General features: G+C 41.0%; 4 protein-coding genes across 12 annotated transcripts in view; 3 read left to right on the top strand and 1 right to left on the bottom strand.

The window, feature by feature from the left end:
* The window catches only part of LOC121313692 (CMP-N-acetylneuraminate-beta-galactosamide-alpha-2,3-sialyltransferase 1-like), a 77,306-nt gene extending 77,046 nt beyond the window's left edge, over nt 1-260 (top strand). The window contains exon 9 of the mRNA XM_041246491.1: nt 1-260. This exon is cut by the window's left edge and continues 1,159 nt beyond it. The gene's annotated coding sequence lies outside the window, so the exon portion shown is untranslated.
* A 5,007-nt stretch (nt 261-5,267) lies between these two features.
* LOC121313691 (protein mono-ADP-ribosyltransferase PARP10-like) lies at nt 5,268-17,384 on the top strand. Of its 3 annotated transcripts, none has more exons than XM_041246484.1 (11): nt 5,268-5,360; nt 6,214-6,389; nt 6,839-7,084; nt 7,460-7,690; nt 7,795-8,768; nt 9,967-10,179; nt 10,542-10,680; nt 11,608-12,639; nt 13,213-13,349; nt 13,692-13,866; nt 16,392-17,384. In XM_041246484.1, exons 2-11 carry the CDS (start codon nt 6,215-6,217, stop codon nt 16,682-16,684), a joined length of 3,615 nt encoding a protein of 1,204 aa, XP_041102418.1. In that variant the 5' UTR covers nt 5,268-5,360; nt 6,214; the 3' UTR covers nt 16,685-17,384. The 3 variants fall into 3 exon arrangements, with proteins under 3 accessions (XP_041102418.1, XP_041102422.1, XP_041102419.1); XM_041246488.1 differs by lacking the exon at nt 5,268-5,360 and adding an exon at nt 5,402-5,461; XM_041246485.1 differs by lacking the exon at nt 5,268-5,360 and adding an exon at nt 5,469-5,551.
* A 3,246-nt stretch (nt 17,385-20,630) lies between these two features.
* Nucleotides 20,631-41,750, top strand: LOC121313690 (cleavage and polyadenylation specificity factor subunit 1-like). Of its 4 annotated transcripts, none has more exons than XM_041246480.1 (38): nt 20,631-20,799; nt 21,507-21,664; nt 22,132-22,159; nt 22,461-22,594; nt 22,881-22,961; nt 23,185-23,336; nt 23,500-23,646; nt 24,412-24,551; nt 24,740-24,850; nt 25,117-25,210; nt 25,315-25,402; nt 25,948-26,061; nt 26,505-26,553; nt 26,889-26,983; nt 27,273-27,347; nt 27,670-27,750; nt 28,519-28,605; nt 28,753-28,863; nt 29,202-29,343; nt 29,740-29,918; nt 31,139-31,278; nt 31,624-31,804; nt 32,096-32,302; nt 32,470-32,559; nt 32,852-33,001; nt 33,161-33,313; nt 35,324-35,440; nt 35,623-35,713; nt 35,920-36,004; nt 36,844-36,985; nt 37,317-37,469; nt 37,725-37,901; nt 37,994-38,060; nt 38,573-38,620; nt 39,054-39,209; nt 39,365-39,494; nt 39,644-39,782; nt 41,549-41,750. In XM_041246480.1, exons 2-38 carry the CDS (start codon nt 21,521-21,523, stop codon nt 41,594-41,596), a joined length of 4,326 nt encoding a protein of 1,441 aa, XP_041102414.1. In that variant the 5' UTR covers nt 20,631-20,799; nt 21,507-21,520; the 3' UTR covers nt 41,597-41,750. The 4 variants fall into 4 exon arrangements, with proteins under 4 accessions (XP_041102414.1, XP_041102416.1, XP_041102415.1 ...); XM_041246482.1 differs by having other exon boundaries at nt 21,452-21,664; XM_041246481.1 differs by having other exon boundaries at nt 21,434-21,664.
* Nucleotides 41,751-49,961: 8,211 nt separating this feature from the next.
* On the bottom strand, nt 49,962-69,629 carry adck5 (aarF domain containing kinase 5). Of its 4 annotated transcripts, XM_041246476.1 has the most exons (15): nt 69,454-69,629; nt 67,876-67,970; nt 67,417-67,566; nt 66,694-66,769; nt 66,283-66,483; nt 64,097-64,237; nt 61,586-61,699; nt 59,429-59,560; nt 59,264-59,347; nt 58,859-58,940; nt 54,026-54,104; nt 53,388-53,479; nt 52,804-53,056; nt 52,328-52,444; nt 49,962-51,213 (listed from the first exon to the last, which is right to left on the bottom strand). In XM_041246476.1, exons 1-15 carry the CDS (start codon nt 69,478-69,480, stop codon nt 51,111-51,113), a joined length of 1,746 nt encoding a protein of 581 aa, XP_041102410.1. In that variant the 5' UTR covers nt 69,481-69,629; the 3' UTR covers nt 49,962-51,110. The 4 variants fall into 4 exon arrangements, with proteins under 4 accessions (XP_041102410.1, XP_041102411.1, XP_041102413.1 ...); XM_041246477.1 differs by lacking the exon at nt 67,417-67,566; XM_041246479.1 differs by lacking the exons at nt 67,417-67,566; nt 69,454-69,629 and having other exon boundaries at nt 66,283-66,478; nt 67,876-67,960.
* Between the last annotated feature and the right edge of the window lie 1,311 nt (nt 69,630-70,940).

Here is a 70,940-nt window from a genome sequence, read left to right as displayed (position 1 = left end):
TTTAGTACATTATTGGTTTTATATGTCCATTACTATTGGTGTCCGTGTTATATTTGTCAACTTGCATATATTTGAGACGGACAAAATTAAGTGGGTCCAACATGGTTAGCCCAATTAGGGCCCATAATGCAGCCCTCTTTAAACCCACATGGGCACCACTTCAAAATGCTGGCTGGGAATTTACAATGATAGTCCTAGAAATAAAACAAAACATATAAAACAACGATAACAGTAAAATAAAATTTAAAAAATCAGCAGGGAGGGGGACTAATAAAACAACAATAAAATACAATAAAATACTAAAACAACAATAAAATACAATTAAAACGAGCAATAAAATACCATAAAAGAATGTCAACAAATGGAGAATGTCTAGACATGGTCACAGAGCTGGTCCCGTTTCAACCAGTTTTTCAGTTCTGATAAAAGCTCATGTAGTCTGATATACTTTTCATAAAGTCTGGTAACATATTCCAGAACATGGCACCCTTATTAAGGGCCTTAATTGAGAAAGCTGTTTGTGCAAACTTAGTGTGACGTCTAGACACTATACAGTCAAGCGCAATCACTGTAGATAAAGCATTCCAGGGCCGTAGCCAGCCATGAAAAATCACCAAGTACAGTAAGTTAGAGTTTCTATCGGGGGGGCAAGCCCCCAAACCCCTACCTAAAATGACTTAATATCCACAATTAAACAATTGTATAGAATTGTTAAAATGTGCATAAACTGGGGTCACTAAACTGCAGTTTACAAGCCACTTCCACTAGCGGTTTAGCATTGGAATAATAACACCGTGTAACAATTTTTTTTTTTTTTTGTTCCTGGGTAGTAAGTGTTATTTCCTAATTGTTTATGCCTCAAAAGTATAGCAAATGTCTATTATTCCCCACAAACTTTGCTTTTGTGACCAGGACAGGTAAATTTCAAAATATCACTTTCCAATGAGAAAACGGGCGCTTTTATGTCTTTTCGTTCACATAAAGTCAGAAAAAAACAACATATGAATCCAAATTAACATGTATTTATACTAAAGTAATACAAAAATGACTACAAAAGATTTAGAATTGAGTAGTTTTTCGAGATTTACAATTATACTGTAAATTTATACTTTTGAGGCATAAGCAATTAGGAAATAACACTTACTACCCAGGAACTAAAATTGTGTTACATAGTGTAATAAACTGGGATCAATAAACTGCGGGCTAACAGAATGTATTATTCCTTATTAGGCTGATATCTACTTTTTAATCAACATTATTACAGTACTTTGCCTCACCTTGTAAAAAAGTCAATAATCCTTTGTTGTTTCGAAGCCATTCGAACGTGTTTAACTAGCTATGGTGGTATGAACTGAGCCGTACGGTGTCGCTGTCGACTGCAATGACAGTAAACATTTTTGAAGAGCACAGAGGTGATAGATATCAGCGGGACTTGGGAATTAATGTATGCACAAGACAAGAGGGATGAAATACATTTTATTTTGCGACTAAATGAGTAAAGGAGCCTAAATAATTATTAGTATGATTTTATCCGAGGCCCATGCCTCTTAGCTGACTACGGGCTTGGTATTGAAGCAGCACGGTTATATGGGTTTATGTTATCACTGACATAAACCCAACAGGACGTTATTATGTTTTCTTTCCGATTTAGTTCCTTAAGAAGAATAGTCGCCGCAGTTCTTATTATTGAGGTGTACTTGCTTCTCTTATTGATTTCGGTAAAACCTTGATATCCTGTTGATATAATGCAAAGTTATCTTAATGTTGTCTTTATTACACTGGCCAGAGACCTGCGCTTACAACTGCATTATTATATTTTCTACATGTTCTTTAAATTCTCAAATTAATAGTCGAACCCGGGTAGTAAAAAGACACGACAGGTACACGGGTTTTCGGGTACCCATGCAAACCTCTAATATATATATATAGCATCCTTCAAAACCTGTACATAAAGAATATGTTGTTGAAGCTGACACCCTGGGATCCTTCAAGAAGCTGCTTGATGAGATTCTGGGATCAATAAGCTACTAACAACCAAACGAGCAAGATGGGCCTCCTCTCGTTTGTAAACTTTCTTATGTTCTTATGTTCTTATGTTCTAATAGAAGTTCATGACAAGTAGGGTTTCTGAAATTAGTTCATCAAACATAAAAAGTATACAGTTGGTCTCCCTTCTTTAAAAAGTACTACATTTGAACCTGCCAAGAGGCAGACATTAAAAGTGTTAGTGGGGGGGACTTAAAACCTTTGAAGTAATTGAATTCAAGGGTACGTCTCACAACTGCATCACAAGCACTTCTGTTATTAATTGAGAGAAAAAAAGCTGTATTAAAATACAGGAATTAATTAAAAGCACCAGGTAATATAAAAATCTGAAAAAAAATCACACTGGAAATGTTAAAAAGCATCCAGTTATCAAAAGTGCCCAGCCATTTAAAGTGGAGATATCAAAAACACAAGCCAAGTTTCAAAAAACCATTGGGGCTACCTTGCCCAGCAAAAAGCAAATAGGCACAACTGTAAAACTGATGGGGGCCAAGGTAGCCCCAGTTGTTTCTTCTAACTTGTATCAAAAACACAAGCTAAGTTAGAAGAAATAATTGGGCCAACCTTTGCCAGTACCAAGCAAATACACACAACTGTGAAAAGCGGTGGGAGGTCAAGGTTGCCCCAATTATTTCTACTCACTTGGCTTGTGAAGTGGGGGTGCTGGGGGTGTGGCCGCACCCCCACACGCCGAGGGAGGGGTGCGGTGGCGTCTGCTTTAATGGATGTATAACTGTTTTTTGCCATAGCATGACAAACTGCCCTTTTCATTTTTAGCTTCCAGTAGAAAATATTTTTTCCATTGACCATTGTTGATTGTTACATTTTGACTATTTTGTAATTGACCACAATGTAACGGGGGAGTTCCAAAATGTAAAAAAGAAATGCAAGACATATACAAAAGGAAGGCAGGGAGAGATGCAAGATGTTTATAAAGGAGGGAGAGGGTGAAACTACTGTAATGGAACTCATTGGTGTAATGGACCTCGTTGATCGCTCCATTAGAACTGTGAATAGACACACCTGTTTAATTAGTGCAAAGCAGTCTGTCGGCAGGTGCCAACAATTGCAGTTTGACTGCCCAGAACCGTTGCTTAACACGGCACGTCTGGACCGGAGATAGACTGCTCTGAGTGAGCAATGGGGATTCTATTAGTCTGTAAGGACTCTGACTCTGAAATCAGGGAAGTGTTCTTTTAAACTGCTATACTATTGTATTGCATTTTCTACCTTGTAATCTGAGTGTTATATTGGTTTTAACCACACTTAAACTCTAAATTGATACATCGTGTGTAGATTTGTCAGGGACAGACACGCTCACTCTAACCTATGGTGAGGGTTTATTTCTGTGTGTTTGAGTTTGCAGTGATGTATAGATAGTGTTTATCTTGTTTGCTGTTAGCAGTTATTTAACTGCTTGTGGTTCATTGAGCCATTTTGTTGTGGTTTGTGTATTGTTACTCATTATGGTTTATGATTGTATTGAGATTTAAGTTCACTCATGATTTATTGTTTATTGAGTTAGTTTCTTACCCTGCAAAGGTCGGTAATGAGTGTGTCTGCCCCTTCTCTTACCCATTGCACAGAGAACTATTAACTTCACTTAATTAGCCTATTCTATTGGTATGGTTCTAAGATTGCTATGTGCCCTGTTTTAATTAATTATGTATTAATAAAATGTTTATCCTGAGTTGCCGTTCCTGGTGTCTTTGTGATGTGACTTCTCACACTCTCCTCCTTTTATACTTAAAATATATCAATAGCTACCGAAACCCCCTGTTAAACAAAGGAGGTGGCAGCAGCACGCTATCATATAATGTATTGCCATTTGGACAGGGTAAATGTAATAGCAGTCTAGTCTGTTGAAAGAGTTAAGATGTGAATCTGTGTAGTGTAGCGGTTATATAGCTGGAGTGAAGGTATGACTAGTTAGGATTCAAATCCTTCCTTATATATACAGTGGTTTGCAGATGTATTCACCCCCCTGCAAAATTTTCACATTTTGTTGGCACCTGGGCATACCCCATGATGCTTTCAAATTAGACTTTACATGTAGAATCTACACAAACTACTCCACATTGATAAAGTTAAAAAAAAAATGCATATAGAATATAAATAAGTAAGTTTTACAGAGAAAAACAGATTAATCTCAGTTGCATAATTAGTCAACCCCTTTCCTACGCACCCCATCTCAGCTCAGGTACAAATGATTTGTTTGAAAGGTTGCAAAATTAGTGAAATGGTTTCTGCCTGTGTGTACTCAAAGTGGTTTAACTTGCAGATAATTTCCCTCAGGTATATAAAGACTTTCAAGCTGCAACTCACATAGTGATCCAACAAAGCAACTATGGTCTATGATGTAACATAGAAATGAAATAGAAATAAAATAAAAACATTGGGCAATATTCACAAAGATTGCATCATGTTTGTTTTTAATAATGTTTTAGTAGTAAAATCTGATGCATGAAGTAATAATTAACTTTGCAAGCAACTGCTAGTGAGACAGTGAGCAGCAGGAAATAATGGTGACACACAGATTCCTTTCTTACTGTATATAAACCCAACTCATAGGTTTACACCATCGACTGGACTTAGAAATGTAACAGTAAACAGGTGCAAACGTGTCTGTTTCTTGAATCCTGCATCACAACCACCTCACCAGCGTTGCATCAGTGTACTGACAACAGTATCACTTCTCCAAAGTTCACAGTGCAACGTTTTTTAAAATGGCCGTGTCGGTGCGTTGCCAAAATGAAAATTAGCATTGCACTTGGCTTTTCTTCGTGTTGTAAAAGCTGTTTATATGAAAGTAACTAATGGTCCCCGTAAAGTTAAATCCGGCTGTTATCCTTTCCATGTCACCCGTTGCAGTGTAAGTGTAAATCACTCTGAATTTAGCAACTCGTCACCTATTTAATGGTCATGCTTGCATTACGAGAGCTGCGTTGCTGCAGAGCGAAGGTGCCCACTCGCTCATCATTATACTCTACAGCCCGATCACACGATAAGGGTGATACATCTAAGTACTAAAAGGAAGTTTATTTCATAACAGTACCCTAACCCTAAAGCTAAGGTTCGTGGGGTATTAGGGTCAGGTTGTAAGTTAGGAGTTTCGCAAGCAGCTCTACCCTGTGTGAGCCACGCTGTGGGATCCTTTTATCTGCAGCTATCTACACTCTTGCGTTGCTACAGTTTCAAGGCGGTGCATTGACCTGTTAGACAACACTACTGATTTGAACCAGGAAGTACGATCATACAGAAACATTTCCGCGTTTATCTCGGAACCGAAACACAAAGTTCGCCGATGAATTGAGGTAAGCAGCACGTTGACGTGTATCTGATGCAACTGTAAAAATAAAATACATGCTAATTTTACTGTAGCCTGAACTGTGCTGTATATCGTGTGAAACTGAAGGTACTGTTACATTTTCTGTTCTGGCTATTACAACATGGGATGTTGAGTGCTGCTCCCCGTGAAAAGAAAGATATACTGTCTAGGTAAACGGTAGGTTTTTGAAACTGTGAACTTAAACTTGTGCTTGTGTTGGATTTTTAATATGGTAAATTGCTTTATTATTCACCTCTTTTAAACGGCGCCAATGGAGATAAGCGTCACATTGCGAGCGATTGGAGAACAGGTAGTCTTGCTCTGCAGCGTCTCGATGTGTTCCTGCGTACACACACACACGCATACTGTGCTTTTTTATTAGTTGGCTTATCCTTTCTGGAGACTAGCCTACACACACATGATCTATGAACAGTATTTTATACATTATCCGCAATTTTTCGTTGTGGTCCCCAAAACCAAACACGTCCTTGACTTCACTCAGACGAGTTCAAACACATCAACCCGCACTGTCATTATTATTTTGCTCCTTCTTTTACAAGTGTAAATGTTAGAAAGTGGCACATCCTCAAAAAGCGATACGCATGCCAAATTATGACCCGTGTAAAATCTAGTGAGTGTTTTGTAGCTGTGCATAAGTCGTACATGCTTACTTAACCCTTTCAGGACCAAGCACTTTTCAGTGGGATAATCCCTCAGCACCAGGCATTTTTTAGCTGTAGTTGACTCTTCATATAGAAATTCACTTAAAAATCCATTTTTGTACAGTAGCAGCTTGGAAATGGCGTCCTTTCTTTCTTGCTTTTTGTTTCTCGCTCTAGGATGTCAGAAAACAGTTCAGAAGGCAGGACTGTGGAGGTGTCTGGGATCCCTAATGAAGTTGAGGATGAATTTTTGGGGTTGTTTTTCGAAAACAAGCGCCGGTCCGGGGGAGGCGCCCTTGCCTCGCTCTGCAGGCAAGGCAGCCACGCCATTCTGATCTTTGAGGATGCTGAAGGTAAGACAGCTCTACCAGGACTTCGAAAATAACAGGACCTTGGATGACTATACATGAAGGATGCTATATTAGTCAAATTGGCGTAGTATTTGATTGGGCTCCCTGTGTGGCTCACCTGGTCAAAGCACAGCTGCGTGGTGTGCAGGGTGAGTCATACAGTGAGGGAAGCGCAAGTTTGTGTCCTGGCTGTGCAAAGTCGGTGGTCTTTGCTGGGGATTCCAAAGGGAGCGTAACATTGGCTCTGGCACTCCCATAGGTTAGGGAGGCGAAACCAGCAGGGACTGTTTCTCCTCATCGTGCTACAGCGGACCCAGGTACCTAGTGAGCTCAAAGTTTAAAAATAAATAAATAAAGATATTGCCCTTGTCACCCCCCCCCCCCCCCCCTCCATAGAAAAACATGTCAATTCAGTTTGATCCCTATTCTGTATAACCCTTGTCTCTTGACAGTTGCGAAGAGAGTGTTGTCCAAAGGGACACACGTGCTAAACAACGCTAAGCTTACCGTTCGGAAGCCAACCCCAAAGGACCCTGGGAAGGTGCTGCTTCGTGGGATGAATGCCAGCACAGCCAAAGAAATAGTGGAGCTCTTTGTGGAAAATGTCACAAAGCTAGACAGCACGGGGTACCTAATGTACCCCAGCCCAAGAGGAGACACGGTTCTCGTGCAGTTTCACAAGCCTCTTTCAGAACAAGGTATGCCTGAGCTCATGAACCATCAGTACATGCACTATAACTGAAATGCAGGGACGCAGTGCCCCTTACATTATGCTGCTGGATATGCAAGCGTTTTTTTTTGTTTCGGTATAAAATACAAAAAAAAAATGTTTCCATTGGTTGTGCAGTTGCTATCTACACACTTAATCTGGTGAATAATACAAAGATACAGCACTGTAATGTAACACTTTCAGCACTAAGTGGACTCCACACTATGAGTAATACAATGGTCTGCCTGTGTACAGAAATGTAGAAATGAAAGTGTTAAGGATTAATAGTGTGGTGCCAGCCATCCACACCCAGTTTTAATAATGTATTTATTTTTGTGGTTGGGGGTGGTGGTGTGAATCACAGAGTTTAGGAGGTTGGCAGACAAGGTAAGGGGGCGTCTTCTTGATGGAGCCAGGATTGAAGCTGAGCAGATTGAGAGGACCGATTCTGTCATTGTGGAAGGTCTGCGCTCCACCACAACCGAGGACATGCTGGCACTCTACTTTGAAAACAAGCGCGGAGGAGGAGAAGAGGTGGGGGACGTTACAGTGTTAGCGGACGGCATGGCCAGGGTTACCTTTGAAGACTGGGAAGGTAAGATTCCACGTAGGAGCATTGTATCTATTATTGAACCTTTTCATTTTCTGTCTAACTAAAGGAATTCATAGTTACGTATTTCTGCTCGGCATTTATTACAGCTGTGGACCGTATTCTTCAGCGGTCCCATAAGCTGGATGGGAGGGATTTGTCACTCCGGCCCTATTTCGACTTCCTTCTGCCTGGACAAAGTCCACTATCTCCCAGCATTCTAAATGGTACAGAGGAGGTTCACGCGGATAGCGCAGGACACACTGATAGCACAGGAGATCTGTATACAGACACTCTGGGATGCGACACTACTAGGGAGGATCTCACTGACAGTACCAGGGAGATGTACCCTGACAGCCCCAAGGTTTACTTCAGCAATATCTTGCTCCATGACCCAGTGAAACTCAATCTGTTGCAGTGCAGCCACTTCCTGCAGGAGCTCCAGCAGGGTCACCAGGACTTTGGCATCCAGATTGTGGGTAATGGGGTTACAATAAGTGGACCCAACCAACTTACGTCTGAACAGCTGAAACAACGCATCCTGGAAGTGTTAAGCGGCATTGCCCAGGCTCACCTGCCCTTTAGCACTGAAAAGGCCTTGTTTCTTTCTCAGTCGGAAGTGCAAGAGAGTCTGCAGAAGAGCCTGGAACAGGAAGGGATGTTGGCCACCTACACTGTGTCAGATTGTGCAGTCACCGTCACGGCACTCACCATCGGCATGGTCAAGCAGGCCTCAAGCCTGCTCAAGTCCTTGGTTTGCGACTTCTCCATACCCATTGCCGCAGAGTATGAGTGCATGCTCTTCTCAGACGAGTGGACTAAGTTCTTGACTTCTTTGAGTCTTTGCTCTGCCAGGGTGTCGGACCGCGGAGATGAGATTAATGTAGTAACCTTAAGAGGGCAGGAGGAGGAAACCCGAAGCAAGATCGAGTTTTTTCTTAGCAACCCCGTTCAGCAGGAGTCTGTGATCACTATGGAGCCTGGTATGCTGAGATATCTACAGACTCACTACCACATGCTTCTGGCAGACATGAACCAAGTCACCATGTTCCCATTAGATGGAGAGGACATCACAGGATTGAGAGTATGTGTCTGCAAGGTCTAGTATGAAAAGTTACAAAGGGTGGAAGGTTAGGCTGAAGATCAGATATACTGTAAGGGCTGAGTATATATTGGATGTATTAGTGTGTTTACACTAGGTAATTATTGCTAACAGTAATTGCTAGCGATTTAATTGCTAGCAACTTGATGGCTATTCAGCATGGCACTGACAAATACAATACATTTATATTGGGTATTTAGATAATATACTAAATATATGGTTTCATGTTACATATAGTGGAGTTGCATTTCAAATTGATGACATAGGCAAAGGATAAAATCCTTTGTGGCTCCCCAATCTCATCTAGATATTTTGTGTGGTGTGGTGTACTACTGTTTCAGAATTCGTTAGGCATTAGTATAATTCAGTACAACATAACATTTGCCCTAAGTGTGACACAAAATCTTTTGATCTATGTTATAAATAATTAAATAAATACATAAATCCCAAAGTGATATAAAAATAACCAGTACTACTGTAACTTTATTGGAATATTGCAGCATTTTTTTTTTCTTGCTTAATCGAGATTACCTCAACAAGGAAATGTCCAGTTAGCAAAATAATTAATCAACTAAGTTTTAATTAAAGTATTATTTTTCTTTTCCACTTTATATTTGCAATAACCGTACAATGGCTTTATCAAACATAATTTGTACAAACCACAATAACAAACCAGATAACTAGCTGCTGTGTTGAATTTTAATGCAAGTTCAGAATATAATATTTCCTTCTTGCCCTTTTTAAAATAATCAGTCCCAAAGAAAAACTTTGCTTTAAAAAAAATCAATTAATAAAGCTCCCTCTTCCAGATTCCACTTCACTTCCCTTTGGGCAGTGCCATCTTGGAATGGCAAGTACAATAATGTCACATGTAGAAACATTGCTGCCAGTATTGCTCCAGGGTCAGAGAATGCAATCAGTCTTGCTTTCTGTGTTACACTAGGCAATTTGCCAACAGTAATTGCTAGCAATAATTGCCAAGTGTAAACCCACCCTAAGCCATTTTTACATGTAAACTGTGAAGTGTTTTAGCTGAAGTGAAGGTACCTACTTAGGTCTGACCATGTGATCTAACGGAACCTTTGTCACATGGAAAGAGGTACATTGTATTAGATTTCTAATTATTTTTGTTGTCTATAAATTGATGACGAGTTTATATATAATTTTTATTTTTTAACAGCTACATGGGCAAGCTAACGCCTGCCAGGCTGTGGATGAGCTGCTTCGCAATGTGGTGGCCTCAGTTCACACCAGAACCATAACCCTGCAGCGCCCCGGGGTCGCGCGCTTCCTTGTGGAGGAGCAGGGGACCGGCATCCTGAACCAGATCCAGACCAAATTCGAAGTCGTCATCAGCCTGGAGAGAGTGCACTGGGTACCGCTGCAGTCAGAGGTAGGGCCTGGGAGGATCCAGTGAATGTGTGGGATACAGATGGAGAACAGCTACCCTTCACTGTGTTTAGATGTTCTCTGTAAAGAAGCTAACTATACAGACTGTAGTATAAATGTGTTGTGAATAATCTCCTAGAGCATATTGATTTTAGTCCTTTGGTCAACCAAATTGCCTGCCACTGTTAAGAACAGGGGCAGATGCTGAACAAATGTAATGTGCATGGCTTCCAATGTTTTATTAAGACTTTTGGAGTGTGACATGCAGTACATCTCCATGTCTGCTTACCATACTGTGATGAAACAGTTAGGGTATAATCCTCCTGTCCTGCTAACTAATGTTAATGTGCTTTGTTTTTTCATCAGAATATATTTGAGGATGCAAAGAAGTTCACACCACCACTGAGCTTTGAAAGACACCCCTCTGCAGACACAGAGTCCTTGACAAACGCTGATGAACAAGCCTCGGCAGGCCTGAGACATGACCTCAGCAGGCCTGAAACAGGTACATGTAAACAGTAACCCATTTCCAAGTAGATGCAAAGTCAGTCACTGGTCAGGTGGACATTGGTACTGACACTGCCTCAGGGGCATTGGTGCACAGCTTTTAAGATTCAGTACACTTTTGTACTATACAGAATGCATTTTACTGGCTCAGTGTGCACAAGTGATCTGAAGTCACAAATATACTGTGCTGCAACTGTTAATTTCTGAATTTAATCTAGTTCTGTTGTATTGCTGGTAAGCCTGAGCTTGAACTAGGAGGTGCAGAATATTGTCTGCCCATTCAGAGTTAGGAGAGCAGGCTACAGCTGGTTACTGACGATGCGCACAGTCATTATTTTAAGTTTAAAATGACATTTCACTTAAATTGATAACATAAATTGCACACAGTATGTGACAAATGTGGTTAGGTGTAGTCCAGTGGAAAACTTTTGTGTTGCATACAACAGCAGTTAATCATCTTTGTAATTCTGAAGTGCTGCATTTAATTGATATTATTTGTTTTTAATTCACAAAACAGAGTAAATATGAACAAATCTAAATCTGTTGTGGCTGCTGCACCCTCTGAGTGCTTGTCACAGACTTTGTCACAGAATATGTGTGAATATTTTGGTTCTTCACTTTTTTTTTTTTGTAACATTAATTCTCTCCTTTCTGGCACATTTACTGTAGGTCACATCCTATAATATATTTTTTCTTTTGAAATATATGCACCTTCCAAATTGAAATATAACTGCTTTGGCCCCTGGGTCCACAAATGTAGACAAACTTGTGTGTTAAGTATATAAAGTGAGTTAAGTGTATACTGTTACGTAATGTATACATGTAGGGACTGTAGGGGCTGTTATACATGCAAACGATCTTCAGCAGTAGAAAAGGTGGACCAGTGATAACACGACTTTAAGAACTACAATATTGTTGTTTGCAGTTTTTTTGGAGGAGGCCAAGAAGCTTATCTCCGTTATCAAAAAGGATGAGCATGAACTTCCCGATACAGCAACCAGTGCTCCCAGTACAGCGGCGGCAGGGACCAGCATGGATGAAGACCTCTACACTGACCAGCTGCTCAGCTCTTTGGACAACGAAGACAACCTGGCAGAAATGGAGGAGACCCCGGGGATAACGACGGAAGGAGAAAGCGAAGGGGCTGAGGGGGAGTATCCAGAACTGAACTATGACAAGCAGCTTTCCATGGAGTCCTTACAAGTGGATGGCGTCCTTGAGGAAGATGCCCAGCTTTCCTTGGCCATCCAGTTCTCAATGGAGAACAACAGCGACCCAATGGACCGGGAGGATGAACTGCAGAAAGTTCTGGAGCTCTCCAGGAGGATGGCAGGGCAGGGCAGAACCTCTGGCACGTCAGAGCTGGATCAAGCCCTTGGGCTTTCCATTCAGGATGCCATCAAGGCTGCCCACACAGCCCAGATTTTGGTGTATGCAGGCTACAACATGGATCTTATCAGGGTAGATATTGCTTTAGGGAAGAAGACTGAGCTGAAACAGTGCAAGGAGACAATTGAGAGCAAGTGCCTAAAGAATTTATCTGAGCACCACAGAAGTTGCGTGGACCTGATCCAGAGGAAGCATGCAGTAGACATCACCATTCAGGGGACCACGGCCACAGTGCAGGGGTTCAAGGAGTATGTTTCAGAGGCAGTCCTCGACATGAACAAGCTTGTCAACTACATTTCTGCCACGGTGCCAGACCGTGATATTTTGCGAAGTGTCCAGTGGGTTTGGTACAAGGAGCCGTCAAATGCCGTCCCTTATCCTCCCAAAGCCACTATTTATATAGAGCACGCCTGGAAACAGAAACAGAAGAAGATCGATATTGTGTTTGATAAGCAGCCATGCATCATCAGCTTTGAGAAGATGGAGGAGTATAACATTGCCTCAGGGAAGACGCTGCCCATTGCGAGGAAGCAGCTGAGCAGCATGGACATTTACAGTGATGTAACAGGTGTGTATCTCTAATGAATTACAGAACGATGAAAAGCCTGCTGTGGCTCCATCAGCAGTTCACTTCATTTCAGTTTTAAACACGTCTCTCTGGAAGTGTATTGGTTTTTGAACATATGTGAGCAACTTGTTTGTAAAGTTTGTGAAGTATAAGAACTCTGAGGTGTTGGAACTATATAGATAATCCAAATCTCAGTCTACAGTACTAACATTCCTGGTGTGAGGGGGTCAGTATTTGTGTGTAAAGATACCTTGACCTACTGTGTTAAAAGGTGTGGTAAGAGTAGTCCTGGTATAAATACAAACCTCTGGCACTCTGCCCTGTATCAAGGTCAAAGAGTTGCAGTGTTGCATGGATGGGACACTCATTCTCATACTAAGTATATTATTTTTTCTTCCCACAAGGGTCCATATTCATGAAACTAAGCTTGTGTTTTAAAAATATACTGAATGTTAAACTTTCTTAAACTAAAAAAAATTGAAAATTGCTTAAATAGTCCCTAAGATGCTAGTGAAGTACCTGAGATTGTTATTTTATACAATTCCCCTCTATTCGTTCTTGTTTCCTTTACAGAAGTAGAGGATTTTACTGCTCTGTCCAGCATGCCTGAGATAACTAGAGTGAATGAGGCAACAGATGAGTTCCGGGATGTGGTTCGAGCATTCTATGATTCTATCAATGAGTTCCATAATAAAATACGCATCGTCAAGGTATGCATTATGGTGATTTTGTCTGAATTTGCTTAGTTTAAACTTTCATTGGTTTGGATTTAAACAGCAGTTTATCTGCACTTAATCTAGTAATTAATTATCATTGTGTTCCACAGTTTGTCTGAACTTTTACATTCCAGCTGTCAAAATAGCCACTGGCAGGTGCCTCTCCTGCCCCATTACGCTGAAACAATCTTCCCTCTGAATTAAGGACAAGCAAGCACTGAGATGTATTGCTGTTCATCTGTTAAGACTGTTGGCTTGCTAATGAAGTCATACGTGTTTTCTTAAATGACTTTATCTTAATTACTGAAGCACTGATGAGGTTTTGTTTAATTGTAGGTTGAGAAGATGGTGAATAGCCTGCTGTACAATCAGTACAAGCTGAAGAAAGCCAGCATGCTGCAGACTTGCACCCAGGCTGACGTGGAGAGGACTCTGTACCACGGCACCAGTGAAACTGGCATGAGAGAGATCTGTTTGCATGGCTTCAACAGGAGCTTTTGTGGAAAGAACGGTAAATGTCATAAAGAAAACTGCATAGAAGGGTGTTTTGTCTAACATGGCAAATCACTTCAATATAAACTTGATCTATATAGTCGCAGACAAAAGTATTTGTTAGAATTAGAAATTAAGTAGCTGCTTTCATTGTGGTTTTTCTCTTTTTTAAAATTTTTTATAAACTGCCCAAATACTTTTGTCTGTGACTGTGTGTGTGTGAAAAATATTGGCACCCTACACTTACAGCATAATTCAAGGTAACAGTTAAGGACAAGATTTTACTAAACCTTAACCACTTTTTATTAAAACAAAAACCAAAATACACAATCTTTAGTAATTTAATAAATACTCTATCAAAAAACTAACTTTTCATTAAAAGTATTAGTTTATGACAAAAGTACTGCCTCCCCTGCTTTTGTATTTTGTGTGTCCTTGTGGCAAAGTGCCCGCCCCTGTGTGTATTTTCTGTTATATGTTGTGTGTTAATGTTGGTGTATAGTCATTGGTACACAGGATATAAACGGGTCTATGTAACACAAGTGTTTAAAATGTATATTTGTATTTTGTCACGAGGACTGCACAGCACTTCACGTGCAAGTAAAACATAATAATATGTGAGCACGGGGAACTGCATTTTATTAATTCACGTGCAGTTGTACCGCGACTCCAATTGAATGATTGATTAGGAATCGAGTCTCGGTACAGCTGCATAAAAGCTGCATGTTTTCACCCACTCGGGGTTGTGTGTTCGGTGAGTGGAGAACGGATTGGAGACGGAGGCAATTGTGATAAGTAATAAGTAAAATAGAAGCTCACCGTGTTTTGTTTCGTGTTAGTCCATTTTGTTTATCATTTTGTTTTGCCGACGAGCGCCGTGTCCTGTGTTTTTGTTTGTTGTTTTATTTACTATCTGTGCATTCATTAAATGCTGAGCGAGACCATTCAGAGTTGACTTAGCCGTATGCTTTGAGTCGTTGTTGTGTTGGAAGATAAACTGTCTGCCAATCAGCCTACGAGCAGATGGCATCCTTGTACTGTGTAGAATGTTTTGATAAACATGGCTCCATTCATTCGATCTTCAATCACATGAAAGTCTCCAGCCCCTGAACCTCTAAAACACCCCCTTATCATGATCGAACCACCACACTTTGCATTTTTCTTCTCCAAACATACTGTAAGTTCCTTTTGGGGAAAATTATATTTTAGTCTCATTGTACCAAATTTTAGACGGTTTGATTTTTATGGTTTGCAGCGAGGTCTATGTGCATACAGCTCTACTGTGTTTGGGTGCCTTTGTACAGTCCTTTTTAGGGCTGTGTTCGAAAGTTTGTTCTCTAGCCAGGAATTTGAAGGTAGTTTTAACCCTTCGAAGGTTCGTCAGGTGGCATTCACGCACTGCATTATTTTTTTTTCTCTCTGTTAACAGAAACCGTTTGCCAATGTGTGAACTACTATAAGTCGCATTAAGTGCCATTTACATGCAAAAGTTGGAACTTTTGATTTTGTATAATGCGTATTACACAAACAAAAGTTGTATTAAAATCCACTACCAAATCACTATATGTAGCAGCTCTATATGGTGCCGCTGCCATGTATGGAGTAGGGTTTAGTATTCAAAGCACTGGGGGGGTACCTATAGCGGTTGTAAAATATGTACTGAATAACTAGTGTGCAAGACAGTGTAAGAGAAAGTGCTATGGTACAATATGTTTGAAACATACAAAATATGCTAACACTAATAGTTCATTTGTCTGCCCCTCCCCCCTCCAGCTCCTGTTATCCAGAGGAAAACCTTTAATTTTTTCATTTGCCATCTTGACAGCAAAGTGTTGTATAGCGTAAGCTGTATTGAAAAAAATTTGTTGAAACCCCTCTGCTGTTTAGGAATTTTTTGTTAAATGCCCAGACGACGAAAAAAATAGTTGAATGCAAACTGTGCAAGCAACTGTTGATGCATCATCAAGTCACAACCGATCCCTGGAGTCACTTGACAAGCATCAGTTATTATTATTATTATTATTATTATTTATTATTATTATTATTATTATTATTACCAATAATAACAGTAGTAGTAGTATTTATTTTTAGTAGTAGTAAAATATGTCTGATTGATAACCTGCTTGGAGCAGTGAGTGTTAAACAAAGTTTTCTTTTGCCTAAATCAGCTGCAGTTGGTGCTGCTGCAGTGCAAGCTTACTGTATATATCGCAAGCAGCATCAATTACGTGTGATAAAAACACTGTTCTGTATAATGTATTTTTAAACTACATGTGAATGTTGTGTTCCATTTATATGGATTACATAGAAAATAATAGGATTTTAATCCAATACAAACAAGTAGCTGTGGTGACGTCACCAGTAAATTATCCAAGTTAGTACCATCGAAGGTTTCGAACCTTCCTTCAGTAATGTGTTCCGAACCTTCAAAGGTCAAAGTGCACCTATCGTTGCAGCCCTAGTGCTTTTGTGCACTATTGTGCCTGATGCCTCTGTCTTTAAGTCCTTTTTTCTTGAATTGTCTTCTTTTGTTTTTCTTTCCAGCCACAGTGTATGGACAAGGAGTCTACTTTGCTGTGGAATCGGCCTTGTCTGTGCAGGACCAGTACTCCCCTCCCAGTGAAGAAGGATACAAGTATGTGTTTGTGGTGAAGGTGCTGACTGGGGAATACACCAAAGGGAAACACGAAATGAAGACAGCTCCGCTGAAAGAAAACTCCCGCATCCCGCTGCGATACCACAGTGTGGTGGACCGCACAGACTCGCCAGAGATCTTTGTGATCTTCAATGACACCCAGGCCTATCCCGAGTACCTTATTACCTGCCAAAAGGTTTAGGGCTAAAACCACTGTAGTTTTGGAGAGTGAAGATCATGAGATAAATAAATAAAATTCTGGCATCAATTAGTAAAATAATGTCTAACATTGGGAACCCTATTCTACTTATACAGTTCCAGTTTACTTCAGCTCAGAGTGGTAAGAAGCTTCTAAGCACTGATTATAATCAGACAGGCAGTATTTTTATCCTTCCATGCCAAATACAGCTTCAGGACATTTAAACACAGTCTTGCATGATTGAGGCTTAGGAATCCACTGGTAGTGCTATAGCCTTCACGAAGAGCCCAATATGCTGTATTAAATAACCTGTTTGTGTGTGCAATTCAAACACAGGCTCCCTTGAGAAAGATATGTACAACATATCGAAACGTTGGGCAGCTGGCTCTTTGAGCTAAATAAATAAATACATATGTCTTCGGCATGGCGCCATGCACACTGTCCGAATATCCTGCAGTGGATTGTTACTATCTGTCTGGCAGACCAGAGTACCTGTTTTAAGGAGCAGCAGGGACTTCCCTTTCACCCGTCGGTGAAATATCACAGTAAGCCCTTAAGGAAAACTTAACCAACTTCTTCAAGAACTGCAACCTTCAAGGGTACTTTTCTGGGGGCATATATCAATTGAATATGTGGTTAAAAACAGAACTACTGCTCCAAAAAATCTATGTATCCATCGAAATATATATATATATATATATATATATATATACAGTATCTGTCTCTATACACTGTGTGTATGTATGTATGTATACAGTCAGCACTTACATTCCAACCCTATAAAATTTAGACTTGATTAATGTTTTAAAAGAGTGTGATGCATATCTGATTATTTGATTTTGGCCTGTTCCAATCCTTGTCTGGGAACACGAAAAAGATGCAATGTCAAAAATACATTGCTGAAAGGACTGTGTTTTAAAATAAGTAGGCTTCCATTTAGATGTACTGTATTGGTTTGTTGGTACAGTACTACATTTTAATTCAGAATGGTATTGATTCTGAAAATAAAACTTGTCAAAAGACGACACATGCGCTGTAATATAGTACATACTTTCAAATCTGGTACGTATTCTAGCAGTTTGTAAAATTCCCCATTCATGACCAAACAGCAAAATTAAATCAAAATGTTACCCATGCAGAGGACTGTAAAACGTAAAAGGCAATGCAATTTAGCAAACAAGTTAAAAAATCAAGGTTTTAAAATCCATTGTTTTGCCTCTGCTAGCATCAGCAGCATTATTGCTGGTCCTGCTGTTTTTGTGTAGACTATCTTTTGGTTCTTTTGCTTGTTTTTTTTAAATACTTTAATTAGGAATAAGCAGGTGTTTTTCCACCCAAAGTAGTGTTAAGTCCTGTAAAAAAATGCAACTGTTTCTTCTCTAATAGTGTCCTGTGTGACTAATCATATGGTCTGACTCAATAATAACCATGATTGGTCACCCCATTGTCCTGTCCTTTGGAAAGGTTTCTCTTGCCGATGTTAAGTAACTCCCAGCTCTCTCTTGCTCAGTTGCTGGGAATAAGACTGTAAATGCTATTACTGCCTGTTTCAGACGGTCTGTCTGTGTTATAGGCTGTTAATCTATACTTGACTGTATACCTACTGATTCTCTTTAATTTGCCAGTCTGCTAATAAAGCTGTGTTGTGGACTCTGCAGGCTGATTGTGTGTCCTGTTCTCATTATGAATTCCAGTACCGTAATGAAAGCCACAGCACAGCAACAGGGAGTGATTGTGTGTCCTGTTCTCATTATGAATTCCAGTACCGTAATGAAAGCCACAGCACAGCAACAGGGAGTGATTGTGTGTCCTGTTCTCATTATGAATTCCAGTACCGTAATGAAAGCCACAGCACAGCAACAGGGAGTGATTGTGTGTCCTGTTCTCATTATGAATTCCAGTACCGTAATGAAAGCCACAGCACAGCAACAGGGAGTGATTGTGTGTCCTGTTCTCATTATGAATTCCAGTACCGTAATGAAAGCCACAGCACAGCAACAGGGAGTGATTGTGTGTCCTGTTCTCATTATGAATTCCAGTACCGTAATGAAAGCCACAGCACAGCAACAGGGAGTGATTGTGTGTCCTGTTCTCATTATGAATTCCAGTACCGTAATGAAAGCCACAGCACAGCAACAGGGAGTGATTGTGTGTCCTGTTCTCATTATGAATTCCAGTACCGTAATGAAAGCCACAGCACAGCAACAGGGAGTGATTGTGTGTCCTGTTCTCATTATGAATTCCAGTACCGTAATGAAAGCCACAGCACAGCAACAGGGAGTGATTGTGTGTCCTGTTCTCATTATGAATTCCAGTACCGTAATGAAAGCCACAGCACAGCAACAGGGAGTGATTGTGTGTCCTGTTCTCATTATGAATTCCAGTACCGTAATGAAAGCCACAGCACAGCAACAGGGAGTGATTGTGTGTCCTGTTCTCATTATGAATTCCAGTACCGTAATGAAAGCCACAGCACAGCAACAGGGAGTGATTGTGTGTCCTGTTCTCATTATGAATTCCAGTACCGTAATGAAAGCCACAGCACAGCAACAGGGAGTGATTGTGTGTCCTGTTCTCATTATGAATTCCAGTACCGTAATGAAAGCCACAGCACAGCAACAGGGAGTGATTGTGTGTCCTGTTCTCATTATGAATTCCAGTACCGTAATGAAAGCCACAGCACAGCAACAGGGAGTGATTGTGTGTCCTGTTCTCATTATGAATTCCAGTACCGTAATGAAAGCCACAGCACAGCAACAGGGAGTGATTGTGTACTGTGAAGATGCAGCAACTGTTATTCCATAAGGATGGCTTTGAAATATCGGCATATTACAAACTGAAGCATAAAATGTAAGCAAGGACCCATCAACACAGGACAAGGTGTCTCAAAATAACAGTGGGATGGTTAACACTGATTTAGAAAAATTAAGTGAAGGATGGATTTTTAAAACCTTCAGTTTTCATGTCATGGATGTTACAACTGCCTTCGACAGGGTGCAGCTTGGGGGAAATGCACGACCTTCAAAGCATCAATGCTTCACAAACGTGGAAGATGTTTTTACACTGGTGTATATTTCATGTTTTTTGTGTTAGGACTCGAATCTGTATGTTAAAACCAAAGATGTAATTATTCAAAAGTGGTTACGATAATTAAAACAAACATCACAACATTGTTGTAAATAATGTTTGGACTGTGTATTTACCAATGTAGTTATTAGCAACACGTAACAATTAATTGGAGAACATAAGTTTAATTGTTGCCAGTCTGAAATAGACACAATACTGTATCTCTTTACCTGACTCTCCCAAGGGTAATGGCTACACCTTTTTAGTGTGAATTACATCGACCAAGCGTTTTAGCAATGTATAAACTCAACTGGATAGATACAACACATGCAATTGTATTCGTGCTTTTTCCATTACTCCGATTAACTAAATTGTTGTCCAGCGGTGGTTTGAAAAGTAAATACCGTAAGCCCGTTATACATTTTTTCGTGCTGACTGCTCCTGAAATCTCTGGGTATTCTTTCTGTATTCAGTCTGCCTTTACCTGCGTGTACATTTCACACATTGCAGATCTTCACTTAATGCACGTGTTGTGACAGAAATAAAGTACCGGTAAGTGTAACAGCATTAAATGGCCAAAGACTACAAACAACTGCACCTGGGGGCTAGTTCTGAGTTGTTTGTTGTTCGTTCAATTATAATACCGCACAAATAATAGCCGGGGAAATGTTACCTATAGACAAACACGGTAATACATACATTGGATATTGTTTCAGTTACAACATCCAGTGAATTTGTTTCGAATACAAAACCAATATCCTACGAACCACTCGAAATATGTTCTGGCCTACATATCACTGAACAGTAGGAAGTAGTAACTTTTGTTTCCGTGCAGTCGGAACCTTGTGCTTTGCTTCCAGTGTTTCCTTGTCGGAATGTGTTTACGCGCTGCAATAGACTGCTTTGCGTGGTGGTGCTGAAGATGAATGAAAGACAAGAATAACATATAACTGGTTTATTCCACAGACATAAATGGGGAAATTACATTATGGTATTAGCTGCACAAAGTAGACTTCTGTAACAAGAGTGTAAATCTGAATTTATAAGCAAAGGTAGGTTAAATGAAGTAGCCCAGTCTTTCTCTGTGCCTAAGTAAATGCAGGCTGTGCGATTTTGCCGGGATTACGGTGTATGCTTCATGTTTTCACACATCATAATTACCTGTAACATGATTGCATTATTGTATATGGCAAGATGCGATTGTTACCATTACTAAATTAAGGCTTGAAATGTGTACTCTAAAAACAAAACAATTTTGTTTTTTTGGCAAAAACCGAATAGAATACTCGCTGTTGTTGCTTGTTGTGTATGCATGTAAAATCACCCCGCTTTGTATTAATCGCTGTATGTCACTTATTATCAGGTTCTGTGACACATGACATGGCAAGTATAGATATTTCTCTGTTTGTAATCCGTGTGCAATCGTGGCGGAACGCAGTTTCGTTTGTTTTCTCTAGGCACACAGAAGCCTAAAGTAAGGCATTCTGAAAGGATGGAGAAATACACTTTGTGGAAATACTTGTAAAAATTAATGTATAATAACTTTTATGAGTTACTAGAACATTCAGTATACAAAGAAAATGTGAATTTGTATAATAATTCTTCTTTAAGAAAATCAGTATTTTAGTGACGTGTCGGTACTTTCAGATTTAACGACCCCACTGTTTGTATGTTAATGGCGAGTAGTGTTTGTGTACGACCCAGTTTAGTATAACCCTCGGATCCAGACCCTAATCATCTGGTTTCTGCGTGGGTTCAGCATACTCAGCCAGGATGTATGCAGTTTACAGACAGGCTCACCCTCCGACTGCGGTCGAGTTCTCCGTGTACTGCAACTTTATCTCTAGCCATGAGAACAACCTGGTGGTCGCAGGAACGTCCCAGCTGTACGTTTACAGGATAATCCATGATGTGGAGGTGAGTGAATCAGATGCATCTTGCTGGGAAAGGCGGTTTGGTTTTTCTATTCATGTTAAAATCACCATGTAGTACCTGCTGTGTGTGTGGTACTGGGTGGAACTGTGGCACATTTCTTGAGCAAGGACTATCCTTTTTTTGTAGCATTTTACTGTTATAGGGTAATATTCTGGAGTGACAGCTTTGAGGACAGAAATCCTCCCATTATCCATATAGAACCGTCAGATTCTCAGGGTAGAAGTCACTTGAAGTCACTAGCTATTCGGGGAAAAAAAGAATGGGTTCCATTAGATGCCCCTTCAAATTTTCCTGGGAAAGTTTGTATCTAATTTGTGCATCTGCTGTATTGTATCAATGTGCTTCATAGCTAAAACCAAAGCTAAAGTTTTGTCTTGTACAACAAAAGCCTTTTACATATTGCAAATTTTTGCCTACGGGTTTGCCATTCATGTCTATTTCTGTTACAGACCACATCCAAAGGAGAAAAGTCATCAGGTATGTGTCAGTACATACTGTGTAGGCGCTATCATATCAAGTTCAGTATTGTATAGTAATGTACTGTCTATGTTAATACTACGTAATTAAACTGATTTAATGTTTAGCAAGATTGTCTATTACTATTAAAATATTTAACAATTACATTTTGGAATAAAATGGAATAAAAGTGGTGTTGATGGACAAAAATTCTAAGTAAAATAAGCATGTTAATACAACCCTTTCTAGGACTGTGAGGAGCTTTCCTTGTTAATGTATTTGAGCTGCATAAAAAAGCACATACGTATCCTTTGTTGCCCAGAGGTGAGGATCCGTAAAGAGAAGCTGGAGCAGGTGGCAGCCTTCTCTCTGTTTGGCAATGTCATGTCAATGACGAGTGTGCAGCTGGGGGCGTCCAATCGAGATGCCCTGCTGCTCAGCTTCCAGGATGCAAAGGTACAATTGCTGCTTGATTTTACCTTTTTTATTTTTTTTACGTCATCTCAGCTAGTAAAAAACAACTATCTATTGCAATAAAAATGTTTCTAGGTTTAACTACAAAAAAAGATAATTCCTTAAAGAGCAACATCACAGAAATGCATCACAGTATGCAAATAAAATGTTGATGTAATCACTGTTGCATCAATAACTGCAACTATAAAAAAAAAAAAAAAAAAGTTTGGAATCTGCTCGTGCTTGCAATGCAGTTACAATGCACTGACCCTCGCACTTTGTCTGCTAGCTCTCGGTGGTGGAGTATGATTCTGGGACGCATGATCTTAAGACGCTTTCTCTCCATTACTTTGAAGAACCAGAATTACGGGTAAGAATGGTCGAAACTCTTTCTGCCATTATTTTGTAGAAACTGAACTGCATTTCAGACCATGCTAACAAGTAGATAGAGAAACGTGACATAGCAATAAGAACTGGGAATGGTGGTTTTGAATCCCAGACTAGGACCTCATCCGCTCTCACCCAAAGCGCAATGTCAGCTTTGTACCTGTGTTCCATGCCCCTTTTTTAACATCTTGCCTTTATTTTGACAGGACGGTTTTGTACAGAATGTCCACATCCCCATTGTCCATGTTGACCCAGAGAGCCGCTGTGCTGTGATGCTGGTCTATGGAACTCGACTGGTGGTGCTGCCTTTCCGAAAGGACACTTTAACTGATGAACAAGAGGGGGTTGTGGGGGAAGGGTATGTTTTCTTTCAGTTAATTACAAATGGTGTGAAGTATCTCTGCCGTTCTTTTCAAAGACTTAAATACAGGTTTAATTGATAGTTAAAGGTGTGGTATCCAATTACAAATCTTTATTTATTTATTTATTTGTTTGTTTATTTCTTCTTCCTCCCCCTACAGACAGAAGTCTAATTTCCTTCCCAGTTATATTATTGATGTGCGTGAGCTGGATGAGAGGCTGCTGAACATCGTTGACATGAAGTTCCTGCACGGGTACTATGAGCCCACCCTGCTCATTCTCTATGAGCCTAACCAGACGTGGCCAGGGTCAGCACTGCTTTTTTTTTTTTTTGCTGCGTATGATAATATTTGTTTTGGATTGTTAAGATCGCTTCGGAGGGACATACTATCTTTATACTGTTTAGTTAAGCATGTGTCTGTCTGTATCTGTTTGTATTTGTTAGACTGTCTTCTTGTTGGTGTATATTGCCAGAATCTCTGTAAAATAAGTAGTCATAAATATGGAATGAGTCCTTAAGAGTAAAAAATATTCTAGTCTATTTTTACGTGCGTGTCCCCTAAGATGTTTAGCTTATGTCCTGGCTGTCACCAAACCCTTTTAGCATATTATGTTTCTAGTCTGCAGCCTTGGTAGTTAAAGTTGTTATGAATGAGTCAAGCAGTCAGTGCCACACTTCAGATAATAAAAACATTACAACTTTTGCAGTTTGAGAGTAACTCAGAAACCTCTAGAACAGTTTGAGTAAATACATTCGTGGGGGGTTGGTCTGCTATGAAAGGCATTATATTAAATAGATTGATTGATTACTAGCACAGTGTTTATGTCTGTTCGAGTAATACTAGCATGTTACTAGAACAGTGTTTTTGCCTGAATTAATACTAGCATGTTACTAGCACAGTGTTTTTGCCTGAAGTAATACTAGCATGTTACTAGCACAGTGTTTTTGCCTGAAGTAATACTAGCATGTTACTAGCACAGTGTTTTTGTCTGAAGTAATATTAGCATGTTACTAGCACAGTGTTGCAGTGTTCTACCTCTCTTTGAGGTAGATGTTTCCCTCTTCATTGCAGACGTGTGGCAGTTCGGCAAGACACCTGCTGCATTGTGGCCATCTCCTTGAACATCATGCAGAAAGTGCACCCGGTCATCTGGTCACTTAGCAACCTGCCCTTCGATTGCACCCAAGTCATGGCTGTGCCCAAACCTATAGGCAAGCATGTCCTGCACCCAGGCTTAGCCAGACTGTGATAGTGACCTGTGATACACATTCTGCATTTAATACTGCATGTTTACAATTTGAGAATCTGACAAAACAAGCAGTAAAGTTTTGACTTTATTCAACTTTAAACTGGACACTGCAAAGAAAAGTGAAAATATATCTTTGCTTCTATATCCCAGGTGGTGTTGTTGTGTTTGCAGTGAACTCCCTGCTGTACCTTAACCAGAGTGTCCCTCCCTATGGTGTGTCACTCAACAGCCAGACCAATGGAACAACAGCGTTCCCTCTGCGTAAGTACCAGTAGTCTGGACCATTACAACATCTCTCTGTAAAACAGGAACCTTTTTTTTTTTTTAAATATATAAACAGTTCACTTTTAAAAATATTGTATTGAATTGATATGTTTGGGAGCATGATTTGTCAAAGGTAGCATTGTGAGTGGCCGAGCCTGTTCACCATGATCACATCTGACAAGTACTGTGTATTGCTGTGTCTGAAATGTTTTGAGAGCTTAATGTTGTATTTGAATCTAATCCAAGGTGTTCTCATTGATCAGGTGTGCAGGACGAAGTTAAGATCACCCTGGACTGTTCCCAGGCTACATTCATTGCCTCTGACAAGATGGCGATTTCCCTGAAAGGTGGAGAAATGTAAGCATTGGTGCTTTTTTTAAATTCTGGCGGAGCCATATCAAGAGAGCTTATGAAACCAATGTATGTAACTACTTTTTTATTTTTCTTCTTCTTATACACAGTTACGTGCTGACCCTTATCACTGATGGGATGAGAAGTGTGCGGGCGTTTCACTTTGACAAAGCGGCCGCCAGTGTCCTCACAACTTGTGTAAGTGTGTGTTTGTTTGTGTGTGTGTGTGTTGAGATTGTTCAGCACGCCTTGTTTTGTCACAAAGCCAGTGTCTGTGTGCTGGAAAACAACCCAAATGGTTTGGGGTTGCAGCATGTCTCTGCAGATACAGGCCATTGACTGACTCCTGCACTGCTCTACACAGAAGTGTCTCCCCACCATTATGGAGGGAGGCGTTGGTGACGTCAAACCCTGAGTCCGGGGAGAGAAAGCGTGCTGATCCTCGTTCTTTCTGTTACATGGGCTGTTGGTGCAAAGGTGTCCATTCTCCTTTCATTCTCATCACTGTAACAGTGGGGTAGGAAAATTACTGTGAAAAAAAATATATATATTTATTTCTTTGTTATAGTTTAGTAATGATTTTCATCTTAGTTAAATGAGAACAGCAGACTGTCTGTCTGACTGACTAATTATTGCTTTTGGTTTTGGCTATAAATTGGCAGATACATTTAAAGCATAGTATACATACTGTCTCATTTCTGTTCATTCTTCAAATGCATTGGTCTGCATGTCCTTTGTTACAGATGACACCCATGGAATCTGGTTATTTGTTCCTGGGCTCCCGTCTTGGTAATTCCCTGCTCCTCAAATACACAGAAAAATTACAGGAGACTCTCATAGAGGAGGGCAAGGAGAAGGTGAGGCTAGAGCTTCTGTCACTCACTTGCAGGCTCTTCACATTTAATTGGACTAAGGATTCCCTGGTTAGCTCTTTCAATATTCACACTTTTCTAAATAAAACAGCGTTTGGACAAAGGCTTTTTATTTTATACAATTATACTCAAGAAATAAATCCAAGTGAGTTGCAAAATTATTATTCCCTCTTGCCCAGAGGAGAAACACCCTGGGTGAAGATCATATGCAGTGCATTCTGTGGTAACGAAACTGACACAGATATTGAAGGCTGTATATCTTGGGATCCACTTGCATGGATGCGATGACACTGCGCGGGCATTTATTAGAAAAAGTGCTCCACTTATTGTGAATGCTGTTTGTGACCTGTTTTCAGGACACTGACCCCTGTATTGAGTTGTTTAAATCCTTGACGGGACGAGTGCACTGACAAACCTTTGTTTTTCAGGAGGAACCTCCAAGTAAAAAAAAACGAGTTGATTCGACTAATTGGTCTGGTGAGTGGGTCTTGAATTTGACTTGTTGAAACAGAAACTGTATATTAATAATTTCTTACCTTTCTTGCTTGTCCTTGTACTTCTGATTCAGCTCAGCTATGTGTCCTGCTAGGTGAGCAGGTTAAAGGTATAGCATTATTTATGCAAGTCTCGTAATACTTCAGTATGTAGTATGTTTTGAGGCAAATGTTTTATAGTGAGTGTTATAAAGAGCAAAAGGAAGTTGCTGTAAAAGCCAGCACATTCAGCCATGTGCATGCTCATGGAGCACACACACGCACACACAGTGCCTGCATTGTTCACACCCTGCTCAGCTCCAGTCCTTTGTGTTTCAGCTGGGAAGGCAGCTCTCTTGGATGAAGTTGATGAGATTGAGGTGTACGGCAATGAAGCTCAGACTGGAACCCAGCTGGCCACCTACTCCTTTGAGGTACTGGTCCTCTTTAATTGGGGGATTTTCGACACAGAACACTCGGTACCGAGAACTAGTCAGGGGTCAGTACAGAACATGAGGACAGTGCATTGGGAGCTTCATAGCATTCGTGATCCAAGAGGCTGAAATAGAAGCTGAGTAGGTATGTTAGTAGGTGTCGTACTTTAATTAGTTAAATTAACAGGGCAATGCAAGTATTTTCCTTTTCTGGTTAAGCAAAGCTGAGGTCTTATAGTCCCTAAAAAGAGTGATTTGGATTTGGAATCTGCTGTTTGTATGTTCGTAGGTGTGTGACAGTATACTGAATATTGGACCCTGTGCCAACGCCTCGATGGGGGAGCCTGCCTTTCTCTCTGAAGAGGTATGTGTGAAGACCAAGGGATTGTACAGTACAGGAAAAATCTGGATTCATAGACTGTATCACTTATATAACTTTTTATAGAGTTAATAGGCTTCTAATGCTGGACCCTCCCCACAACCAGCAAAAAATCAATAACTGAATAAATACTGCATCAGTTGACTGAATGACAATTTGTGTGTGGAATGTTGTTCAGAAACAGATTGCCATGCTGTGGGCAGTCACAGGTGACTACGAATGTATTCTTATAAGGATGTATTCTTAGTCAACGTATTCATAGTAACACACAAGTGCACTACTCCCTCTGTGAACTCTCTTCATCCAGTTTCAGGACAGCCCAGAACCAGACCTGGAGGTGGTTGTATGTTCAGGTTTTGGGAAGAATGGTGCCCTGTCCGTGCTTCAGGTGAGAGGAGCACCTAAGGAAATGTGCTTGAATCTCAGTGTCTCACACAGCACTGAGAAGTCTTGCTGGCATAAACTTGTCATAAATATATCATCAGTAAACAGTATCTGTGGGTTATATATTGTTAACTGCCTAGAGAAAGTGAGTGTTATTTTATGAATTGACACAAAGGATTTTCTCAAATAGAACATGGTTTACATTTAATAAACTTTATTGACAGCATGCAGTTACAAAATGTTTATAATCACTGGTCTTAGAGACCAGGGTACAGCAGTCTTCTTTTCTTCATGTGAACTAACATAGAGCTCTAATAAGCCTGTTTTATACTTAACATGGTTATATCATTGTTGAGTATCCTCCCTTTGTTATCACTGCCCTGGTTGTATCATTCTTCAATAAATCATTATAACTGACCTCCAGGTACAAGTTGATCTTGCAGCTTTCTGTACTCCTGTTTCTCCTCTGGTCACGTTTCTAAAACAAACACACTCACAACTCAAGAGTCAACACACACACACACCCACACACACACACACACACACACACACACACACACAAATAAATTCTACTAACAAGATATGCTGTTACAAAAGATTACAAGTACACAGTCAAATGGTGCTAGCAGATCTCTGACAAGTGATGCTGACAAATGATGTCAGAAAATGACAATCCGCATTTCATATCATAGCAATACGCAATCCGAATGAAAGAGATGGCTGCTCTGTTGGCGTTCCTGGTGACCTGTTTAGTGAACTTTTTTCCCTTCAGAGAAGCATCCGACCTCAGGTTGTCACCACCTTCGAACTGCCAGGCTGCCAGGACATGTGGACGGTTATTTCTTCTGAGAAGAAAGAAGTAAGACTCTTTGTACTCGTTGAAACTTTTTGGAGTTTAAAACTTTCAATGAAAAAGTACATTTTTGTTCCATTGTTTTCTTATATATATATATATGTATATGGCAGTGTTATGTTTTGAACAGGTGTGTCTGTCCCCTTTCTCCAGGTTCCGAAGGGGGAAGGTGAACCCACAGAGGGGGAGGTGCCCCTCGGTACCCCTGATGATGACAACAAGAAACACGGATTCCTCATCCTGAGCCGGGCAGACTCCACCATGGTAACCACACCTCCCATGCAGCAGTCAGCAGTACACGAAGGGTTCATATCAGAGCTGTGCAGAAAATTCCCCTTAAAAATGGGGTTGTTAAACAGTAAAACCCAATTATACAGTACAAAGATTAATAAAAATGCTTAATACTTTACTTTTTGTTTTTGAATATTGAACCAGCACTGTGTAACATTTGGATAGCTCTAATAAATTATCATTATGGAAACCAAGAGAAGAAAACAGCTTGGTTGTTCTGCAGAGTATTGGAATAATATTCTTAATAATGTAGGAATGACATGGATGTGCCAGATCTCTCTGGGTCCTTATTCATTTGCCTTGTATTTCAGATATTGCAAACTGGTCAGGAAATCATGGAACTCGATACCAGTGGATTTGCTACTCAAGGGCCCACTGTCTTTGCAGGCAATATTGGGGATAACAAATACATTGTCCAGGTCTCTCCCATGGGTATTCGGCTTTTGGAAGGAGGTACGTATTTGGTTTATAATGCAAAGCCTGAATTAGCTTAGCCAAATGCATTGGTACTTGATCAGCATGTAAACCCAGTAGCAGCGACAGAAAACTTTTTTTTAAGGGTGTTTATATACATTGTACAAGTGAAAATATTGCTTGGGAAATTATTATACACTTCTAACCCACTCTAAAACCTGTTTAAAAGAGGTTTTGTGATCTGCAGACTCAATTTATTCAATCAAAATGGGATTAAAAACCAGTGTTTATCGAAACATTGATTAAGACAAATACATTGTCCAGGTTAGAGTGGTGGATACCTCAGAGATATGGTATCATGCAAAATACCCCAGTCCTTGCGCTAACTGTATGAACAGTTGTGCTCTTCTTGTCATGTGGTTCCTTTCCCCCTAGTGAACCAGCTGCACTTCATCCCTGTGGACCTGGGCTCTCCCATCGTTCATTGTGCCGTAGCTGACCCCTACGTGGTGATCATGACTGCCGAGGGGCAGGTCACGATGTTTGTCCTGAAGAGCGACTCCTACGTGGGGAAGACTCACCGGCTCGCCCTGCAGAAACCACACATTCACACAGTAAGTCCGGGGGCTTTTCTGGGTTCACACGTTTTGTAAGTCAAGAGTTTAGAGCAGGTGTGTCAAACGCAGTGTCTTCTGGTTTTTGTTCCACTCAAGCTCTCAGTTACTTAATTGGTCTAATTATTTTATTAATTGGACAAATGTAACACTTCTCTCCAGGTCTCAAAATGTTTCATAGGCTGTGTACCTTGAATCAAGTGCATTTTTTAAATCATCAACTGTAAAATATGAAATATGTCCAAATAATCAGATCATTTATGTTCATTGAGAGATTAAGTTGGAATGAAAACCAGAAGACCCTGCGGCCCTCGGACTGGAGTTTGACACGCGTTGTTTAGAGGATTAAACCCTACTGTAAGCGTTTTATTTTGATTTAAAACAGAATTATGTTTGGAAGTGAAGAAATCTACAACAAAATCAACAAGCTGTATTTATGGAGATCGTAAAATGAATATCTTAAAGCTTAATCTGAAAACAACAAACAAGCAACTCTGAAGTAGTTTAACCTTTTGCACTATTTATTCAGCGTTTGTCAGGTGCATCAGGTCCAGTTTATTTTCACAGGCGCTGTTTATTTTACACGCGCTGTTTACATTTTTTTTCAGAGTAAAACAGGTTTAAAAGGAATCGCAAAAGGACACTCAGTACTGCTGTATCTCCAGCCAAGCCCCACCCCTTGTTTGCTGTGTTTTTCACATACCTCTTTATAGACGTGGATACTGATAAATCCTCTCCTGATCACTCGTTTTATCACCAAACTCCTCAATAATGTGATCCAAGTCATTATTTTATTACTATAACATCTCAAAAAGCTCTGCAGATGTCTGTGATATTCTTTGCGCGCTGGATGCAGAAGCAGCTATCTCCTTTGTTTGTGTCTGTTATCTACATGGTGCATGGGGCTATCAGATACGCCGTTTATTTTTTTCGGCTTCATTTGGCCATTGAAAGGTTTTATCTGCTTTTTCCTGAGAAAAAACGACTGGAAAGAGAAAATTGTATTGTCGGGCCTGGTCCGAGATAGGACCGCAAAGGGTTAAGGCCTCAAATGTACCTATGTTCATTGTACCTTAATTAAATCAGGCCCATTATTCAGAAATGCAAAAAAGAAAAAATACATAAACAACTTAGAAACGTATAAAAAAAAAAAAAGTAATTCTCAGTTTTGCAGTTCAGCAAGGAGCTAGGTTGATGTGGTGCCTGCTCTCTGTCCCTAGCAATCGAGAGTGATCGCCCTGTGTGCTTATCGAGACGTCAGCGGCATGTTCACAACGGAGAATCGGGTTTCCAGCACCGCCAAGGAGGATACAGCACCAGGGACCCAGCCAGAGACAGAGACAGTCATTCAGGAGCTCAGGTAGGAGATTGCTGTGGGCTTTATACATTCCCAACAGTAATGTCCCACTGAGATATCAGCTCTAGAGTGCTACATTTACGAATTTCCACCCAAAAATACAAGCAAGTTTTTCCACATCAAATCAACACACTTTGTTACATGACGGCCTCAGATTTTGGCTGTCCGAAACCAATGAGGACACTCATTTTTCATGTTTCCGTATCTTCTGTAGGATCCAACTACATTGCAGTTAATGTTAGGGTTAGAAACAGTTTTGATTTGACATGGACTGACTCGATTTGCTGTCTTGCTGTTTGCAGTAGTTGTCCGTACCCTTTTAAGAGCCTATATTGTGATTTATTTTAGTCACGTCATGGACGACGAGGAGGAGATGTTGTATGGAGACTCTGGCCAGTTCTTCAGTGCCTCTAAAGAAGAGTCTAGTCGCAGTGCCTCTGCCTCCTTCAGCTACAGCAAGGACAGCCCCCATTACATGGTGGAGCCCACACACTGGTGTATGGTGGTTCGGGAGAACGGGGTCATGGAGGTAAGGATGAATACTTGTACTACTCACACTGCCAGCAGTTTGGAGACGGCTGTTGGTGGAAATGAATGGCTTTATTAGTTTTTGAAAAAGTGTGAAACTTGCTACTGTAGATTTCTTCTGCCCCTTGTAGTTGTGGTGCATCTTGACATTGATATGAAACCAGGATGTGCAAAGGGCATTCCTGTTTAATTCAGCTAAGCTTTGTAACTGGATGTTCAAGTCATAATGAATGCCTGTTAGTCTTATTCCGCTGCTAAGATAACAGCGTGCTGCTGTGATTGTGCCTCTCAGATTTACCAGCTCCCTGACTGGCGCTTGGTGTTCCTGGTGAAGAATTTCCCCGTGGGGCAGCGTGTGCTGGTAGACAGCTCTTCAGGACAGGCTGCTGCCCAAGGGGAGGGCAAGAAGGAGGAAGTGACACGCCAGGGGGAGATACCATTGGTAAAAGAGGTGTTGCTAGTGTCGCTAGGCAACCGACAGACACGCCCTTACCTGCTGGTGAGGAATTTTTAATTTTTAATTTTTTTTTTTTTTTTTTTTTGCTATATATACAGATAGCATCATCAAAGACATTGCTGTGTTTGTGATCACCTGTAATTATTATTATTATTATTATTATTATTATTATTATTATTCACTTTAATGTGCTCTGTGTCCCATCACAGGTTCATGTAGACCAGGAGCTTCTGATCTATGAGGCCTTTCGACGAGACGTGCAGCAGGGTCAGAACAACCTGAAAGTGCGCTTCAAAAAGGTAAAACAGACCCTTCTGCAGACACAAGGCTGTTTCCACGGAAATTCTGCATTTCAGTAATCCTTGTGTCTGTCTCGCCAACGATTTTTAGATTTCCTGTGCTTCTAAGTGAGTTTTTGAGCAGAGGTTAACTGTGATTAAACCAACACTGTCTGTCTGCTCTCTACTTAGAGCAACCTGGAACCACGTCTTTATTCTATATTAATTTTAATTTTAGCATCAAGGACTGTACCTGCAGATCTCTGACAAGTGATTTATGACAAGCATGTCTGTCTGCCTTCCCTTCCTTCAGGTTCCCCACAGCATTAACTTTCGAGAGAAGAAGGTGAAGCAGTCGAAGAAGGATAAGAAGTGTGAGGGCGTGTCCGGGGAGGATGCAGCTGCTGTGAAGGGCAGGGCTGCCAGGTTCCGATACTTTGAAGATATCTCAGGATACTCGGGAGTAAGAGGCTTTCTTCTTTCAGAGCACAATGAGAGTTGAAGATTTGTTTCGGGTTTAATAGCCGTCTGATTTATAATTCTCATGTTGTAATGTGCTTGGAGACAGTGCTGACAGTTTTTTTATCAAGTGAGCGCTTACATGCCCTGTTTCCACCCCCAGGTATTTATCTGTGGCCCGTCCCCACACTGGCTCCTGGTGACTTCCCGGGGCGCTCTGCGACTCCACCCCATGACTATCGACGGCTCCATTGATTGCTTCTCCCCTTTCCACAACATCAACTGCCCCAAAGGATTCCTCTATTTCAACAAACAGGTATTGAAGTAGAGCAGTGAAGTACTTAGGCATGAAGAAATTTAAAGTACAAGCTGAAAGCGGGATACCACACGTTTCCTTATCGTATTTTTTTTTTTTATGGAAAAAGTGCATTGCAATAATCAATTCTAGATGAAACAAAGGGATGCATTAGTCTCTCGGCATCAGATATGGATATAATTGGTCTAAATTTGGCTGTATTTCTCCAATGGTAAAAAGATACTTTAGTAACTTCCCTAATATGAGTCTCAAATGAGAGAGCAGGATAAAAGATGAGCCCCAAACTCTTAATTTCTAGTTTAAGTTTTGATGAGAGACTGCAAGGGTAAAGCTCATGTAATCGCACATTTCCTTTTAGTTGGTTCTGTAAGACCACTAGCATAACCTCTGTTTTATCTGAATTCCACATTAGTAAATTCTGTGACATTGAATGCTTGGTGTCTGTAAGGCAAGTGTCTAATAACACCCAGGCAGAAGGAATTCCGGCTTCAGGGACACATATAGCTGAGTATCATCAGCATAGCAATGGAAGATCACTCTGTGTCTGTGGATGTCGTCACCGAACGGTAGCATATATAATGAAAACAGCAACCTAGAATGGAGCCCTGTGGAACACCACAGACAACTTCAGATAATGCAGATTTTACCACCCCAATAGAGACAAACTGAAACCTATCAGAAAGACAAGATTTGAACCAGGACAGGACAAGGCCAGACAGTCCTACTGTGCTTTCAAGATGATTCAGTGGGATGGAATGATCTACAGTGTCAAAGGCAGCACTGAGATCTAGAATAATTAATACTGATGGAAAGCCAGATTCTGAGCTTATGAGCAGATCATTCACAACTCTGACAAGGGCCATCTCGGTGCTATGTGCAGCACGTAAACCAGGCTGAAACTTCTCGAGTATACCAGAACTTTAATCTTATAGTGAAGTGTTACAAAGTGTTTGTCCCTGTATTTGCCCCTATTCTCACACACACACTGCAATGCATTCGGCTTGCCCTACCTGTCTGAACTGAGGCCTTAACATCTGCGCTTGTGGCAGTGTTATTCTAAACCTATTAACCCTTTAAGGACCAGGATGGTGTTAACACGATAAAAATAGCTCTTCGTTTTGATGACTTACAGGGCCACCGTACTTTGCAGTAAAGGCTTGAAACACATATCAATGGAGAGGTGAGGGACTGACGTTCACCTCCCGACAGTGGTTTTTTTTTTTTTTTTTTTTTTTTTGGTGATGTCACTGAGAGGGTCTTTTAGTGTCTAAAGGGCAGAGATAGTTTACAGCAGCCAGGTGGAGACAAAAGCAGAAACAAAACATTACAGGAACTTAATGAAAAAAAGGGGGAACCGTTGTAAATCTGATGTATTTGACTTATAATTATGTTAGAACATTTATTCTCTCTTGTGATTTAATATATATGTTTTTACAACATGTTTTTTTTTTCCTTATTAGTGATTATAATGAAATGAATAACTTATTTATAAATATTTATTTAGAGAAAATATATCGAGAGTAGTGTCTATTTATTGCTGTAAAGACCTGAGAATAAATGTCATTGCTGTCACTCGGGAGTAATTTGCCTAAACATCAGTATTTTTCAAAAAAGCTTTCAGGGAGTATTGTAGGTCCCTCGGGTCATAGAATAACACATTTTTATCCATGTATCTCTAAGCAGAATACATAATAAAAAGTACTTCACTTAAAAAAAGAAATATTGTGTTGAAAAAAAAAAAAAAATCTCCCCAGAATGTTCTGAAAAAAGGACACAATTTCCAAGATGCTACTGTAAAAAAAGATTTGTAGTGAAGTTTTAGAGGATGAGAGTAAACTGCAGCCAAAAAAACCCTGGTCCTGGGGGAGCATCCCTCTGAAAAGTGCTTGGTCCTGAAAGGGTTAAAGCAGAGCTTTCTGCAGAGCCTGTGTTTTCGGAGTATGAAGTGGCTGGATTAACCAGTTGGCTGTCACGTGTTTACTGTAAGACATGTGCAATGCAATTTCCCAGGGAGAGCTGAGGATCAGTGTTCTGCCCACCTATCTCTCATATGACGCTCCGTGGCCGGTCAGGAAGATCCCACTGCGCTGCACAGCACACTACGTCTCCTATCATGTGGAATCCAAGGTAAGATTTTTGTAGTATTTCTTTTATTTTTTCCTTATGATGAGGAAGGGTTGAGATCCGGCCATGGCAATGACGGAGTTTCTGTATTATTTCTTTGTCAGGTCTATGCAGTTGATGGAGTTTCTGTATTTCTTTGTCAGGTCTATGCAGTTGATGGAGTTTCTGTATTATTTCTTTGGCAGGTCTATGCAGTGTGCACGAGTGTGAATGAGCCGTGTACACGCATTCCCCGGATGACTGGTGATGAGAAAGAGTTTGAAATCATAGACAAAGGTAAAGGGCTGCCATTAACATAATGCACACTCTTTATACAAACCAAAGTATACTTCCCTATATATTAAAGCATTGCTTTCTTCTTTCTATGTATACACCCTTAGGCTTTTACATACTCGCGCAAACTGAATTGTATGGATCTTGGCTTATGTCCCTGTCCTTTTAAAGAAACTCCTGATTTTTAACCTGGTGTTCCCTCTTTGCAGATGAAAGGTACATCAGCCCCTTGCAGGAGAGGTTCTCTATCCAGCTTATCTCTCCAGTCAGTTGGGAGACCATCCCCAACACACGGTGAGGAGGGAGCGTGAGAGAACATGTACAGTATACTGGTCTCATTATCACCACCACCAGCTTGGAAGAGATTCTCACTAACAGTCCATTTGAAAGGGTTTTAGATGTGTGCACTGTATGCATGTCACCCTTTAGAGTTGTACACTAATTTAGAGAACATCATGTCCGGTTCCGATGAAACGTGGTTCGTACATTCTGTAGCACAAGTTATTGTGACTATCTGGTGCCTTTAAGTCTTGTCTTTATGTCCATACATGTGTCATGGTTCCATTTTTACTTGTATCTCTAGAACCACTTTTATGAGAAGACATGATTACGTCGGGTTGTTACCACACTTAGGAAGTACAGTAGTGTGCATGTTTATTAGAGCACCCCATTCTGTTTTGATTAATTGTGCTTATGAAATCAAACCACTAGAACTGAAAATCTTGGAAATTATTTTGTATAATTGAATTGATGACATTAATAGGCCACACGTGCTATTTATTTAAAATAGCAAGAGAAAGGGAACACAGAGCCACAAATGGTAAAATGCATGAAACTTTTTAGAAGTTGTTTAAGGTGCCTAGTTAAAGCGCAAAGTGGTCAGAAAATTGAAATTATCACACCTAGAGGTTTTCATGCAGGTAGCTATATAAATGACAAAGTTACTGTCCATCAGAATCTGTCTGTCTGTCCGTAAGTGTTGTGGATTCATGGCGGTCTGTGTGTTTCTAACATTTATTAGAAGGATACTATGTTTGGTGTTACTAGGACAGAGACTCTGCTAGATCTGTACCAAGATTTTGCTATGAAGTTAAGATTGTTCATGTAGTAAACTTGAGTCCTCCCCTCCCTAGGATTGACCTGGAGGAATGGGAACATGTGACCTGCATGAAGACTGTGGCTCTGAAGAGCGAGGAAACTGTTTCCGGGTTGAAAGGTTATGTGGCTGCAGGAACATGTCTGATGCAAGGGGAGGAGGTGACGTGCAGGGGCCGGGTAAGCTGGCATTCAGACAGGGGGCTACAAAATGGAACGTGGGGCGTTTTTCTAGTCAAACAAATACAAGACTTTGGACTATTATTTGGACTATTAAATTGTAAACCAGTACACTGTTGTGAGGAGAAGTTGTAGATGGGAACAAAATACAGGCTATCTCAGGTTAATATGTGACTTGAGCTACAGCCAGTTTAACCAACACAGGAAGATGCTCCCTGATTAACTAGCAATACCACATGGTAATAAAAATTTAAAATACATAGCCTGCCCGGCTCTCCCAAGTTGCTGACGTAGAAGAATTTGTTTTAACTTTTCATCTTCGCATTTGCAGATCCTGATCATGGATATCATTGAGGTGGTCCCTGAGCCGGGGCAACCTCTCACCAAAAACAAGTTCAAGGTTCTGTATGAGAAAGAGCAGAAGGGACCTGTAACTGCCCTGTGCCACTGCAGCGGATACCTGGTCTCGGCCATTGGGCAAAAGGTAACCATTTATTAGCCAGGCTAATTACCAAGTGATACAGTTGCATACTGAAAGAAAGCCGGATTTCTAAGCTCTAACGTCCATTTTAATTGAATCTGTTGGTTTCTGCATGATGAAGATTTAACGGTTTGAGATACTGACTTGATGCACAGCTATTGTTCTGTTTTTTTTTTTTTTTAAATATATATTCTCAAGGTCGGGGTCGCCCACTTTGAAAACTGCCCATGCTGAGCCTGCTCTTTCCTTTTTGGTTAGATCTTCCTGTGGAGCCTGAAGGACAATGACCTCACTGGGATGGCCTTCATCGACACCCAGCTTTACATCCACCAGATGTTCAGCATTAAAAACTTCATCCTAGCAGCTGATGTGATGAAGAGCATTTCCATTCTGCGTTACCAGGAGGAGAGCAAGACTCTGTCCCTCATCAGTCGGGTAGGGTTGCAGGCTTCACTTAAATAGAACAGTGCAGTTGCTGACAAATCGAGTCTCACCTGAAGCGTCTAACGTCTGTTTGTTTGTGCCAGGATGCCAAGCCTCTGGAGGTTTACAGCATTGAGTTCATAGTGGATAATAATCAGCTGGGCTTCCTAGGTACTGTGCTTCAACCTCTATGTTTTAATGTATTTGTGTACGCATGCACTGTATTTTAATTGCAAGGCACTTGCTGATTTTGTCCATAACTTTAAACAACATAAGAGATTAAAATGTGAGTTATGTCTTTTGCTTATTGATTTTAAATGCAGCCAAACAAGCACCTGTTTAGAGACCTGTTTTCAATACACCTTTTTGATTCTTTAATGTTCTGTATGATTTTTGTTTTTGTAATTTTATCATGATACTAGTAAATAGGGTCAGTGCTTTTTGTAAATTTAGGTTTATTTCTAATTTCTAATGTGTGCTGAAGAATGCTTAATTATTGACAAGCAGCAGACGCTGAATGTATGCCTCTTACAGCAGTTATTTGATCAAGCCAGATATAGGTTACCCAATGTAATATTTAACAAAGTTTGTTGTACAGTATAACCTAGAGAGTTCTCATCTGCAACAAGGGATTACATAGCATACTGATCTCCAAAGCAAGCAATCTTTTTCTTTATTTTTAGTGTCGGACCGAGATAAAAACCTCATGGTTTATATGTACCTGCCAGAAGGTAAGTAATCCATGTGCATGCATGCTGTATATACACAGTCAATGTAAAAAGATATGTATCCACTAGATGGAAGCAGAACTTAAAGTAAGTATAAGGAAGTGGTACTTTTTGAAAGATGGAAAATACTAAGATAACATGAGCAGCAGTTCTTTGATATGTAAGTGGTACTCTGTGACTAAATATGAAAGCTTGAACAAGTTTGTCCAAGTGCGATTTCATTTTAATCATCCACCGCTTAAAATAATAGTGGAGGCACTCATATGTACTTGAGTTTTAAATATGTACAGTATATAAAGTAAAAGTACTTAAGGAAACTTGCTATTCGACAGCACAACTTGCATCTGTCATTATATCCCACTCTGAATCTGGGTATATCGAGTCATTTTTGTTGTCTGCATGCTACACTTTTCATTGTTGTATTTCTCACTCCCAGCGAAGGAAAGCTTTGGCGGAATGCGTCTCCTGCGGAGGGCCGACTTTAACGTGGGCGCGAACGTCAACGCCTTCTGGAGAATGCCCTGCCGAGGAACTCCGGAGGGAGCCAGCAAGAAGTCGCTGGGCTGGGACGGCAAGCACATCACCTGGTTTGGTAGTCCTAAATTATACATGGATGTTCATAGCAAACATAAAAAATAGGCATCTTTCACTACTATGTTGCTAGATAACATTGATGTGCTGTTTGGTTTTGGTGTGGTCCTGGCTAGTTAATATAGGCTTGTGAGTTTCCTGTTTTGCTGTCCTCAGCTACCTTGAATGGTGGGATTGGATTCCTGCTGCCGATGCAGGAGAAGACGTACCGGCGTCTGCTGATGTTGCAGAATGCTCTCAACACAATGATTCCACATCATGCTGGGTTAAACCCAAAGGCGTTCAGGTCAGTTTTAATAAGGGGTGATCAGTGGTGCCGCTTCATTTTATTTATTTTCAGATGGGTCTGGTGGCAGCCTGATTTAGTTCAGTGTGAATTAATGTAAAGCCTAACTTACCCAAGGCACAGTATAATGCTGTTTGTTTCTCCTGTAGAATGAGTCACTGTGATAGGCGTTCCTTGCAGAATGCGGTCCGTAACATTCTAGATGGGGAACTGCTGAACAAATATCTGTACCTGAGCACCATGGAGCGCAGCGAACTGGCCAAGAAAATCGGGACCACGCCAGACATAGTGAGTGAAAGGAAGGGCAAATGAAGCCTTCAAGTTGACATTGAGATGTTTTATTTTTCTGTTAAAAAAAACAAGTGTACAAAGGTGTAAAAACCTAAATCTTAGTGGGGTTTTTTAAGAAAAGTCAACTCTCATTAAAACTCACTTTAAAGGGATTAGCAAAAAAAAGGTATTTTTAAGACCATAACACCGCTATAAAAGTCGATAAACTGTCAAAAAATGTAGAGACTGGGTGCATAAAATAGTTAAAAACATAACAGGAGAAGCAATTGTTTGGCTGCAAATGCCCACTATTGAGGTACTAAGAATCCAGTAGATTGTTTAAGAATTCCATTAATGTAAACAGTGAAGTGTTTATTGATGAAAAATACAAGGACAGTGAAAACAAATTGGTTTTCCTCACATTTCAGATAGACTTTAGACTCCAACCTCCCTGCCAGGACAAGTAAAAAAAAAAAAAAAATAGGTTACGATATTCAAACTCTGTCTTGATGTCAGACTCCCTGCAATGCACACATTGTTATGAACACGAGAGGATCAGGTATTCAAACTGTCTGTCTTGATGTCAGACTCCCTGCAATGCACACATTGTCATGACCACGAGAGGATCAGGTATTCAAACTGTCTGTCTTGATGTCAGACTCCCTGCAATGCACACATTGTCATGACCACGAGAGGATCAGGTATTCAAACTGTCTGTCTTGATGTCAGACTCCCTGCAATGCACACATTGTCATGACCACGAGAGGATCAGGTATTCAAACTGTCTGTCTTGATGTCAGACTCCCTGCAATGCACACATTGTCATGACTATGGGAGGTGGAGGAGGAACACATTAATGCCGATGTTATATAAAAAGGATCTGTTAAATTAAATTAAGGTTTGATATTAAATATGATTGGCAAGCAAAAAATAAAATGTGAGATGTTAACTAAAAATTTAAGTGAAATAATAATAATAATAATAATAATATATAATAATAATAATAATAATAATAATAATAATAAAATGCTTTTTATCGAACAACAACTGCAATAATATGATAAATAACAATAATGTTAATTCTAGTAATAAATACTAATCAGGGTTTGTCTAGTTGCATTTTATTACTAATTTTGTTTGTTTTGAGAGATGGAGTAGCTGCAGTGGGGATTTATTTTATTACTGATGAATTTTAACTCTTAATAATAATAATAATAATAATATTCTGGCTAGATAATAGTATTAACTGCTTTAAAAAAATAAATAAGCAGGGGCTAATAGTGTTATTAAGGAGTTAATGATAAATTAGGAATAATAAAATCTAAAACTAAAGTGAGGTTTCACCTCAACAAAAATGTATCACAAACTTTGTAGCTGGGCTTTTGGGTATTGTAGTTTTGAAAGCAATCCATTATTTTTAAAAGGAGAATAACAGCGATAAAGACAGTGTGCGCAATTGGGTCGATTGGATCAGATTTCACATTCTAAAAGCAACACTTGGGCCGATTTTAGATCATTCCGTGCTAGTTATACAGTTAAGCATATGACGGCTACAGTATTCAAGCGTGTGTAGAGGTGTATTTTTTAAGTGTGTGTTCGGACAGTCGAGAGGGGCCCGCAAACCTTAATTTCCGTGGCCAGGGGGAGAAGGACAACTCAATATTGTGCTCATCACCATCACTTCAATTTTCACAAATCTTCAGCAGGACAGAGTAATATGACTCAATTAAAAAAAAAGAAATTAGTTCATTCCTAATTGATTTTGTTACCCCTTTTTATTTTAGATCTTGGAGGATCTTTTGGAAGTTGACAGAGTAACGGCTCACTTTTGAGGACATCTCCCTGAGATCTGCAAGCACCTGGTTCACCATTGAATCATCTCGGCTTCAGAAATGACTTGTTAGTCCTTTTCATGAAGTTTTATACACATACTTTTTTGTTAAACATATTTTTCCTACAGTTTTAAGGTTCTTTTTTCTTTTATATAAGAGTAATTTCTTGTTTTGTGTTTAAAAAAAAATAAAAAAACGCAAGTGTGTCATGTTTCATATGGAGAGATTATTTGTAAGCAAAATAAAATGAAGCATTAAAAAGAAGTATTTTCTGGGTGAACGTGACTAAATTGAAATATTTTAAGAGCCGACATTATCAGTGGTTTAAAACCTAAAATACAGACTGCTCTGAGCTTCATTTACTATCGATGCTTTGTTTTTATTCACGAGGGAAAAAATAATCTGGTTGAAATGGTTAGCTCGGTGTAGTATTATTATTATTATTATTATTATTATTATTATTATTATTATTAATGATGAGGAGGGGGAATGGCTTGCTCAGGGTCACACACAGTGAGTCAGATTAGAACCAGGGACCTCCTGGTATCAGGTAAGGTTGGACAATAATGACATTTTCAGCAATTGATTATTGTCTGTAAATTATCACGCTGATCATGAATATCGGCCGAATAAATTATTTAAATTCTTGTAATTTATCAAATTTATACTTGAGTAGCTTGACAACCGCCAGTCAGTCCATCACTGAGCTTAGAAGAAAAAAAGAAAAGACAGTTTTCTTTTGTTATATTAGTGGCACTTTCTTTTATGAAACAAAATTGCTAACGTTACCTGGAAGCATTTGTTTTCTTTACTTGTGTGGCAAATCTGCATTCACAAACTAGGTTTAAAAAATAAATAAATAAAAAAAATACTATTAGGAACATGCTGAGTTCCACATAGCTGCTTGTATGCAGACAGTTTAATAAAATAAACAGTCTGTCCTTCCATTAAAAGGGAACTCTTCTATTTATGTAACTACCCTTTTTTCTACAGCAACGCCATGGGAACAGATACGGTTCTCAGCACCTGCTTATTTTTTCCCATGCGATGCATAGGCTGCAGTAGCATCACAAGCAACGGTTGTTTAGGCTACATTACTACACGGGTGCCATATGCTTGTGTTTTGTTTTTGTTTTTGTTTATACAAACAACTTTTGTGCTTTTATGTTAGAAAACCAGTCATGCTTTTCCTCTGTACAACTTATCAAAATGAAACAAAGTTAAAAGCATACTGTTTAAAATCACGCACATCATGTTTTGTCAGGATTGTAAGTGTGTGTGTGTATGTGTGTAATATATATATATATATACACACACACACATATATACACATTGTAGCGATCTCGGTTCCCGTTGTACAAAAGAGCCAGCCCTGGACTACCGGATCGGTAGGAGTGAACCTGCTGTAGGGTTTAGACAGCAGCTGGCTGTCAGGACGCGAAGACCAGAAGAGAGACTAGGCGTCCTTGCCGCAGACATGCTGTGCCTGGCCTGCAGATGGTACCTGAACAAACCACCCGCCGTGCATCAGCACCTTGCCACTGAAGCCTTCATACACGGGTTAACACCTACAGCCCTGTGCCAGCAGATCGACGGGGGGGGATCGACCTGAAGACAGAGACGCTTACGCTACAAGGAGGCCCACACACGCCCCTCAATAATCCAGAAGCCCTGAGCCCTCCTTGGACCACTAAGCCCAGCTCTATGAAGGAGGCTGCTACCCGTCGAATCTATTCGGAACTTGCCCTCCTTTCATCCTCACATCGACCCCCCACAGCACCAGAGAGCCGCTTCTTCACCATCATCCAGGCCCAGGGACCTCAACCCTTCCCCGGGCCCTCCGATCACAAACTTCTAGGCCCTGCTCCACAGCTGAATCTTCCAATGTCACTAGGTCACTAACCTCTCTCGGCTTGAAGGAGGACATTGTCGTCGCCACAGTCACTGACGTATGGCACAAGAATCGTGGGGGTCTCCAGCCAGCGCAGTAGCAGCAATTATGGTCTCTTCCGCTATTGTCACAGTGTCGCCAGTCAGTTTGAGAATGTGGGCCGCACTTACCTAGTCCAGCACCACATCGATACGGGAACAGCACAGCCAGTGAAGTTGAGGCCCCTCTGACAGCCATTGGGCCGCCAGGAGGTGACCGAGGAGACGTTAAGGGAGATGCTGGATGCAGCATAATAGAGCCGTCAGACAGCCCCTGGGCGGCACTGGTCATCATGGTCCGTAAGAAAGATGGGAAATGGCAGTTCTGTGTCGACTACCAGTGCCTCAACGAAGTTACACTTAAAAATTCGTACCCCCTGCCCCGTATCAATGAGTCCTTGGACCTGGTCACAGGGTCCCAGTGGTTTTCATCGCTGCAATCTGCAAAGTGGGTACTGACAAGTCGCCCTTGTCCTAGAAGCCTACCCCAATACCGCTTTCTCTACCGGCCGAGGACTCTGGCAGTTAACGTGATGCCCTTCGGACTCTGCAATGCACCTGCAACGTTCGAGCACCTTATGGAAAAGGTGCTGACTGGAGTACCCCCGACAGAGTGTCTACCTACACTACCTTTTGATCCACAGTGGATCCACATTCAACACCGCTCTAATGTCTCTGGACCAGGTACTCCACTGCGTCACAGAGGCTGGGCTGAAACTCCATCCAGACAAGTGCCAGTCTCTGTGGCAAGAGGTCAGCTTGCTGGGGCACCGCATGGGCGCTGATGGTATCAAGACAGAGCCAGGCAAGACTGACGCTGTGAGGTACTGGCCAGTGCCCACCGACCCTGATAGCTACGAGGATTCCTGGGCCTGGCGTCCTATTACAGACAATTCGTCCCTGGATTCACCACAATAGTGGCCCGCTCCAAGGCCTACTAAAGAAAGAGGAACCATTCATCTGGACCGAGGACCAGCAACGTGCTTTTGATGACCTCAAATCAGCCCTGACCCAATCCCCTGTGCTGATACCCCCAGATCCTAAAGCTCCCTTCCTCCTGGACACAGATGCCAGCAATGATGGTATTGGAGCGGTGCTCTCCCAGGTCGGACTGCATGGGGAGCAGGTCATTGCTTACTACAGCCGGGCGCTGAACAAAGCCGAGCACCAGTATTGCATCACCCGTAAGGACGAGTGCCTGCAGCCAATTCTCCGTTGGCAAGAGCGGCAGCGGCAACCCGCCTGGGTAGATGTTGCTCCCCTCTGCACCACCACTGAGGTCGCAATGGGTCAGCCTGGCCAACCGGGATAGAGTCCTGCAGAGCCGCGTTGGGTAGAGCCAGCAACAGGCAAAGCAGTGTGGCAGGCCGTGGTGCCCCTGGGTCCAGGAACTTTGGGGTGACCAAGACCCTGAAGCGTATTCATCGTGGCTTCTATTGGGGATACTGCCGCCAGGATGTGGAGGACTACTGCCGGCGGTGTGATGTCTGTATTGCCAGGAAGGGTCCCCAGGGCCTGTCGCAGACCCCTCTCCAACAGTACCAGGTCGGCATCCCATGGAGAGGATCATCGTGGATGTCATGGGTCCATTTCCATGGTCCGAGAAGGGATCGGTTTGTGCTGGTGGCCCTCAATTAATTTACCAAGTGGCCAGAGGCTTATGCCATTCTGGACCAGGAGGCAGAGACCATTGCAGGAGCACTGCTGGAGGGTTTCTTCAGCCGGTTCGGGGTTCCTCAGGAACTACACTCAGACCAGGGTTGGAACTTTGAGGCCAGAGTATTTGCAGAGACGTGCCGCCGGCCGGGCATCCAAAAGACCAGAACGACGCCCTACACCCTCAGAGCGATGGCCTCATAGAGAGGTTCAACCGAACCCTGCCTACACAACTCGCACTCACTACCTCTGCCCATCAAGGGGACTGTGACCAACACCTGTCCTTGGTGCTCATGGCCTGCTGATCAGCGTTCCAGGAGTCCACCGCCTGCACCCTGGCCCTCATGCTGGGACGAGAGCTCCGAACACCTGCTGAGTTGATGTACGGAAGGTGCCCAGATGCCCCTGATGCACCCCCAGGCCCAGAGTATGCCTGCTGACTGCAAGACTGGATGGAGATGGCTCATGACTTCGCCCGGCACCACCTCTAGGCTGCTGGTATACGACGGAAGAGGTACTAGGACCAGAGGACTCAAGGGTGCCACTTCACTGGTGGGGAGGCTGTCTGGGTGTTCAGCCCTAAGAAACCACGCGGGAGCTGACTGAAGCTGGACAGTAAATGGGTAGAGCCGCGTGAGGTGCTGGAGCTAGTTGGGGAGGTAGTGTACAGGGGACAGTTGCCACGGAGGGGCCGGAAGGCACCGTACTTGGGGACCGGAACTGGGGGTGGACCACCAGTCACCCTGCCCGGAACACTGGGTCCACCACTGTCGTCACCCCTGGATCTCAACCCCCACAGTCTGTAACCCAGACACAGAACATGCTCCCGTGCGCAGGCTAGGGTCACAGAAACAGAGACAGAGGGGTAAGGGAATGCAATTCCAAACAACGGGAGTGACATAAAACACACACACAAGTACAGTACAACACATGTACAGATTGTTACACACACCCACACCCACATGTTTAGCTCAAAGAGCCGGCTGTCCAACATTTCGATATGTTGTACATATCTTTCTCAAGGGAGCCTGTGTTTGAATCAAAACATTAGAGGTATTTATAGGTGTTTGACAGCATGACAACTACCTGTTATTGTTTATATTCAAATCCATGATTTATTTTTACATGATGTAATGGTGTTCTATATATTGAGACATCATTTCTACTTATATCTTTAAATCTATATTCTAATTAACAGTATTTTACATAAACTTATATTTATAGTATCATGCAATGAGGATCAGTCTCGATCCTCTCCAGTGCATCAGTATGCACAAATTTTGAATTCATTTTGTTTAATTATTTTTAACTTTTATATATTTATTGGAATTAATTAGTTTATTCTTTTCTGTTGAGTCCCGCTGGCATAATCCTGTTCAGTCTATTTATCCATTTACTTTCTTTTATTCTTCTATATGTCACATTGTCTAATTTTAGCTGTTTTAAAACTACAGACTTTACATCATTTATGTCATGTCCTTGACTGGTGAAGTGCTGTACTATTCGTTCATTCATTTTCCTATTTCTAATTAATGAAAGGTGGTTCTTAATTATTTTATATAAAGTGGTTCCAGTCTCTCCAACATATTTTATTTCATCACATTTTCCCCAGGCTATTCCATAAGGAACATTGCTGTTTTTACAGTAGATATTAGTGTGTATGTGTTGTTCTTATGTTTAATTATATTTTTTACTTTTGTCCATGTATTTACAAACTTTACGTGTACTAGTGCAAGTATTTTTAGAACTTATTCAGTCAACTTATTCTTTTATGTTTACTGTGAACTAAAATATCACCTAAATTAGCTTCTCTTTTGAATGCTACAACTGGGGCCTTAAGAAATACTTTTTTTCAATTTTCTGAATTATGTAGAATCCAAACTATCTTAGAAATATTAGGCAAAAGTTTAGAGTACGTTATTACTAATGGGACTCTTTTGACCTTTTTGTCTCTATTTTTAAAATCTAGAAAATCATCTCTTTTTCGTTTATCCACTTTTCCTAACTGTCTCTATAATTCTTTCTTTGTATCCTCTTTTTTTAAAGATTTGTTTTTAATACATGTCTTTGTTTTACACAGTCACTTTCTTTAGAGCCTATTCTTCATATTCTTATTCCTGGACCCTTTGGGATTGCCTTTTAGTGTGTATTGGATGTGCAGAGGACATGTGTAAATACTGGTGCATGTCAGTAGGTTTACAGGTCAGTCTCAATTGAACCTTCATGTTTTACTACGGTACCTAAAAATTATATTTCTTTTGTTGTCCATCAAAGGTCCACCTTAATATTACTGTGTATTTCATTTGCCATTTTATGAACCTTGAAGAGATTCTTCTGCATGTGTCCAAACCCCAAAAATATCATCTACAAACCAAAACTATTCTAAAGGTTCTGTTTCTAATTTTGTAAGTAATTGTTCTTCCCATTTCCCCATGCATGTACTAGCAAAACGCATTCCTAATTTAGATCCTATTGCTGTACCATTGTTTTGTTTGTAATTTTTTACCAACAAATGTAAAATAACTGTTTTCTAAAACTACGTTGATCCTGTTCAGCACCTCTGCTGTTGGTATTATCCAGTGCTTTTTGACAAGCTTGTAAAGTTTCTTTACGAGGGACGCTTGGGTGCAAGGATTTTACATCCATGCAAAATAAAATTGTATTCTCTGGAAGGTTGTGCTTTAGTGATTCAAGTCTTTTTAAAAATGGTGTTATTATTTTATTTATTTTTATATATATTTTATATATTTATATAAAAAATAAGGCAGAGCAAGGGTGTTTAGATGACATGATCTGCACCTAACAGTGGCACACACACACACGCTCTCTCTCGCGAAACTAGTTCCCACCCTGGAACAATACAGATAATGTGAATGCACAGTTAGTGTTGTCAGATGTGGGGTGGTTCATGCCCTAATGAGGTCTTGTATTTTTTGTATTGTGCATGAAAAAATGGCTCTGGGCGGGTGCTAATTTTTTTGGGTTAGTTTTGGGCATTTGTGCAGGTATTACATTTGGATAGATTTTGAATAGTTTTAAAATATTTATGATATTTTTAAGCAAAACACTAAGCTATATGATACACAACCCTTAGTGTTTACATCACTGTTGCTAAACATTGCAACACTAACACGCATCAACATCTGTCATATGACGTACATTCCATTATTACTCTGGGCTACAAACGGAGCACTTTCTAAAAGGCAGTCTGGTAACAGGCATTATTGCAAATGAGAAGTCATTCTCAACGGTTTTACTTGATTAAAGAAAAGGAATGATTGATTGATATTCCACAATTAAAATAAAAGGCTAAAATTGAGTGCCCCCCTCGTAAGTTAGTTTTTACAGGAAGCATTAATTGGTACACTTTCAAATTAGAAGCAAATGCCACAAACTCAGCAGTGTCAATCAATAAAAAACACAGGCCTACCGTTTTACACGTTACAAATACGCCTGTGTACTAATAATAAAAACAATAGGGTTAGTTTATCTCGAGTTAGTCTTTGTCAATGGATATTGCTAAACTCACTGACCCAATATTTAGCTTAAACTGGTGCTCCGTTTCAGCATGTGACACTGACGGTGCGCCTCGTTCACCAGAAGCAGTTTTATTGAACAAGTATGTTTACTAAATTTAAAGCAAAATTGTCTGTGTCTATTATATGAGAATTGCATTGCTTTGGTTACCAAACCACCAAAAAAAAAGCCTTGCATGGTTTTTGCAAGTGTAAAAATAAAAATTCTCCGACAGCATAGAAAATCTGTGTTTTTCCGCAGCAAACGGATTCCCCAGATCCCTGGTAACGAAGCACATAAAACACAAAAAATTGCAATTGTAAATAGTGTAGTTGCTATTTGTTACAATGGGGAACATCAGTGGTGATTGTGATGTCACAATTTACGCTCCTGATTAGGTGGGTTTTCAGGAAGTGGGCAGGGTTTTGTAAAAACAGTTTGCAACCCTGCATATAGGACCAGATGAAACAAAAATCTGCCAACCTGAACTGACCAGGGCGTTACAATATTGTAACGACCTCGAGAGGCGGCGGGAATTCTCCCTCTCCGAGCCCTGTATGGGGAAGCGAGAGGGCAGATAACCAGTCAGGACAAGGGAACAACTGATAGAGGAAAGGAAGCCAGACAGGAGTCCAAGTGACGAGCGACGGAGCAGAGTGTGCGAGTGTGTGAGTCTTGACTTGAGTACTCTAACCCACCCCTAGTGAGAACAAAACAAACCCAACAGAAAATAGGGGTAAAAAACAAAAGGCAGCAAAACTACCAACACACTTTTACTGAAACCCTGAATAAACAACCCGACCTCAAAAAGTGATTTTTATTATAGCAATTTTTCACTTGCTCACGGGTTAGCTCTTCCTTACAAGTCTGATTGTACTGAGTCATCAAGTAATAAATACAGGCTTTTAACATTAACATAATAATAATAACTCAGTTAAAGTTCTGCATCATCACCAGTTTGTTGTTTTATTTATTTAAGCAATCTTAGCAGGAAAGCTTTAAAAGACAAATGATACAATGGTCTAGCATAGTGTTCCTCAGTTTTTGGACAGGCATGCATATATAAAATTTACACACATACACATTTTATATATAATTTTCATACAGAATACCGTGAATGGCCTCTGCTTGTTCATGACTGAACAGCTGCGTAAAACTTGGCAGATATTTGACTCTCCTATTGGTTACACTTACTGTCAGTACCTGCAACTGACACAAACACAGTTTATGTCCCACCCAGCTAACTCACAATTGGGCTACCGCAGAAACAATGCAGATATTCAATTGGTTGATCGTATTGCAGAGGGCCGCCAGAAAAAAGAAAAAAAAAAAGTGGAGTATGTACAAGCAAAGTTTAAGTGAGCAGCGCTGTCAGACCGCTGTGACGTTTGTTGGAAAACGTGTTTAAAGCTTTATTTTCCCATGCTACAACCCGCCAGAAATGTGTTCACGACCCATAATTTAAGAACAGCTGCCACGCACGATGGCCTGGCTTCGCGGGCACCACTTTGAGGACCACTGGTCTAGCAGCTACTCTTGTAGAAAGTTCTGGTAACAAAACTTAATGTACAAAAACAAATGCAATCTGATATACACTGACACCACAGTGGTTTAGAAATGTAAACTGGAATCGATGCACGCCCATATATTCTGCAGTCCTCCCATACAAAGCATTTACCAAACGTGTGTGTGGCGTTGGAATAGTATAATGCTTGACATTTTTATTGATACCGGCCTGAGCAAAAACAAACCCATCCCTTAACCTTGGCGTTTCAATGTGGTTACAACAGAAAAAAGAGATACATAACATACATCGCAAGTGCAGTTTGGGCATAATCATTATTGCTGATTTAATGTGCACAAATGACATTTTTCTAGATGGCACAGTTGAACTGCACAAAGGTATGGGTACTGTTTACTTCTAAGTACAGTACGTATTGTCCTTATGCACCAGATAAAGGCACAGAGGTAAACCTGGTGCAACTTTCCAGTGCTGACATCGCCAGCCTGAACTGTAGCTCTAGGTATTAGGCCTGAATGGCCCAAGCAGGTTTTGGCATTGGACAGGAAGTGAAGTTCTCCAGCTGCATACCCACCAGCATGATGGTCCTGATACATTTCCATTTGTAAGCTTTGCTTTGAACACTACACAGTTGACTGTTGTATTTCACCATGTTTAAAATCAACCACACTGTCAGCAGACACCTGATAATAACAGCAGCAATATTAAAACTTGGATAGCATATTCAGTGCCGAGATAACCTTTTCATTTTCCTTTTATTTTCAAAGGTGCCACTTTTCTTAATCTCTGGAAAGCCCTGGGATTCTGGCTTCAGGAGGTGGAGGGCCTTTGTTTTTTTTTTTTTTGCATGAGGTAAAGAAATGGAGTTGTATCATATCCTACAGCCGGGAATCACTGGAGGTATTGGTAAATGCGGTCATCCTGAGGAATTCGGCCAAAGTAGACCAGTAACCGTAGCAACGAGGTCATCAGACGCATCATCACAACCTCTGACCTGCCGTGGAAAATGAATACATTAGCTTTAAAACTAATGTCTTTGTGCAACTGCCTTCAGAAAATTATTTTATTGATTGAATTATGGGTTTGTACTGTATTTATGCGTACTGTCAAAAAGGTCAATAACTACAGAAATGCAGCCACAGAAATGTATCCTACAGAAGGTCTGAAAAGGTATTCATCCACGAACAGATAAATGAGACTTAATGATCTAACCTAAAAAGACAATAGCAGCATTTAATATTTTCTCTTGACGTCTTCAACCTAGAAAACATTACTATTTTAACAATTGTAGCTAACAAAATAGTTCCACACACGTTCTCTACCATGCACATTCATTCATTCTACAGGTCTGAAATGTGTAGTTTTAAAGAAATACCTCTGCAGACCTTTCCTTTTTAATACAGAATATCTGGTACTACATTAGATTAAAAAAACATCTGTTTGCAAGTCATGTTTTTATACTTGGACATCCTGGAACATTTCACCTATCCCCCACCCCTTCATTGGCTGGTTTGCTGTCATTAACCAATCGGTTGCTTCCCCTATTGACCGACATGGTTTCGGCCAGTAACATGCTGTGACCTAGAAGACAATGCTGGGGTGAAATGAAGCAGCAAATAAACAGAGTTCCTGGTAGACAAGGCAAGTCATCTTGAACCTTTTGTTAGGCTAGTGTAGTATCAAATAACTGTTTTGAAATCAAACTGCATGCTTTCTGGAACATGTTTCTTTCAAAACTGCACATTTGAGACTCATGCATTTAATGGAAGTCCACAATGGGTAACATTCATAGAAGTATTGTGTTACATGCACTTTAACCAAGTTCCAAACAAACAGCACAGCAATACAGCTCTAATGACTGAGAACACGTTCCAAACAGCAGCACAGCAATACAGCTCTAATTACTGAGAACAAGTTCCAAACATGGAACACCATAGCATACAAGCAGAAAAAAACGCAGATGAAACAAAAATCTGACATAACTAGGGAATAAGAATGCCTTTCGTTTTGATTGCTTCCATCAAATGTGTGAAAGTAACTTGGATATTATCATTTGCCAGTAAAAATGAATTCAAATAAAAAGGTTTTTAGACAAATGTGTGCATTACCTCAAAGCAAATTCAAATTTGACATTGTCCCACACGATCCACAGCCAGCGAAGCACCCAGATCTGTGGAAGCCTCCTGCATCTCTCTGCCTGCATCCGACTCCAGCCCCTCACAGCACTGTGGAGGGAGCACCAGAGTCATTGAAGCAGAACATATCCATTTAAAAATACTAAACCAGGTGAGGCAGGCAACTTGCTATGCGTGTAGCTGAGAAAACAAGGAGAGCGTCACAGTGAGAGATCTCTATCTAAACATTTTCATTCCAAGCTGCTGAAGCAAGGTGGAAGACCACAAGTCATCGTGTGTTACTGGGTACTGCAGGACAATGGGGAAGTCCTAATAAGTAAACCAGATAGGGGGAATCTGTTGTAAAGCTGAGTCTCGAGTCTTGTCCTTACTGAACTACAGGAATGATCTGCTGCTGAGCCCCCAAGGTCATGTCAATAAAAGGGTACAATCTGGAGCCCAGGCCTCACCTCTTGGCCATCAGGAAGTACCTATCCACGGGTGCCCCCAGTGCGATATTGATGCAGCGCACCGTGTTGATGTTGCGAAAGACCAGCAGCATGGGCCTCGGCATGGCCTTCAGGACCTCCATGATGCGCTCGAAGTGCTTCGCTGCCATCTCTTGCATGTAGACTGTCTCCTCCCGGCTCAGGATATTAGACAGGCCAGTCTTGTGCATGTGGATGGGCCGCTGCAGCAGGATCTCGCAGAATAGGAAGTAATCTGAGGGGAAGCACCCAAACAGTGAGCTCACAGAATAGGAAGCAATCCGAGGGGAAGCACCCAAACTGTGAGCTCACAGAACAGGAAGAAATCCGAGGGGAAGCACCCAAACGGTGAGCTCACTGTAAGGTTTGGACACACAGTCGTCTCTCGCCAATTCATACAGCACTCACTGGGAACGGACCCTGTTCGGAATGGAGTACTAGTACTGATCTACACTAAAGATGTCTCGTCTTGTATGTGTTTAATGTTTGTTATACTCTCTGCAAGTTTCATTTAGTCAAACCTATATCCTGGCTTCTTAGCAAAATAATTGCATGTAGCAGCTTACCTTTGACACCCAAGTCAGATGAATATTTCTTCATGGCCGGCTTGTCTCTGAGAATGATTGAGCGCCACAGCTTACACAAAGCCACCCTGTCACTAATGAGAAGGAGGTGGAAACAGGGGTCAGGAGCTGCTGTACCTACAGACAGAAACTACATCTGAGGTAGAAACAGCAAATCTCAAGTAGTAATTTACTGTGCCTTAAACAACAGCGCCAACAGGTAGTATGGTGCAGGTGCACAGATCACCAGCAGGTCATGAACTGAAAACATGCACTACATCCTCATACTGAACACGGAGACATGTGGCATGTTCTCTAAATTTCCATGTTTTGTATAAAATAAATGACTATTTTTTAATAAAGTACAGACCACAGATGCCAGAGAGACCTCAGACTCTCACAAAACACTTAAGGTTGTGGCAAAGAATGTCAGAAACAAGTTTCTTCACAATTGGGTCAGCAGTTCTTTGGATAATGTAAGTGTGACGTACTTACTGTATGTACATCCAAAGAGACAGTCTGACTCGAACACCACCTTAAATCTTTGATACTTGTGCTACAGAAAGTCTACTAGTACTGTATTTATTAAGGGAATAGCCAAGGCATTTGCCCGTTGCAGAGAATAAGTAATTGTGCCTCACTGTTCACTCAGGAACTCGTACAGCCCGTGGTCCAGTAAAACCAGTTCAGCCTTCTTATCAGGTCCTTTTCTCACCAGCACTAACAAAGTAAGAGAAAGATTATGCTTTAAAGACGGATGAAGGCTATATTTGTCAGTCTAAAAAAAAGGCAGTAGTGATGTCAAAATGGCACATTTCTCTACAAGATTATACCTGACCTTTGACCCACATTTGATTCCTGTTCACCCAGAGACCACTTTCAAAACACAATGTCTCGTTTTCGATCACTCGACAACATCCATAATTTGTGGTTTTTAGGCACTTCTAACAAATCTCTCTGGGAAAATGTACCTCCACCATCCTCCACCAACCAAGCGAGACAAATAACACTATGTAACACAATTTTCGTTCCTGGGTAGTAAGTGTTATTTCCTAATTGCTTATGCCTCAAAAGTATAGAAATTGGCTATTATTCCCCACAAACTTTGCTTTTGTGACCAGGACAGCGATATTTTGAAATTTACCTATTTCCAATGAGAAAATGAGCAAATGTGTCTTTTCGTTCACAGTCAGAAAAAAACATATGAATCCAAATTAACATCTATTTATACTAAAGTAATACAAAAATGACTACAAAAGATTTAGAAGTGAGTAGTTTTTCGAGATTTACGATTATACTGCAAATCACTTTCACGAATCAGCCCCCAAAATGTAGTCTCCCATCATGTTCTCGTTATACTGTCCTTGGTAGCGGCGTTCAAAGTCCAGTATATCCTGGTGGAAGCGCACGCCTTGCTCCTGCGAGTACGCTCCCATGTTCTCCTTGAATTTATCAAGATGAGCATCAAGGATATGGACTTTGAGGGACATCGTACAGCCCATTGTGCCGTAGTTCTTCACCAGAGTCTCAACCAGCTCCATATAGTTTTTGGACTTGTGATTGCCCAGGAAGCCCCGAACCACTGCGACAAAGCTGTTCTAAGCCACTTTCTCCTTACTAGTGAGCTTCTTGGGGAATTCATTGCACTCCAGGATCTTCTTTATCTGTGGTGCAACGAAGACACCGGCTTTGACCTTTGCCTCAGACAGCTTAGGGAAGAAGTCTTGAAGGTACTTGAAGGCTGCCGACTCCTTATCTAGAGCTCTGACAAATTGTTTCATAAGGCCCAATTTGATGTGCAGTGGTTGCATCAGCACCTTCCAGGGGTCCACCAGTGGCTCCCACTTGACGTTGTTCCTCCCCACACAGAACTCTGTCCGCTGTGGCCAGTCCCGCCTGCGGTAGTGCGCCTTGGTGTCCCTGCTGTCCCAAAGGCAAAGATAGCAGGGAAACTTGGTAAAACCGCCTTGGAGACCCATCAGGAATGCCACCATTTTGAAGTCTCCTATGACCTCCCAGCCGTACTCATCATACTTCAAGGCGTCCAGCAAGGTCTTGATGCTGTTGTAATCCTCTTTGAGGTGCACCGAGTGAGCTATGGGAAGAGACGGGTACTTGTTACCATTATGGAGCAGCACGGCTTTGAGGCTCCTGGATGAGCTGTCAATGAAGAGGCGCCACTCATTCTGGTTACAGGCGATTCCGATTGCCTCGAACAGACTGGTCACATTGTGGCAGAAGCAGAGCCCATCTTGACGTGTGAAGAAGCTGGAAAAAGGTTGGTGACACTTCCTCTGATCTGCGACTTGCACACTTTCATCCAACAAGTTCCACTGCTTGAGCCTAGACATCAAAAGCTTGGCATTGGACTTGGTTAGACCAAGATCTCTAATCAAGTCGTTGAGGTCTTTTTGGTTGGGGTAGTATGGGTTTCTCTCCTCAGCTCCACCTCTGAAATTGTCATCTGGATCCTCAACGTCTTCCTCACTCTCTGACTTGCTGCTCTCTTCTAAAGACGGCTGCTCTCTCTCCGGAGGAGTGGGTACAGGGAGCTCATGGCAGCGTGGCACCGGGGCGATGGATGAAGGAAGGTCCGGATACGTGATAGCAGGTGCATTCTTGCCAGTCCGACGTTTGGAAGGGTCCACCATGCAGAAGTAGCAGTTGCTTGAGTGGTCAGTGGGTTCCTGCCAAATTCTTGGGATAGCGAACTTCATGGCTCTCTTTTCACCTCTGTACCATCCTACAAAAACACATTTATTTCACCCATGACTAATGTGTAAGAGATTCTCGCAACATTTTTCATATATGATATATTTTTTCAATAACATTGAAAATTGTAAAACATTTTAAAATGAAAAACTTCTACAATTTTAAAAATTAACAAATTTTATAACAATTCCGAGCAAAAATTGTCCATCTTACCTTCCAGAGTTTTTTTTGCAGTGCTCGCAGGTGAAATGAGGTGCCCAGGGTTTGTCTTGATCCCCGACAGGCATGCTGAAATATGCCTTATAGGTCTCACACATCTTAGCAGATGCTTCCACGGAGTTGTTTTTCGTGTCTTGATAAATTGGCAGCAGACATTGCAAAATGCAGCCTCTTGATGCCATCTCAGAAAAATGCAGATATGTATCCACTTAGGCAGCTGGAACTAAACTGAACTGGTGGGCTTAAGGTTCCTGTATTTATACTACTATTTATATTACTGGAAAGTTCTAGAAGTTACTCCAAGTTTACTCAGCACTGAATCTATCTGGAATGTTCTGGAAAATGGGTAAATTTCAAAATATCACTGTCCTGGTCACAAAAGCAAAGTTTGTGGGGAATAACAGCCATTTTCTATACTTTTGAGGCATAAGCAATTAGGAAATAATACTTACTACCCAGGAACCAAAAAAAAAAAAAAATTGTTACACTGTGTAATCGCCCTCCTATAACTTGAGGTTTTAAACTTTTCCGAAAATTTGAAAAGGCCGATTGAAAAACAATCTGACATTCACTCAGGCAGAGAGTAGCGACTAATCTAATTACAGCTAAACACATTCCAGACTAGTAAATAAAAATAATAAAAGTAGAATACCGTTCTGTATAATCACAATACAATTGTTTCCTGTGTGGCCATCAATGTGACTGCTCCCGGGGCTTTTAGGTATAATGTAATATATCTCCTTTATTTCTGCACTCCCGCATTTCATGCTTTGTGAGAATATTTAATACATAGACAGAAAGGTACATGAACGCCCAGCCACATGTGTTACACGACTGGAGAAAATTACATTTTAAAACCAAAAACCACCTAAATGACTGCCGCGAGGCTTCCAGTGTTAAGAGGGATCGACAATGATTCTGGCGTCCCAGCATCACCCCCCTCGGTCCCCCACTCAGCTAAGCCCAGCTTACTTACCTACCTTTACAATGACCCCACCCCCACCGTGCGCGAGGTCACCAACCAGAATCTTTTAGTCTAAACCAGAGCCAGTTGCTGCTCCTCGCTGGTGCTTTAGATAAGTTCTTCACTATGCATCGCAACTCTTGACCACTGAATCCAATGTCTGAGAAACCAGGTTGTAGAGTGCGCCACAAATCCTAGACAACCCACCTCCTGGACTCCATCCTCACTGTTCTGCTTCAGCAGCTAGATGAGCATACCAAAGTTTCTTCCTTTCATACGCCTCACATACAGCATCCTCTCATGGCACTGTTAACTCTAAAAGGTGAACAAGGTGTGCTGATCTAGACCACAAGAGTGTCTGCCACCACAAACCTTCGACCAATCTCACGTGGGAAAATAAACCATTGTCCAGCATCTACCAGCATCTTCCAGTTGTCCTAGATAAGTTTTGGTTTTAATACCTTTTCTTGGTGTTTGCTCTCCTGGAAGGAGGAATATTGTTCTTTGTGTAGCACATATTGCTGGAATTGGTGGTAACCTGTTGGTCATGCTGCACTTGTCTTCCGATGCTAAAGCCAAATATTGCAGCACCTGGTCATAACGCCAAGTAAACCGTCCTTGGCGAAGACTCACCTTACATCCTGTCAAAATGTGTCAAAATGTGTCTTAATGTAGCTTGCGATGAACACAAAGGACACCACAGATCCTCTCCTGCCCATAGATTAAGGTTCTATGGTGATTGGAGAACATCATATGTTGACACAATGAGGAAACCGATTTTGCGTTGTTCCACACTCTCCCATCTTGTCTATCCTCCCTGTTTGGTCTGGGAAACTGCCTTTGCACACATCCTCCTCTCCTGCTTTTGTGCTTCGTTGATTACCAGCTCTCTTGAGCTGGGGCTGCTTTGGGTGTGTCCATCCACCAACAGGATGTCATTGTCCATTAACAGTCCAAAGTACCTTTGATCATTGTTCCACAGTCCAATGTCTGTGTTCTTGTGCATAGTTTAGCTTTTTAGTCTTGTTCCCCTTTCTTAAGAGGTATTCTTACTGCAACACATCCTTTTAAGTCCTGTTTCAAGAGTCACCTTCATACTGGCGATTTGATGACAACCACGCCTGTGTCTTCTGCCAGTTCGGTTGTCAATTCACCACTTGTCTTCTTTCTGTTCCTTAAGGATATTATCTTCAAGTATTGCTCATCCTTGTTGACAGCTTTTTGGGTCTGCCAGTACTGGTTGTGTCAATTACAGATCTTTCTCTGTACTTGCTGATTATGCTTTGGATATCACACCTTGAAAATTGAGTGACGTGAGCTATTTCACTCAATGTTTTTCCTTCTTTATGCAAGTCAAGGTTGTTAGAATAGTAGAAAACACTAGTTGAGGCTTTGAGTAAATTGTTGATGTTCATAATGCATCAGAGTAGAAAATGCAACATGTCTAAGACTTTTACATAGCAGTGTGTGTGTATATATATATAATTTCTGACAAGAATCATTTTAATAAAAATTAGCATTTAAATGAACAAGTACACCTACTGTAAAAGAAGGTATAACAACAAATCTTCAATCTTACCATTCCCTGGGTGGGGGTCTGCATGGATGAACCCTGTATAAAATATCTGCTCTGCAAATGTTCTTATAAGCTTATCAGATACCTGAAAGACAAGACCAGAAATAAACATGTCATCCCTTTAACAAACTGTCTGCTTTTCCAAATCAGAAAGGAGAACAGTTTACAGAGTTGTAACAGCAAAGGTTCAACTTCATCAGGAAAAGGAGGATAAAGAAACACCAATCTCTGCAAGCTGCACTGATAGCCAGGCTAGAATCCCAGTCTGTTGCATGCACGAACAAACTGGTAAGAAATCAAATGACAGATTCAAACAGGCAAGAAATGAAATACAAGGAAATGCAGAACTGCATCCCTGGAAGTTTACCCTTGGAGAATATCACCAACTAAAACAAAATCTTTGCTTACATCTTTCAAGCCGAGACCTTGTCTCTTGATTTCCTCCACGTTGTTTACTTTGCATCCTTCACAGTAATCTGCCGTCAGCACCCTCTGTGAGGGACACGTTTTGTTATTATTTGTTTGACATACCAGCTTGTTTCCACAGATAGACAACCCTGGAAAAGGTCCTACCTTGCTGGTTTTGTCCCAGTACACCTTGGGAACGACGATGAACTTGAAGTGTTTGAGATCCTGAGCGCAGCGCTCAGAGTTCCGGCCCTCATTCTCAAAATCCAACTCCTGAGCGAGGGTGCCTTTCAGGTCCTGTTAAATAGAAATGAAACCCCTTGCAATGCAACTACATCTAGTACTGTATGTACGTAAATATATCAGAGCTGGAAAAACAGTATAAGAGCACCTGGATTATATACATAACATGAGAAAATATACAAATGGGAGGAGGCCATTGGGACCATCTAAGCTTGACTGGATCCTGGTAGCTGATTGACCTCAGAATGTTGTCACGTTGGGTCTTGAAGGATCCAAGAGATTCTGGCTCAGCAACATGACTAGTTAGCCATTCCATACCATGACCACTGTGTGTGAAGAAATGTCCCCTTCCCTCTGTCCAGTGTTCATCTCCACTTAATTTCCACCTGTGGTCTGGTTTCTGTACTGTATTGTTTCCACTTAACTATGTCAACTCCTTTTAGATTTTAAAGACTTCAATTACGTCCCCTTTAATTCTTTATTCCAGGGAAAACAGACTCTGTTCTTTCAGCCTAGCTTTGCAGCTCATTCCTTTAAATCCTGGGATTGGGATTATTTCTGGTTTCTCGTCTTTGGACTCTCTCCTGGGCTACAATGGCAAACACTAGATTCATGACTTCATCGTATTACAGTTTAGTAGAATATGGAAATGCACGTTCCAAGCATGGAATACTTGGAGGAGACAGGCCAGCGCCAGTTTGGTATGATTAACATTGTTCTATAGGTCAAACTCAAGGGACAAATTGAAGAATCATCATCTTACTAAGACAGAAGTCCATTTCCCTATCTCCTGTAATCCCATTGCAAATCCTGTGTTAAGAAATGCATATCGCACTACATCAAAACAAATAACGAAAGGGACAATGCAACGCAGTATCAAAAAAACAATGCTGCCAACCAGGGACATAAGACAGAGCTACAACAGTGCTTCCCTACAATTTTCAAAAGTACATGGTTAGTTATTTCACAACAAACCAGGTTCATCTGTTTATACTGTCCTTTTATTTATACATATAAACACGTAAAGGAGTGAAAAAGGGTTAAATCAAATAATCAATTTTATGCCTTAGAGTGCCCCAGTCTATGTGAACCTGTTTAGAGGGGTACACCCTGCCCCTATGTATATATGAGTATTTTATATTTGTATTATGGTTATTATAATTACCCTTATTGTGATTTTATAAATGACGGGTGGAAAACCTGTCTGGTTTATTGTTCTGAAATAACATCTGGTGAGAACGAGTGGTCGACAGCTAATTATTTATTGATGAATTGGCTGTCGTCCACACTTATTCCAGAACCTGTTCAGAATGTGGCCGAGGAATAAACGAGATAATTGACAATCCCTCTGCCGCTATATATACACGGGACAGGAAGGAGGAACAGAGACCGAGTGTTCAAATGTCAAATGAAACAGAGAAACAATTACTACTGAGGCACAATCGTTGTAACCGCTCTATTTGTTTGCTGATTTTGGTCCTCGTGCCGTTTGCTTTGTTTCTTGTTTAAAGCGTTTATTATTTAATAAAAAACCCCGAGCGCTTTAGCGTCACCCCGCAGTACTGCCTGTTGCATATCCATTTCCTGCTCTGACATCCCCTGCCAAGCCGTCAAGGAGTCTGAGATTGTTACTGTATCCGTGGTCACAGGTTAGCATTTTGAACATAAAGCCACAGTTGCTCTATGACGGGGCAGAGGCAATGAAACACAAAGCCAGAGAGTTTTATTGGTTCCAGTCCGGTCCCCAACTCATACTCTCCAATCCACATGTGTGATACAACATTCCACCAACTTCCTCAAACTGCTTGTTTAGACTTACAGAAACATTACCAACATCGTTAAAACCTAGTTAATTTTTTTCAAGGTCCAGGCAAAATCCCGATTTTTGGAGACCAATATACCTTACACTATGATGACCTTGAAGTCTGTTGAAAACCTGAGTCAAGGGCAGGGTCAATGGATTCCCCCCCCCCCCCAGGAATAATAGTCCATGCCCACAGTTAGAGATTTCCCTTCTACCATTAGCTGTCTGCACAAGTTTTGCAGCACAAACTTGCCTTTCAACTTTAACAGACTTGCCTTGAGGACCCAGCGGAATCCAAAGCTGGGGTGCATGAACTTGATAAGATCCAGCAAGATCTCCAGCGTCCGGATATCTCCTTCAAACCGGTCTCTTAAATCTATGTACTGCACCTGGAAAGGGAAGGAAAGAAACATTTAGTATACTGTTTACACAGACAAACACACTCCCAAGCAGACTGGTTTATATGTCTTTGAACTCAGTAGGAAGCCCAGACTTGAATTAAATCAAATTACTTAAAAGTTACTTCTGAATTAAGTCTGACCAATGTAAAAAATGCACTTCTCTGACCTGCTATCCACCTGCAAAGATACACAGAGGATACTGAATGATTGCTTGTGGTATACAGTTTGGAGACAGGGACAAGTGGTTTATGTAAGGACATACTCCCAAGGGTAATAAAAACCATATACCACATACGATCATTCAGTATTCTGTTTATACCACAAGTATGTGTGTGTGTGTGTGATTATATATATATATATATATATATATATATATATATATATATATATAGCTATAAAATGTGTACATTTTTTATGTACAAGAAATTCAGGGATTATTTTACCTGGTGGATCTTTTCTTTCATTGTCAAGAGACTGTTTTGAGGCCGATTAATTTAGAACCGTGTTTATGGCCTCTTCACAACCATGTTTAGAGACACCCTTGAGCTCAGTCTCTCAGTTTACATCCTCCGTTTCCTACCTTTACCAGTTTTTTTTACACATTTTACCCGACAACTTCCAAGTAAAAAATATTCTACAAATTTGTAAAAAATTAAATAAAAACTGAAATAGGTTGGTTGGATAAGTGTCCACTCCCCTTGTAATAGCAATCCTAAATTAGCTCAGGTGTAACCAATCACCTTCAAAATCACACACCAAGTTAAGTGGCCTCCACCTGTGTTAAATTGTAGTGATTCACATGACTTCAGGATAAATTCAGCAGTTCCTGTAGGTTCCCTCTGCTGGGTAGTGCATTTCAAAGCAAAGACTCAACCATAAGCACCAAGGCGCTTTCAAAAAAACTCTGGGACAAAGTTGTTGAAAGGCGCAGATCAGGGGATGGGTATAAAAAAAATATCAAAGGCCTTGAATTTCCCTTGGAGCACGGTCAAGACTATTATTAAGAAGTGGAAGGTGTATGGCACCACCAAGACCCTGCCTAGATCAGGCCGTCCCTCCAAACTGGGTGACCGAGCAAGGAGACTGATCAGGCTATCAAGAGGCCAATGGCAACTCTGCAAGAGCTACAGTCTTTTATGGATAAGACTGCTCAAAATGTGCATATGATAAGAATATCCCAAGCACATCACAAATCTGGCCTGTATGGTAGGGTGGCAAGAAGGAAGCCATTACTCAAGAAAGCCCACATTGAATCCCATTTGAAGTACGCAAAAAAACTCAGGAGATTCTGTAGCCATGTGGCAAAAAGTGTTATGGTCTGACAAAACTAAAATGAAATTTTGGCCTAAATGCAAATCGTTATGTTTGGTCCAAATCAAACATAGCGCATCACCCAAAGAACACCATCCCTACTGTGAAGCATGGTGGTGGCAGCATCATGTTATGGGGATGTTTCTCATCGGCAGAGACTGAGACACTTGTCAGGATAAAAGGGAAAATGAATGGAACAAAGTCCTTGAGGAAAATCTGCTGCCCTCTGCAAGAAAGCTGAAACTGGGACGGAAGTTCACCTTTCAGCATGACAACGACCCAAAGCACACAGTCAAAGCTACACTGGAGTGGCTAAGGAACAAAAAGGTAAATGTCCTTGAGTGGCCCAGTCAGAGCCCCAACCTAAATCCAATCAAATTTGTGGCATGAATATGAAGATTGCAGTCCATCAACACTCCCCAAGGAACTTGACAAAGCTTGAACAGTTTTGTAAAGAAGAATGGTCAAATATTGCCAAATCTAAGTGTGCAAAGTTGGTAGAGCCCTATCCCAACAGACTCACAGCTGTAATTGCTGCCAAAGGTGCTTCCATCAAGTAGTAACTCAGGGGGAGTGGCGACTTATCCAATTATTATCTTTCAGTTTTGTGTTTAATATATAACTTTTTTCCTCAATAAAAACTGTTTTCCCCTTAACAGTGTGGAGTATGGTGTGTAGATAAGTTGAAAAAAATCCTCATTTAAATGCACGAAACTCGAGGCACTGACAATTGTTTGAATACCAAAGCACAGCTCCGTCCTGAATTTCAGCAGCACACCACTGGACTGGAATGTAAACAAAGACACATTCGAAACTTGACCCAGTAAGCATGTTATCCCACTCCAGCGAGACAACAAACATATATCCCACGCTAGACATATCCACTCTTGTGGGGGGGGTGTGTGTGTGTGTATATATATATATATAACTCTTCACAATGTATGTTTTTTTAGGGTCTTTGTTTAACAAGTGAAAATAATTTACTGGTAAAACAGTATAGTCTGTAAAGTTTACTAAATTGATATTTACATATTTTCCTCTGATTAATACAACTATTATTGTTATTCCTATTACCTTGACAGCCACTGCAGTCCCATCGTTCAGTTTTGCCTTGTGTACCTGAGCCAGGCTGGCTGCTGCCACTGGCTCATAATCAAACTCTTTGAACATCTTGTCAGGAGTGCTGTTAAAATCCTCCAGGAACAGGGCATCCACCTGAGCCAAAACAGCAAGAGCTCAAAAGAACAAAAAGAAAAACAAAGAATTCTAGGCCAGAGCTCATCTCACTTAGAATTTAAAAAACGTCAAATAATTCTAGGCAAGCGCTCAATGGAATTAATTTTAAAAGTGTTTCTATGTCATTTCTCTTGGACTACTGCGCACTCCAATATCTTGCCCACCACATATTGGGGTTTGACTAGCCACAAAAACTGAAAGTGGGGGCTTGGAGTTCAGTCTACCGCATGCAACAACCTCAGCTGTAGACAATCATCGGCACTCAACCAAACTGACAGGAGACAAACTTACTGCCAATATCATCACAGCAGAACTGTGGAATCTCGACTAACCACCAAAACAGAGCAGAACTTGCTAAATAGAACTAGCTGGGGCTAGTTTCACAAAGCAGTTCTAGGTAGCAGTCTGCTAAATCAAATTCACTTATTAATAATAATAATAATAATTCAAGAAAATAACACATTTATCCTTTAATCATATAGACTTGAGTGGATTTCTACTGTATCGTTCTAGCTGAAAATACTGTTTTTTGTAAAAGCAAAATAACTTGCTCAGTGGTGGCAGTGCTTTGTGGAACTGGCCCCTGGATCTTTAGTTCTGAATTCTAAAGTAATTAACAGGAGTTATTTATGTTAAGCTGTCGTTCTACGGAACTTCACAAGGAAATCGTTGTGCAGGTACAGTGCTACCCCGTTACAGTGCGAATCCGTTATCACACAGCAAGATCCTGGCTCCCATTTCCCCCACAAAGCAATCTGACTCACAACCCTTGGTTTGCTTGTTGTTTTCCGTTACCGTATTTAGACCCATTTAAGTTCAAAATGGGACATATAGTACTTGTAAAACTCCCGTGCCTGCACTGTATTTTTTTCTGAAAGTAAAAACAAACTGCCCTTTAATGTTACAAAACAAGTACGAAACAATCAAAGTGTGCATAAACGTCCCTGGATTCTGGGTTATTTATTTAGTTTACTAATATGTTTACATTTATTATAAGAAATATACAATTTAAATAAGTGGTGTAAACTTTATTATACTGTATATTGTAACGACCCGAGATTTACACTTTTACATGGCTGGTGTGTGTGTGTAAGCAGGGAAGGGTTAGCTTGTCTCAGCCGGGACTGATTGACGTCCGGGTAGGCGAGACATGACAGCTGACTCAGACAAGCTGCTGTGTGAATGCGAGAGATTGTTTCCTTTTGGTGTGGCCGAGGCTGACAGGGGTCAGGAATAATTGTCCCAATAAACTGTGGATTTAAGAACATAAGAAAGTTTACAAACGAGAGGAGGCCATTCAGCCCATCTTGCTCGTTTGGTTGTTAGTAGCTTATTGATCCCAGAATCTCATCAAGCAGCTTCTTGAAGGATCCCAGAGTGTCCGCTTCAACAACATTACTGGGGAGTTGATTCCAGACCCTCACGATTCTCTGTGTAAAAAAGTGCCTCCTATTTTCTGTTCTGAATCTAATCTCCATCATCCATCTAATCTCCATTTGTGACCCCTTCCTTGTTTCTTTTTTCAGGTAGAAAAAGTCCCTTGGGTCGACACTGTCAATACCTTTTAGAATTTTGAATGCTTGAATTAGGTCGCCGCGTAGTCTTTTTTGTTCAAGACTGAACAGATTCAATTCTTTTAGCCTGTCTGCATATGACATGCCTTTTAAGCCCAGAATAATTCTGGTCGCTCTTCTTTGCACTCTTTCTAGAGCAGCAATATCTTTTTTACCTATCTTTTGTACATGCAAATTGTGTGCGTCTCCTTCCTTCACTTTCCACGCTACAATATTAATTTGGCCATCGTAAGTCAATCAGAAATGCCAATATTTGTTATAAGGCGAAACACAAATAACATGATCTCCAATTATGGACCCCAGCACCTGCGCTATAACGGGGTAGCACTTCTAGATTCCTTGCTGTTCAGACATTGCATAACACCGCAGTCCTCTCGTACTTGGAATCTCTAAACAATGACTGGTTAAAATAAAGAAAAAAGCCCCCAGCACTGTCTTGCTGCTGCGCACCTCCTTATACTTCCTGTTGAGAGCTTTGTCCTCCAGTACACGCAGGGTGTTCATGTACTCCGGTGGAAGCAGATGGTTGAAGGCACACAGCCCCTGGCCCAGTTTGATGTACAGTCCTCCATTCTGAATGGCACCTTCCACCATGCTGTCGGCAGCCCGCTGATGACAGGCAGACATTCCCTCCACAAAGTCCGGACTATCCTAGCAGAATATATGGGGGTAAGGGGTGGGGGGGAGGAAACATCATTATCATAAGCTATGCCACTCTAGCCAAAATGAAAAGTGTACTGACTTACAATATATTACACTGTCAACTACAAAGATATTGTTAGCACCTAATGCTAACGTTGTATATTTTCTTGACTCAAAATGTTTTCACACCAATGCCTGCAAAAGGGATTTGAGGCTTACCTCTTGAAGTCCCCGTAGCTGCACATTGGACGTCCACCAGTAATCGAAAGATATCACAATCCCAACTTGCAAGGACCTAGGGCATCACATTGCATGGTAGTATTACCAACGCTTCAAGCTTGTACAGCAGAATAGACACTACTGCAAGGCAGCCGCTTTATAACACTTTAGACAAGAACCAAACACAAACATAAAAATATCAGCAACTGATCATGACCTGCATACAACAGTACTAAATGTTCTGACCAAGTTTCATCAAAACTGGTTAAGTGAGACTATACAGATATATGTAAATATGTGTAAAGTGTACGGACCCTCCCACCTCCACTATCTCTGGGGAAATGTATCCCCTGTAGTACGCATCAGAGGATTAACTCCAATCATAGTGCATATTAAAGCAACATCTGTCACACTGCATTAGCAAAGGAGTTCCCGCCAGTAGGGGGAAGGGAGTGCTAACAGGGGACGAGCCTTGATGGGCCCCGAATTGCCTACTCTCGTTCCCAAACTTCTCTTATGTTCTTCACTGTATCAACACAAACAGACAGGAATACAAACACAGCAGCGGCTGAAATGCCTAAAACCGTGTTTGATAAGACGCTTTTAGACGCAGAACTCTGCAAGCTTGTTTTTTGACTCTACTGACTCTGCCCATGATTGGATGTATACACTCTGCTAGTGGATTATCCCCATAGGTGTAAATAACTGAGAAACCAAACTTACCTACAGAAGCGCCCAACCCCCTCCGTCACTATTGTGATCCTTCGTCTCTCCCGGGGGTCAGCAAGGGCGTACCGAACGCCCACTGCGATGGGCACCCCTACAGCAGCTCCCAGCAGCACCCTCCTTACCCATGCCCAACGCCCGACTACACTGCAGAGGCAAACCCCACCCGTATAATAGGATATTCAAGTACTGAAACACTGCTTCTGTACACAGTATAGCTACCTCAGTAACAGTGAGGTTTTTGTTCACTTATGGTTCAGTTTACTAATGCATTTTCGATTTACTACAAAATCTGTTCTGTTATTTGATTTCAATGCATCTCACCCCAAGGAGATCCTTTGGTACTATAAAATCTCACCATTTTAGCATTCTAAAAATCATTCATCATCATATGAATAAGACTCCTAATCCAACATGTAATTGCTTTGTACACACACAATACATTCCACACGTCACCTTCTGGACTGCGAGCTGAAGGGACTCCTCGGAACACGAGTGGCAGCCTCTGAGCTCTGTACCAAGGCATGTCGATGACGCTGACACAGCTGCAACTGAAAACAAAACACAAAAAACAAGCACATTGACGCCAACCTTGTTTTCATGCTGGGCCACTCTAAAGTTTGATATAACTCCTGTTATGATGGACCGAACAAAACAAAATATTCAGACTTGAAGTGATGTCAGTCTCTGTGCATGTCCAGTACAGCACATGCTTGGCTGGTTTCTGGATACATTGAGGCTGGCTTTCATGGCAAGCAACTCCCTTACTTAGTTTAACTCCTTTAACAAACTGCAAGACCTTGACTCCAGGGAGTTGAGCTCAAAGTGTGCAGCCAGGAGAATGTGGAGTCAAGTAGCTGGGCGGATAAGAACTTTCAATAAATCAAGGACAAGGTGACACATCCTGGGTCAGTTGTTTTCCTTGGCTGTGTCTTAGAACAAATTGTTACAAGCAGGCAGATTAACTGATTAACACAGCTACAGTGTCAGGGACAAACCCCAGACTCTTGTATTTTTGTCACTGCAAGAGTCTAAATGTGATCGCAAAGAGTGGAGAAGAGACTTCTCAGCCAATACAAACAATAACTGAAGCACCCCCTCCCCATCCAACAACACAGAATGACACCACGTTTGTTGACTAGTTTGTTTTCTGTTTGTGCTTTTTGGGTTGGCTCTCTCAGTAAGCTGACAGCATGCAATTCATACAGCATGCACGTGTAGCGATTTAACCCTGTAATTGCCCAGGTGTTTTTTAAACGAGAAAAGCTACTTTATTATTAGTAGTAGCAGCAGCAGTATTATTATTATTATTAATTATTATTATTTATTTATTAGCAGACGCCTTTACCCAGACTTACAGTTGTATACAAAAAAAAACACAAAGAACTACAGTACAATTAAGAGCAAGATACAAAATACACTGACTTCAGTCCTAATAAGAGCAAATACAAAACAAAGTGCGATTTGATATTGGGGCAGTTCATGAGCAGACAGAGTTGCTAGTTACATCAGGGTTAGATACGAGTGCAGGTGAAATACAAAATACTACAGATTGGTTAAAGTGCAGGATTAAATACAGTAAAATAGGGAGCAGATCAGTGCAAGTTAAAGTGCATTAATGTGTAACAACTAGATTCCGTTTCTTGTACAAAACACTATTCATCCTGGTCGGGCAATTTGTTCTGAGTTTGAGGGTCTTGCGAATGCTTAAGCTTTTTTTTTTTTTTTTTCTTGTTCTGAATACAGAGAGGGTGTTACTGACTCTACTGTACACCATGACACGAAGTGGAAACATCTCAATCCTTTTGTAATAGTTATTATGCTCCAGTTTGTGCGCATTTGAACGAAGTAATGTATTATTGAAAAATGCATTGTCAGATTAACGTGAAAGCGTTTCGCAGATTTACATCAGACTAATAATCTCCTTGCATCATACAGCATGCATTATTATTGTTCTCTGCCGGCTTCACGGAGAAAGACACATCGCACACTGAATGGGGTTTTTACTCCATGCAAAATAAAACATTATCTTACCACTTTGAAGCCGGTCGCCCTGGCCATCTTCTATAAATCTCTCTTTGCAACGTGTGTTTATTTGTACACTTAGTTAAAAGCAATGTTATGGTTGTTGGTGGTGGTGTCGTTTACATTGAGAACTGCCCTCTGCCATTCTCTGTAGTACTACCGTGTGTGTCCTGCTAGTTCTCAAAGAACACAGCGTTTCCACGCACCGAGTCACGTGAGAGGTGGTCTGACTGAGGTTCACAGATGATTCAGTCATCTCCATCACGTGACAGTGGTATGATACTGTTTCATTTACTATGGCTGAGGGAGTTGCAACACAACATAAAACCACACAAACATATTAAGACAGACGATTAGCAGACAACAAGTTCTATTAGTATGCGTGTTTTTTTCGACTTTCAAAACTGCTGCAGGATACAAATTCCGGGCAAATACTTTTTCATGGTACTGTAACCCGACCGGCACTTGCGGTTGTTCGTTTGCCCTTATAATTGAGACCCAGGCCACACAGACTTGAGGTTTCAAAGCGCTTATGCCCACTTAATACAAAATAAACAAAAACCAAATAAACGAAAATAAACACCTAGCTCTCTCGGAGCACTAACTAAACAGTCAGGCTCGCCCTAACTAACACACCGGACAGCTAAGCTGTTTACCGGTGGACAAAAACACAATTTAACACACCGAGTATTAACAGTTGTGACTGCTCAGAAACAGTGCACACACCTTCCTGCTTCTTTCTCCACATAAACCCTAATCAGACAGCCTGCCTTTCTTAAATACCCTGCATCTGGCTCTAATTTACGATGCTCACCAGGTGCAGGGGATAATTAACCCTCTCCTGCTCACTATATATATATATCTCAATTCACCCCCTGCATAGTTTTGTTGGCACCTGAGCGTAGCCTAACACCACTGAAAGTCACAGATGGGTATCTGAGCTAAACATCAAAAGGCAGGAGATTAGCAATGATAGTGTGAGATGGAGGAGGGGAACTGAAAGACAAGATGGATGTGCCCTGCTAGGTACAATGTGGTATGCAGCCCCCCCTTTTCCCCCACAGAGGGAATGTGCAATGATAGAATGGAAACCCCTATCATTGGGCAGAAGTAAAACAAATGGGAGTGGAGTCAACAGTTGTTTACAAAGCTACAAATAACCAAAATGGTAAAGTGTTGTCAGTCTTTTCATCTCTTTCGAATTGACTCCATGGATATCCGTGCTTTCTGATACAAATATATGCACCGAGCTGTAGTGAGGCCTTGTCCGAAGTCAGTTTAAATCTCGTGCTTATATGATTGTATTGGAGGTATACCTTTCTTGTATATAAAGTGCTTTTGAATCAAAAACCATTTGTTAGCTTAATCTTTTTCACTACAAAGTGGTAGAGAGGCACAGAGCAGGTGAAGGGTACAATAGTTTCAAAGCCGCTGATTATCCCTCTCAGCACAGTGAAGTCCATCATTAAGACACTACTCCCATCCATCATCCAGAC

This window comes from Polyodon spathula, chromosome 3 (assembly GCF_017654505.1).
Source record: "Polyodon spathula isolate WHYD16114869_AA chromosome 3, ASM1765450v1, whole genome shotgun sequence".
Classification (NCBI taxonomy): domain Eukaryota; kingdom Metazoa; phylum Chordata; class Actinopteri; order Acipenseriformes; family Polyodontidae; genus Polyodon; species Polyodon spathula.
Note: the sequence above shows the minus strand (reverse complement) of the source record. Positions and strands in the feature narration are given on the sequence as shown.

Excerpts from the sequence above, each read along its gene's own strand:
- LOC121313691 (XM_041246484.1), top strand. The coding sequence starts at position 6,215 with ATGTCAGAAAACAGTTCAGAAGGCAGGACTGTGGAGGTGTCTGGGATC. Across the intron at positions 6,390-6,838 it reads GATCTTTGAGGATGCTGAAG|TTGCGAAGAGAGTGTTGTCC; the intron begins GTAAGACAGCTC and ends GTCTCTTGACAG. Across the intron at positions 13,350-13,691 it reads ATAAAATACGCATCGTCAAG|GTTGAGAAGATGGTGAATAG; the intron begins GTATGCATTATG and ends GTTTAATTGTAG.
- LOC121313690 (XM_041246480.1), top strand. The coding sequence starts at position 21,521 with ATGTATGCAGTTTACAGACAGGCTCACCCTCCGACTGCGGTCGAGTTC. Across the intron at positions 22,962-23,184 it reads TTGAAGAACCAGAATTACGG|GACGGTTTTGTACAGAATGT; the intron begins GTAAGAATGGTC and ends TTATTTTGACAG. Across the intron at positions 35,714-35,919 it reads GTTTGAAATCATAGACAAAG|ATGAAAGGTACATCAGCCCC; the intron begins GTAAAGGGCTGC and ends CCCTCTTTGCAG.
- adck5 (XM_041246476.1), bottom strand. The coding sequence starts at position 69,480 with ATGGCCAGGGCGACCGGCTTCAAAGTG. Across the intron at positions 67,971-69,453 it reads GGGCGACCGGCTTCAAAGTG|TTGCAGCTGTGTCAGCGTCA; the intron begins GTAAGATAATGT and ends TTTTGTTTTCAG. Across the intron at positions 61,700-64,096 it reads GGACTGCAGTGGCTGTCAAG|GTGCAGTACATAGATTTAAG; the intron begins GTAATAGGAATA and ends TTCCCTTTCCAG.